We start from the raw sequence: 71860 nt of genomic DNA, 5'->3' as shown, positions 1-71860 counted from the left end.
CATGTTTTGTTCACTTCATCGTTCACTTCATTATTTATTTCAATAAATGTTATCTGAAGTTCAGAATGTACTGAATCAGAATGTAGGAATCCTAAAGCAATGGCAGCTGTAAGGAGCTGATGTCTTAGAGAATAAACCATATTGGACATCCATGTTTGAGTGTTCTCTGCCTCAGTTTACCTACGTAAAAAGAGGAAACCTGTTATCTGCCAGCTGACTTGGCTGGTGCATTGTGGGATTAAACTGGTGACTGGAAAAATGTTTTGATGTTTCTGTCTAAAAGACAGTGTGCATTTGTGAGGTGTTATAGTGTTTAAGCAATGAGTGATAACATACAAATTCAACTTATTCACTGTACTATGTAAAAGCAATGCATTAGCCTTTTGGACTGCATCAGAGTTTCAGCCTGTGATAGATTAGAGATCTCTCTAAATGCATTAATACATGCAAGCATAGCCAGACTGATGAGTCTATTTACTCAAGAGACAAGCAGCTGTGGTATCATTGTTAGCAGGAGCCAGGAAGTGAGGAGACTGCATCAGAGCATGGGTCAAGACAGTGGTTACAGCTACTGTTATACAGTTCAACAGCACAGCAGTTCTTCTTCGTCCTCCTCTGCTGTCTGAAGGCAAATGATTACCTGAGACATGAACTGGAACATTCAGGTAATGTCACTTTTCATGATATTTTATGTTTGCCTTACTGCCAAAAGCTCCAAAGGGTATGCACTTTTCTTCCATCCTTGAGTTTGGAAGTTTCACTCATTTAATTACTGGACTTGAATCCAGGGGTCTCCACTGGATTGACAAGAGGGTGGTTAATAAACTGGCCAAGATTCAGCCATGAACATTTTGAACAATAATTGTGAGTTATTTGAAAACAAGACAATTCCTGTGAATTCATATGTTGAAAATCTGGACTTTATTTGAGATCTGTGCTTCTGGACTCACTAAGAAGTAATTCACCATCAGTGAAGAAGCTTCAGAGGAGCCCAGCAGCATGCAGTTATGTGGCTACTGAGTGTTCAGGAGAAACAACAGTTCTGAGGTCTGTGGGTTGCAGAAACAGTGCAATATATTGATATAAGCAGTCACTAACTAATGCTGAATCCAATCCATTTCCTGCACTGGACCTCATCTCAATCACACCATGTTACTGAGGTTGGATAGAGATGTCAATGTTCAGGAAATTTTGTTCAAATAAAAGGTTAGCATGGAGGCTGGCATGAGGCCTCAAGGTCCTGAGGATTAGTCTGAGTTTTGGTGAGATTTCAGATGTAACTCTGTCACTGCCTAAGCTCAGTGTTCATTACTGCACCTCCTTGAGGCAACATCCTTGATGTCACATTGTTGAGGTGGAAGGAGACACAAGGACCATAAAGCAAAATATAAAATTTGGGATTATGAAGTAAGGTTGTTAAATCACATTTGGGAACTGATGTTAAGTTCTCTGATAAGGCAAGAGATTAAAAGAAATCCTAATGAGAGTCTGAAATGTATATTCTTTCATGTTTTAATTTGCTTGTCAGTGTTGGGGACTGGGGAGTGATTTTGAGGCTTGACACAGCACTAGCACCGAAGTGTGTTGCCCAGGGCCATTTAGGGAGCCAAAAGATAGACTGTAGATAGAAACCATCAGTCCTAGTTTAGTCACCAGAACCACCACTTTTGCTCACAACAGCTGTCACCAATTCCTCCTTCAATACTACCTACATGGTATTTAAAATATATTTAAATATCCTTTCACAGAGTTTTTGTGCTGGTTTAAAAGTAAAGCAGTGGGAGAAATGAACCTAACTCAAGAGAGATTACAGGTCAGAGTTACCATTTACTAAAAAGATTACAATAGATACAATGATACAGAGAAAAACTGGTTTTAACCCACAAAAACAGATGTATAACCCAACACTCTGGGACAAGAACAGAATGGTATTTGTTAGCCCCTGTGCTGAGCACCATGTGGCCCCCCTGGGGGCAAAGTAAAAGGAAAAAAAACCTGTTGGTCCAGATGATGGTCGCAGTTCTGTTGAAGTTCTGGTCCTCCTCTTGATCCAATGAGTGGTCCCCAAACCCAAAGTTTATATATGCTCAAGTTCAGGTGGGAATGTCCAGTACCTCCCTTTGGATGAGGAGTTTCACAATGGGTGATTTAAAACTGTGAGTCATGGGATATTTTTGGGATCTTTGATGGTCTAGGTGTTGCAGCTGTTTATGTCCATGGGCCACCAGTCCAAGGTTTACTACCTTTGTTCCTAGATGTTGAGAAACTACATTTCAGTTGCCATTTCTTCCATTCTTTCAGCTCATTTGCTGTCATTCTTCCTTATAGCAAAAATGTTCTTTAAAGCACTTTCTAGAACAGCTTTCTACATAAAAGAATATTTTGCTCCTTCCTCCAGAATGCTCTCTTGTTGGCTTATATTCTTAATTTCCTGCTCCATGTGCTGCTCTACTCTTAGACTGTCCTGGTGGCTGTGTTACTTGACACTTCTAAACTCAGGTGTAACTGCTTTCTGATAAATCAAGTTCCAAGCACATTAATAAACATGTCCTAACTGTACATCTGAACTGTGTGATTATTTTCCCTATTGACCAGCAATCCATATTTTAAGTACCTTGCTGAAGACTATAGTCTTCACTTTACTTTTTGGCACAAACGTTGCACGTGAGTGGCTGTGGGGTGAAATCTACACCGATAACGAGGGTATCCTCTGAGCTTTCACAGGAACACAATTTAATGAAGGTGAGTTAAAGGTCCTAGTGCAATGAGGCTCTCAACCCTGTCATGAAATTTATCCATGGTGATTAGGGAAACCCTATCGTTTGGACTATTTTGGCGCATTAGGCACTTTCTAAAGCTAAATGAATCCCTTATCCCCATACAGCTCCTCTCCGTCTGTGAATCTGTTCTGGCCAGCTGCTTGTACTTACTGTCATGCAGTCTGTCCTATTTATGCTTCAGTGTGCTCTGTTCTGCATAGGAAATTATTTCTCTTCTATATTAAAGAGTTTTTTTGCTCTTGAGTTTCCTGTAATGTATTGGTTCCTGACATAAACACACACAATATCCCTACAAAAATGCAAACCCAATTCCTGCTATGACAAAGACCAAAATTAACATGAAAGCAGCTTAATGTTTGTTGAAAATTTAGAGGGATGTAGTATAACAGATTAGGTGGTGACATGTGAGACAAATGCCCTAATTAATGGCTCACCATTCCAGGGATTTTTTCAGTAGACATAATTATTTTCTGTGGTATTTATTAAGGAATTGCTGGTATCATCCACAGAAACATCTTGAACGATGAACATTCTACTTCTTAACTGAGTTCTTACACAGATATCAATGGGATATACTTAGGGGAAATGACTTTCAGAGGAGTGTAAATGCAACCCTGAAAATCAGGACATTTCCTTATGAACCATATGATGAAGTATGGTCCTTAAGGTGCATGTATTCTGCAGGAGACAGTTGCCCACTCTACCTTTCTCCCCCAGATGAACTATGATCATGCCCAAGTGCTCTTCAGCATGTGAAGATTTTAGGGCATATTGTATCTATTCTTGTTCTGTTAACAAGAACCTCTTGCCTCTGAGCACTGTCCAGCCTCGGTGAAAGAATAGGCATTTGGGATTGTACAGGGTTCTTAATAAAGAGTAGCTTAATACAGTTTTGACAGGCTATTTCTGGGATATCCAGTACAGGTCATACCCAGCTCCCACTATATTTTAAAGATAAATGTTACTGAATCCTTTTAGCTTCCTTTAATAACCCAGCCAAAACCCAAGAGGTCTGAGTATATCCCACCACAAATAATTCCTGTTCCTACTCCTTATAAGGACAGAGGATACAAAGGAATGAGGAGGGATAGAGTTTCTTCAGTTTGCTGGGGCTTAAAGATGCAGATTCCATTTGTCATGTGAAATTAAAGCCAACTAGGTGCATCAGCACTTTTAAAAATCTTTCTGGGGCCTTGAATCTTAAGACCACACAGGTATCTAATTTCATCTGAAGTCAATGGGAGTTGAGCATCAGTCTGCAGACATAAACATTAGGGGGAATTTTCAAAGATTCCCAAGGTACCAATTTCCTGTTAATACTGCATATAACCTGGCTGATTTCCACAGAAGAGGACATAGGGTTTGCCATCTACTGCTGTGAAACACAGGGGTCAATTAAATTGTTACAGACTGAAGACATCTATTAAATCCCCATTCTCAGTCTGTTTCTCCACCTGGTTGTCAATGTGCCTAATTCAGTGCTCACAAGCTCTTCTCCTGCAGTTACCAAATGTGCTTGTATCTGTGTGTGAAAGTACTCATGGAAGTAGGAGGGAGCTACCACAAGTTTTTCCAGGCATTACTATTTCAACTGCAAAAAGCTGGTAGCAATGTCAGTTATGAATCATAGAATCATAGAATCAGCTGGGTTGGAAAGGACCTCTGAGATCATCAAGTCCAACCCCTGATCCACTACCGCTGTGGTTATAGACCATGGCACTAAGTGCCACATCAGTCTCATCTTAAAAACCTCCAGGGACGGAGAATCCACCACTTCCCTGGGCAACCCATTCCAGTGCCTGATTACCCTCTCTGCAAAGAATTTCTTCCTAATATCCAACCTAAACCCTCCTTGGCAGAGCTGAAGACCATGCCCTCTTGTCTTACTGACAGTTGCCTGGGAGAAGAGACCAACTCCCACCTGGCTACAACCTCCTTTCAGGTAGTTGCAGAGAGTTATTCAGCATCTTAATTTTTTTTTAAATCACTGGGATCCTAAAAGTCTTTAATCAACAGTGAACTCAGAAAACCTATTTCTGACATGAAATCTAGCTCAGAGAGATGAAAACTGGTTCAACAGCACCCTTAAATAAAGAAACATGACTAAACAGGAGTACATTCTTATTAGCAACTAGTTGTCTGTCCTACAGAAAGCAGAACGTGCTAATATATGTAACCATAAAGACAGACTCCAAAATATTTAAGTTCATGAGTAGAGGTGTTGACAGTTAAATTGAACTTCTGGCAGGCATTTGCAGCTTGTGAGGGAGCAAACAGCAACTCTTCGGCTTTCAAAACATTTACCAAAGATAATAATTACAAAGCCACATAGTTTCAGAATGACTTTCATTTGTCAGGACAGTTAACAGCAGTGAGAAGCAAAGCCAAGAGAAAAGCCAAATGTTAGCAGGAAAATACTGACAAATCACTCGATGTAAAGTTGAGCCTTGCAGTATGACAGGAGTGCACAGGACCTGCCATCTAGTCCCAGCAGGCCCACACTGAACCCGGAGCAGGAACCAGACTGCACTGGGATTGTACTCAAGAGTATGGTGCAGCCCTGGGGCAGGACATTCAGTCTGACAGTGTCTCTTTCTCTCTTCACCGCTTTCCTAGTCTGAGTGGCTATGGGTGGGACTGCATCGTGTCCCAGCCAACAAACTGAGAACTTGTGCTTCATGATGACAGGGAAAAGGGGAGATAGGAAGGAGGTTTCTAGAAGTAGACAATAGGGATAACCACCCCTGTGGGAAGGGAAGCATCTGGGATATTATCCCCTTCTGCTCGACAGGAGCAGGAAGTGTATCACTCCGTGGATTTGTTCCACCTCATGCCTTGGCACCCATCTCCAACTTCCTTCTCCTTCTGCCTTCCCTCTGCCCTCTCGAGCCATCCCTCTAGCCTTATTTCTTCTGTTCTGTGGCAAAAGTGGCTGTTGGCAGACAGCAAGCCAGAGCAAGTGCAACTCTTAACTGGTCTTTTATCTGGTTCTTGTTGTAGTCACTGCAGCCTGATGAATTTAACACAGGCTCAACAAGCCATCCCACTCTGCAGGCATGTTTGCAAAAGCTGAACTTTTAATACCAGCTCTGGGTGATGCAAATTTGAGATGTTCTTTCATTTGCAAATGTTTTGCAAGGAGCAATCACTAAAGGGGTGAGGAGGCGGATGAAACAATTAGGTTAAATAACCTCTAGCAACCTAAACTGGTTTCAAATACAATTTAGGTTGCCTAAGTTTTGTTTTTCAGGTTTTTGCTTTTAAACTCAGCTAACGCTGACCAGTGTTGGTGCTCTTCTGCTTTCTGTCTTGGAACTGATCCAGAAATAGCAAAATACATTGCAGAAGACACTGTTCAGAGAGGAGGTCTGGGAGTACAGAAACAGGAGAAAGAGAAATTTTATTAGTGAATATGTTCATATTCATTTTCTGTCCTGATAATGCAGATTATTTGTAGTGCAGACAAAAGTCAGCCAGAATGCAGACACTTGAGCTCTGTCTATCCACATATAAACAACACAGGCTACTCCTGGGAACAACTCACAGCCATAGCAGCTGCCACCAACTACAGTAGCTGCTCAGCTGGGGAGACTATGATATCACTCTAATCGCAAATGGTATCATGCATTTGTGGCCTAATACACAGCTCAGAAAAGAGAATGTAAAAATCTTCTAGTCTTGCAGTGAAGCCACTAGCTGTCTTCATTGTATTTCAGCAGACACAGAGTGAGGACAAAACTCCTACCAGGTACTCTAGCCCAGTGCTTCCCAAACAGATTTCTGAGCATTGACAAACTATAGGGGCTTGCATAACATCACAGACTTGCTGTGATTTGGCAATATCAGCAGAAAGATGTTGAGGTGTTACCATAGCACTTCCCTTTTCGCACTTTAGTAAGTAGTTAAAAGGAATATTTAAGCATCCAATCTCCACACTGTTGTTCCTTTTTGACACTTTTGGAAGTGATTCTGTAGATAGATGATACCAGTATGGTGCTGGAGTGAAGTAGAAACTCCTCTGGACTGAGTAGAAACTCAGTTTGCAGAGAATACCTGGCTTCTGAGAAAGCATAAACAAAGTTGGAAGCTTGGTTCATTGAACAGATGTTAAGAAACATAAGGCAATTACAACTCTTTTAACTCAGCCTTTTTGTGTTGAAAGCACTGTGGCATCTACAGAATTATTTATTGTGGACTTCTGTGGGTGCAATGTGTTTCTTCTGCTGTGTCTCCTGTGAAATGCCATGCTAAGTACCTGTAGGCACATGGGTATGATCAGATAACTCTGCCAGGGTAGTTCCTAAACATGAGATGTTTTCTCAGATAAGACTTAAGAGTCTTGTAGATCTCATTTTATCCACAGAAGGCCACAGTCAGTCATATCTGTCTTTAGGAAAGAAGAAAAAGAGGAACTTTCATTTCTTCCCCAATCATGGATTTCTGAATGTGTACCGAGGCCCTTGATGGTTCTGGGACTGGTCAAAGTGATGGTGACAATGATGACAATTTTCTGGAAAAGCAATCATTCATTCATAATTGGGGCTGTCATTTCAGACTCATATTTTTTGTGGCAGAAGTGTGGGTAAAAGTCATCAACATCCTTGGCCATATCAGCAAAATGAGTATTTTTTTTGCAGCCTATCATTGACCAGATGAGTTTAGACCAAAGTCCAAAAATCTTGACTGAAAATCTGGATCATTTTTTTAGAGTTTACTAAATTTAACAATTACTTTAGTTTTACTTTGTGTAGACCTTTTGTAAATGGAGGGGAGCATATTTGCACAAAAATATGGGGATGTAAGCACTACACACCAAAAAATCTGTGCTTGGCACAGCATGGAAAGATGCATTTTGGATGCTGTACTCAGTCACATCTTCCACATATTCATATCATTTTCTGTATCATTCTATCTATTCCTACAATAACTGCTCCCGTTCCGTAACCAGCCTCACCAAACTCTTGTCTTTGGGGTTAATCCTGCTGCCTTCACTCTCCCAGATAGTAATAACCGAGTACTGCATGATCAGCCATCTCCAGCCTCACTCACGGAGATCCCATGGCTTACTCTCCTGCACTTGGAAACTACAGGGTTTAGGACAGTCCATCCAGGCAACTTCCATACCGGCAGAGTCCAGGGAGTCAAGCCCCCCTCTGATCATGTGCTGGGAGGACCAATGTCATATGAGCTCCACTGGGCACATTTGAGCTACATCTGAGCTTCCTTTCATGGGTTTGTTTTCTGCATGACTGATGCACCTGGTATCAAAACAGCTTTGGAGCTGCCTCCAGCACACAGTGGGGATCCACCCTTGGGCCTTCTCTTCTAATTATTTCTAGAGAATTACATGAATGAAGTGTACAGGTGTGATAAGACTTACCATGGTTTTAAGGAGGACTTACATGTGTCATGGGGAAGCTGTGGGAAGCTACATTCTTCTCAAAATATGTACAGCAGGAATGGATGCTTTCCTTGAAGGGATCTAAAAATACTCCCTGTCACTACAATCTAGTTGTGTAAACCCTCTGCTTATGGGATTAGAGGACTGTATATATGGAAGGCTCAGGACTAGGGTTGCCAAGGTTTTACTGCGACATAATATATGAACTATGAATTCTATTTTTGTCCCACATCACTGTAACAATGCATTAAGAGCATTTTACCCCTTTATCTCTTTCCTTCTTTCCCTTAATTCTCATATCAACCTAGTGTCTTCATACATGAAGGCTGGAATAGTTTTTCTTTTCAACTTCTTGTCATGATGACATCAAGATTGGGACCCCACAGGCTCACACTGAAATAATCGATGCTATTTGCATTTCACATTCTAACAGCTTCATAACAAGATCTCCGTAGACTTGCACTGAAATTGTTTTCCCACTGAAGTCTTACAACACAACAGCAATATAATGACATTTTAATGGGGTCCCTATAGACTTGCTATGAAATTGTCAAGAGAAAATAGTGGTGATATTAATTGAATTGGGAACTAACATTGTCAAAATCAAATAGGAAAAGTAATTGCTTTGTTAGAAGCATAGCACAAATTTAGGTGTTGATCCTGTGAAGACATATGCATGTGAGGAATTTTGCTGATTGAACCAATCCCCTTGAAATCTGCTACTCCAGGGAATAAAGTTAGGACCTAGAAGAAACCAATTCATTATATATTCTGTCTTTGTAAACAAAATGATTAACCCAAAGGCAACAATCAAAGTGCCTTAACTGTGACATTTCCTATGCATGTCTGTGCAGATGCTAAGCAGCAGTTACCTGAAAAGCTTGGCACTTGACATCATGCATCCTCTAAGTGTACATAAATAGAGTAACAGTTGCTTAGCTGGTAAAGCCCTTGGGTAAAACCATATTTATAATGAAGCAACTACTGACTGTAGCAGAACTAGCTTGCCATTCCCAATCTCACCTTCCTGCAGATCCCAAAAGCTCAAATACACACCTGCTTTGGAGGCTAAACCTACAGAGAGAAAGGCTGTTCTTTTTAAATCCTTGTGGTTTTTTGAGATATGATAATGTGTTTGAGAGAAGATTTTCTTTTATATCTGATGTGATGAGAAAAAGAAAATTGCTTTAAAAATTGACCTTGCAATTCTCATGTCATCATCTGAGTGTCAGGCTTTGGAGTTCAGTTATTTGAAATTTCAAGAGGTTGCTGGAGTGGGCAATGCCACCTGACTGTGGAAGACAAGGCGAACCTTCTGAGCTTACTTCCTTGCCCGTATTGTGTGTAAGAATTACACTAACACCTACCGACAATTCTTTAGTTGGTCGTAAAATAGTCAGGGCATAGCCAAAAATAAACCTGATCAGAAGGACCTAAAACTGTTATGTCAAACATAACAGTTCTATCCAGAGTCTATCTGAGTTCCATCCAGAAATAAAGTGGTTTTTATGGAGGATATTTCTGAGAGCAGTTCCTTGTAAGCAGAGTCACATGTCAGGAGGAGGTAAGAAGATCGATACACAAAACAAACCATTAGCCATGATGAATTATTCCCTTTCTCTCAAGAGAAGCCTAGAATCATTGATCTGTCGTGGAATCCATGCAGACCTACTCCTCAGATGAACAAAAGACTGAACAATAGAGTCCAGATAGGCGGCCTGATAACTCTGGAAATTAGTGCAGGGTTGCTGGGTGAGCTCTGGGCTATGGGTTCAACCTGTCTTCATGGAAATCAAATCAGAACTTTCATTATCAACTTCAGCAGAAGCGAGAGACATTCCTGTGTTTGGTAAAACCAAAACTAGGGACTGAGTTGTTAGGGAAGGAATATAGAGATGACAATACAGAAAATATTATTATGTCTTTGTTTGAATTCACCTCAAATATTGCACACATTTCTTGCATTTCATACCAAAAAAGGATATAGTTTATTAAAAAAAAAAAAAGATAGAAAGAGGGTAAAAAGTTTGATGAGAAGTATGACATGGTTTCTGTTTAAGGAGAAATTGAAAAGACCCTTACTTTGTATTGAAGACTGTAAAAGGATAGAGGGCATAAAGAAGGTGAAAAGTGTAGAAAAGTGTAGCCATTATTTCTAACATCACAGGGACATGGAGACACTCAAGGAAAATAATTGCCAAGTAAAGGACCAAGTGAAGGAAGCCCTTTATTTTTCACAAAACACAAAACTAAACTGAGGAACTCATTGATGTAGGATATGGTAGATGACAAAACTCTAAAAAAAGTCTGAAAAGGATTATATGGCCTCATGGAAATAGGTCCACTGGTATGTTTTAAAAACTATGATTTGGATGCAACACTGAGCTCACAAATTTCCTCATCCAGAGCTAGGTAGATAAGCAAGGGAGAATGTCGCTGATAATGTCGGAACGGCCAAAGCGACACGAAAAAAGATTCCAGCCAAGTTTATTCCAAGGAAAAAGCAGGGACAGCCACCCGGGGCTGCTGCGCAGCCCCTTAAGTACAGTTTTCGAACACACATAATGCACACAGATAGGACAGTTCAAACTTTCACACCAGAATTCTTACAGCTAATAGGTGCATTTTCTAAACTCTACTTTCTCACAACAAGTTTGCTCTTTCTCAAAACAACCCAGTTCTTTCCCACAACAGTCCCGAGCACCTGCTCTTATTTTTCTCTCATGTTGATGCTCTTCCCAACCACTCTCGTTCAAAACAGGTGCTTGTTCTCATGAGACAGTGTTCTCTGTTCCCACAGGACAGCTTCTTCAGGATGCATCAGTATGTTGTCAGGATCAGGGCCTCCATTTTCAGTCCTCTCTTTCAGTCCATCTCAGGGGTATACTTTGATCTGGTCAACATCTATTGCTTCGTCAGTATGTGCCAAGGTGCTGACAGACCTGTTGTCACCCATGACAGGAGAAGGGCAATATGTACCTGCTGTAATTCCTACCCTCTAAAGTATTCATTGGAGTTCCTGTCATGGGACTTAACTAGATGCAGTTGGCTGTGGTGGGACTGAGTGCAGCTGAAGTACTGCAGTGTTGTGTCATATGTCAGCAGTCTCTCAGCACTGGACAAGTGTCTCCTTATCAAACTGCTGCTCCATCCAGCACCTCTGTTTCTGTCAATTCTACATGAATAATGAGGACTTCAGAAAGCAGAAAGCATGACTGACATCAGGCTTGCATCTATGTACTCTTCCAATGGTCTGGGAGCACTCTGATGTGGCAGAGAGATGCTCCCTATGATGTTTGCTCTGTGTCCAAAAAGAGAGTTTCAAGCAGCAAGTTTACCAGTCCATTACTTCTTTCCAGTCACTATGTTCCTTGCAGACTAGATGTTCAAGTGCACAGTGCCAGCACTTACCTAATGGATTCTGAATTGTCATTTTAGTTTTCAGAAATCATATAATATTATAAGAACTATTTGCCTTTTGGTTTTGTTTTACCTGTAGGAACAAAACCAGACAGTAAAGCCAGCCATGGCTCCCCTCAGATCACTCCTGAAATGCCTAAAGATGAGCACATCTGACTGGCTCAGCTGTGCTGGAACTCCTGGCCAAAGAAATCTATTTATTATAGCATGTGATTGTTGAGTTACTTGTTCCAGTGGCTCCACTGCTGCAGTGCAGAAAAACTGGGTGGTCCTTGAGGCCATCACGAGTGCTCTGCACCTGGGGCTGCAGAAAGTATTAAGAAGTAAAGCATACACAGGGCTGGCTTGATGGACTGCGACCAGTTGGTCCAAAGTTGTGGGAACCACTGAATGAGCTGTAATCCTTAAGGGGCCAGAGTCCATTCTCATGTATTCAGAAAGAGACCCATAATTATAACAGCTGAAACCAGATCAGGCACCAGAGCTGGACAAGGGACAAAACATTAAGTTGTTTTATTTCATTCTGACCTCTTTTTATGGCAATAACTGCTAAAAGGAAAACAAATGTTCGTAGGGATCTGCTTTGTTCTGCCTTTACATGTGGAGCACACAAGGGGCCTTTTCATGCAGAAAACTGCATAAATCACTCCCCTAGTTTTACTTATGGGAATGCAGCATTTTCATATTAGAGAATACAGCCAGTAATGAGATGCACAGACATCCGACAAAGAAGAGTAAGGATTTCAGAAAAAATAAAGGAGATATGATTTAGATATTAGCCAAAATGAAGCAAGAAGCTCATGAGGAAATGTGATTACAGGAATTATGCGGAGAAAGCATTTCATGCATGTATACAGGGCCAGATTCTCAGCAGCTCTAAGTAGATATAGCCTATTCACTTTCAGAGAAAAAAACTACAAGAAGTCAGTTCTGTGATTGTCTTGGCACCATTCAATTCCTCCTTTTTTTGTGTGCAGCTTTATTCATCATAAAAATTTTTTATTGTTTTTTTACAGGGTCAGTTTCAGTTGGATTAGTGAACCATCAGGCACCCTGGGTGATGCAAAAACACTAATGCTGATGCAGAAAGGTAGGTGGAGCACCTGGAAACAGTGAGAGAGAAGGTGGAAGCAGACCACTGCTAAGTCAATAATATAAGGGCCTTCCAATATTCAGCAGCTGGATATATAGTGCTTTGAATATAGCAGTTCAAGCAAGAAAACAACCACAGGAAAGGATCAAAACAAATGATCTTAAGGTACAATCAAAGTAGTATGACAATGTCACATCATATCTGTATCATTCCAATTAAGAGAACTAGATGTTTGCTTCCAATCAGACATTGTAGGACGTTGTAGCAAATGACAGCAGAGCAAATCTTCATGTGTATGATTTTTATTCCAAATACTTTAAAAGCAGTTTTGTTATAACTGGTCAAAACATAAAACTTACATTAATAGAGTAAGCTGTGCTTGTTTCAAAGGGGGATTAGAGTTTTTTCAGAATCAGTAAAAAATCAGTATGTTAGAAAGAACAGTATTTGTAATAAGCTTTCAGTTTGTTAGAACAAATACTCTAAAATGTGATTATATAGTAAGAAAGTATATATAATGTGATGTTGTGGAAAAAATGGCTTTAAAACCAGATCATGTTTCACTAAACAATTACTGGAAATGCTAGTCTTGCTGGAAATTGTTCCAGCTTCACTAATCAATGAGGAAACTAAAAAATGCTAATTTCTGGTAGACTGCACCCACTATGACTCTTTCTGAACACTCTCTTGTCCATAGCCTATAACCTTTAGGTACTTCTTGTAAATCTTTTAGGAAGGAATTAGAGTTTTATTTAGTATTTATAGCTGACCTGAATGCTTCAGTCTAGATCCACGATAAAGTTGCTTAAAAACTACTGTGCAACAAAACTGACATCATGACATCTTAGTAGAGGATTTGTAAATAAGCATGTTACAAAATAATCTTGCATCTTTTGTTAACAGGATGTTGTTTTCCCTCACTAAGGCTCGTGCAGCACATAGAATATAGAAATAAAAGAGAAGCATTCCCAGAAAAGGATGGCAGATTCATCATACAGTGAACTGCTTATGAGTGTCAAATTTTCTCATGGACATTTTCATCACAGAAGCAGTTTGGGAAAACTCATCAGGAGCATTTTTGTGTGCCCTTTCTCCAAAGGGCTAAGCCTCTATGTCCTGCCTGTTCCACATCTTTTTACCAGTTGATAGCATGTCTGAGTTGCAATATGTTACGTGCTCATATCTACATAGTTAAGACTCATGAAATAACTACATCAGACAGTTTATGGTATGCCTCTGCCAAAGACCTGAAGTGGTACATTGATGATTTCCTTTAGGCAGGCTGTAACCCTCGTTTCCTCAAGTAGAACAATCTACTCACTGTGTCTACCCTGTAAACATTTTGACTCGTCCTTCAGTGCTCTAGCTCTCCCATATGCAGTAAAACCTCCCAGATGAAAAAGTCTGTGTAAATAGTGTGCGCAGATATCATTTGAGGAAGACTACAAAGGGAGCTATCCAGATTTCTTTGGAAGGCTGTGATACTAACATGGCAAGGGAGCAGAGCAGAGTACACACCTCCTGGTAGTTCATTTTGTTGTTCTGCGAAAGAGGCCAGAGTATGAAAACATAGATGACATCATTGCCCATGCCACTGTACCTCTAAGTGAGCTGCATAGCTACAGGGGCTACGTGTGTGCTTTATGTGTCAGCTGCGCAGCCCCGCAAATATCTTGAAGATCATATTGCTCCCAAGACATAAATTCCTATCTGTATAGTTGCTCTATGGACAGAGGTGCTTTTAAATTCTTTCTGCCCCCTAGATAGGTACCAGAGGGGTCTCTTTGGGGAATGCTAACTATCTTTGTCTGTCTAGTGTCTACCACTTAACATTTTCCAAAGGCCTTGGAGGTGACCAGACCAATCTCCCTTGAGTCTGCAGGATAAACCATGCTGCAAACTGGGTCATGTTTAACTATTCCTTAGGGAAGAACAGGCTGTTACTTTCAAGGGAAAGGACTCAAGTTTTACACGAGTTACTCATCAACCTTACCTGCTCCTGAGAATAAACTGTGTAAATGGGATACTTATCTAATTGAAAGTCCCATCTGGACACCACTCAGAAGGCTGTGTAAAGACACTCAGGATGGCTGTTGTGTTAAACAAGGAAAGCGAGGAAGAAACTCATGGTCTGGCCTTAATATTTCTGGAAGAGGGCCATATCTGACTGCAAAGAGTTGAATAGAAAATCTTGTGGCCTGAGTGAGCCCTAAAATAAAACAATTCCACATGCACAGAGGAGAAAAGCCTTGCTATATAAAGGATGATTTGCATTCAGATTCAATTACTACTCCAACCAGTATGTGGCATCCCACCTCATAATGGCAGTCCTGAAGATTTAAAATAAGTTTACCATCAAATAATACACCAAAGCTTTCAAGCAAACCTGTATTTGATTCAAATTACTCATGCTGTGGTAGTTTGAACATGTATCCTTCTGTATATGGGCTTGATCAAAACTGGCAGGCAAAACACAAAGAGCAGTGTCAATTAAACTCTATGGGTGAAGAGGAATGTATGAAACAAACTAGAAGTAGCAGTATTCAGGGATTCTTGCCATCTATTGTTTGATGTGGTGGTTGATGTGTAGTTCAGATGGATGCTTCATTCGTGAAGTGATCCTGTAATCAGATTTGCACAGGAAATGCATCATTTTCAGTCCTCATGTGTCTGCTCTCCCTCAGGATAAAGCACTCTGGGAAAGCAAGGTTTAAATAATGATGGGTGTCACTTGCTGAAGCCAAACCTTGCTATTTGTAGCCTTCTCCATCCCTAGGAAAGGAAAATCACTGCATGTGCCACAGGCAGATACCTCAGTGAGGCAAACACTGTGATTTTAATGCAATCTACAGGAATGTTTACTCACCATACCCATAGCTCGGTTTGGCTAAAAGCTGTAACTCAGTTTTTTTCTTACAGTTACCCGGTGGGATGGAAGAAAGTTGACATCTGGACACTTTCATATGTGTTTTCAAATCATCTTTGAGCATGTAAGTAGGGAGCTTCTGATATGTTGGGTTTGGAACCAAGTGTGTAGTACTACACTTGTAATAGAGGTAAATCACTGTTCTCCAGCAGATATCGTGGGGCTGTGACTCCCTAGGGACACACTCATGCAATAAAAAATAACAGTCATGTGTTTTTCTGAATAACAGAGTAAGCGCAGCAGACTTTTAAACATGGAAAATGTCTGTGCACAAATACACATATATATAAACATTTGTATGTTTATATATATATGTATGCATACACGTGTCTTCCTACTATGAAAACAACTGACTGCTCTAATAAACTGCTTTCATTCTGAGATCATAATCACTCTTGCATGCATATGTGCACACACACAAAGGGATAGAGACAACTGGATTTCTAAATAGAAACGTACACATTCTGGCTGGTTTTGGCTTTGCTTTTCTCTCCAAGCCTTCAAGGCAAATGGCAGCAAGGTTCTGACTGTTTCCAAACAATCCTCCTGAGGCTTGTTTGCCTGAGTTCAGGGTTCTCACAGGGAGCATACTGAGCTGAGCTACCTAAAAATCTACCCTGCATCCTTTCTGGCATCCATGCTGGGTATGTGAACAAGATGATGTTACCTTCTTGAGGTAGACTTAAGAGTTATGTCCTGTATTTAAGGCATATCAATAGTGCATGTGAGTTGTGCACACTCCTGCAAGCAAAAGGATTGCATTGTGACATGAAAAGTGATAGGAAGCACCAGCCTCAGGTTTCCTCAGCCCCAGTGAGCAGTTTAACAAGGCTTCATGATGCATGTCTCCTCTGCTGCCATGCCCGTAGGACATGCTGTGTGTCTTTATTCCTTGTGCATATTATATCACCTCATCTGTAATTATAAATATATGTTTAGTGTCACTTCAAAGCCTCCCCTTGACAGGTATGTTCCCTTTTCAGGGATTTTGAATCTCTGACATTCTTTCTTCAGAAACTCTGGAGCAGGGTGTGATAGCCTCCTGCTGACCTGTGTTCAAAGGGACTGTCAGAGAAAGCCCACTGCAATGCAGAGAGAAAATTGACTTTTTTGTCACCCATTGAACATGCATTGGCTTCTAAAACAAGAGGTCGTTTTCTATGCTTGGCTGTTTTCAACCTGGAAGGTATGTAATGACGGGTATGGAGAGTGGATTTGTAAGACATAAAAAGATTAGCAGTAGTTTAGACTTTCCATCAGGTATGTTTGATGAACAAAAAAACCTTTCTCCTGGCTACACTTGCTCGTTGCATATATTTTATACAGTCCAGCCATGGAAGCTGGAACTTGGCTAACCCATTTATTCCTTTTGTGGCATTTTCCTGCAAACTGGCCACTTTTTTTTAGAAGTATCCATCTGTCAGTTTATTATACTATTATATTACAGTACCATCTAGAGGTCCCAAATGGGATCGGGGCTTTGCGTGGTATGTGTAGCATGCAGTTGTCATCTGGGAGAAAAAGCATAAAACCTGATTAGATAAGAGAAAAAAAATAATTACTATCCCTATCTCACAAATTACATAACTGACCCTATTGTATAAATTTTGCATACAGTAAGATGCATGCAGTCAGTCAAGGAATACAGACCTGTCAGGTCTGTCATTTGAATAGAACTGTATTTTTAAAGACAACACACTACCCTACATAGATTCCACCAGGAATCTACTGGATTTCTGGTTGTCTGGCAGCCATCAAGAACTGCCAGACAAAAAGACTGTTGTGCAGATCATCACCTCTCAGACACATCCAGTTACTTCCTTTGGACTGTCCAAGAGGTATAGAAATAAGAGACAGAGCTGGGAGGTGAACAAGGTCTGCTGAGTGTTAATCACAAGGTTCTCCTGCTGCCTTACTGTTCATTGGTCATAGTCACCTGAAAATGAGAAAAACATTGACAGGCAAACTTTCATCTTCTTTTTAAGGGGTTCATATTTCTGAAGGACTTTTCATCACATAGGATTTATGAAGATATTTCTGAGAGGGTGAGTTTTCAGACCTTTAGCCTCTGACCTAAGGAAAGTCTTTTTATAGACTTCCTATGAAAATCCCACAGTGTAATGCCACTGATGATGGCAGTATTACAAACCCGAATTCATGGCAAATTTGGTCCATGAGTTAGAATTATTATATGGAGCTGGAATCCATAAGCAATTTGAAATATCTTTACTCAGGCAAGCTAAGCATTATTCTCCCAGAAGGCAGCAAGGCAGTAGTTTATCCCAATGAATGTAAATAAATACAATAAATTTGTACAAATTTACCAAATCACCTAATTTAGGTACAGCAACACTTAACTACAAGCCCCTTTAGCTCCAGGAAGAAGACCAGGTGCATCTAAATGAGTCAGATAGGCCAAATGTACAGTTATTAAATAGAGGTAGGAGTCTCTCAATGGCAATCCAGAAAGCTGGTGTGTTGTGTGGGAACTGTGAAAAGTCAAATTACAAAACATGCTAGATGTGTGGCAGCAGAATATCTGAAAATTCTTCCGGCTTCAGATGCTTTCATTCACCTGGGAATTAGAATGCTTTGCTAAGATTGTCGGTGAAGAGGGATGTCATCACCAAAAAAAAAAAAAAGAAATGGCTAAATCCTTACACTAGGGCATGTGCATAGAAAGCAAAACACCCCTAGGATATTACCAAATTGAAGAGTCGTGACTCTACATCCCAGAATGTACCTCTATCAGGCATTCATACCAATGCCACATTCCTCCCTCTGGTTTCTGAGAAGTTAGCTTGCTGCATGGCTGGGAATGCAAAGTCACAAGGCCAGGAAGGATGGCAAAAGCAAGGACAGTCCCGCACTAAGGGCAGAATGCTCAGTTGAGAGGGCTGAACCCCAACCTGCCCTTCAATCCTGCCCATCTCTTTCTTTCTTGCCCTTTTTTCTGCTCCGTTAGCATATACAGAGCCCAACAGGGTGCTTTGATGTACAGCATGCAGGTGCCTTGAGGGTCTGGTGGTGCTTAAAACCAGGCAACCTGGATCTTCTGGGACTTAAGTGCATCCCTGAGCTAGATAGTCAAGGTCAAGTACAAAGAATCTATATTTACATTTTTTTAAGTAGTCAGAGTGACAGAAGTATTTATACTGCAGTAGGATTTATCTGTCCTGCCTTGGTTTTCCTGAATCTCCTTTCAGCACCATGTGACTTCCCATAGTGGCGTCATCTGGTTCCTTCTTTTTGGATTTAGGCTGCCATTGAGTTAAAAAGCTCTACCTATTTCCTAGTTCAAACACTTCACTAATGCATGATGCAATACAGGGATCAGCTCTAAAGAGACATCCTCCCACCTATAATGAAGACACAAAACTGTTGGCCACATGGTTGAGTACTGAAAGGGACATAACAAATATTTACTTCAGTCTGTATCTCTGTTCAAGCTTTGACAGTATGGAGGACAAAACATGTCTTGGAGACATTAATTATATGTAAAAATATGGTCTGTATTTTGCCTTTGTGGCAAGAGAAGTCCAAGACTTTGCAGTCTACCATCCTGACTCTGCATCAGCTGCAACTGCAACAGTTTTTAATTTTCACGTTGTGACATTTTGTCTTACCTGGTCTTATCTGAATCTAGCAAGAGCTGTGAATGTTCAGCTTTTCTGCTAACAGATGCTTGCATACTCAAATTTCCTGAACAATGTCTTGACCAAGGGAAAGTATTTTCTGGAGTTATTTTTGTAAATGAGGGTGTTTGGTAACCTGGAGTCTACTAAATTGTTTACGTTTAATCTCATTTCTATGTATCTACCAATAAGGTGTACAAGACTTCTTACGTATTTTTGATCAGCTGTCATTCATCTGTTAAGCATGCTAAGACAAACTTTGAGCACGAAAAGGAAATCTGTTTCTTCTGCTCTTGCACATCAGGGTATTTGGGACCATCTGCTAAGAGCGACTGTATTGGTATATATTTAAGGAATCTTGTGTGGCTACATGACCACTCTTTCCTCTGGACTGGAGTAAGCTCAGAGTGCACAGGGTGAGGAAGGCAGGGAATATCAGCTCGAGACATGAGAAAGGACAACAAATCCTCCATGCTGGACCCAACTCTGATCTCATAAGATCTGTGCAAAACTTGTGTGAGTTTTGTTGTTAAAAGGTTGTTTTTCTAAAGAGGGCTGGGGAGAAAGACCGCTGAGGTGAAATCTCATAGGACTCTGACAATTTGAGCTTTAGAAAAGAAACTATGAAACAAAAAAATTAGATGCTATGATTAAACATTTATAGGAAATGAGACTGATCTTGAGGAAAGTAATCCCTTACAGTTACTATGGCTCAGCACCACAGATATTGTATTTTGATGTATCTATTTTTAATGAATGAAGGGTGGTGCTAGACACTCATGACCTTTGTGACTCTGGTCCTAAAGACCTCTGGATAGCTGGGCTACAGGGCAGTCGGCTCTATTCAAATTGCCTGTAAGAACAAATCACGTTAGCTGGCTTTGTGCCATTGTACCTGTCCCAGAGGAGGCTAAATACTGTGTTGTATGACTGACCTACATATCATTATAGAAGAGAAATGTTCCCTGCTGCAGTTTCTGCCAAGTGCTATAGAGCTCTGATTGGACAGATGAATGATGGCAAATGCACTCCTAATAAAGCCAATGCCATTAAGTTAGAAAATGAGGCTGCTGTCATGTATGAGTGGTGGCAGAAGCATTTCTAGCTTAACAAGGTCTGACAAGACCTCCTCAACATGCTCAAATGAAATCAATGTCAACACCTAATCAGTTAAGCAGGTAATGGATTATTTAAAAAAATTTAAACTGTAGCTGCATTAGCTCATTTAGAAAGAAGGAACACATGACTCCTACAGATAATGTAACATATTTTAACAGTTGTCACATTTACCAGGTTCAAGGAGAAGCTGCTTTATCCTGAAGAGCTGTGTACGGCAGTATGGCGGCAAAATGTAGGGCATGTCATGAATCTATGGACAAAGGAATTTGCAGGCTTTATCAGTCACTGCCTGGGTTTGCATGACAGGTCGGCTTCATGAAATATACATGAACAGCATCTGTTTCTGCTTTTAAGATCACAGCATGCAATGTGAACCACCACCCACTGGATAGAAACTGTGTGATAGGAAGAGAATCCAGCACTTTAATGAGCAACAGATAAAGTATTTGTTGTCATTGCCAGGAAGCTAGGGAAAGAGGCTGAAAGAAGTGTGGACAAATGGTCTGAACTTGAGTGTCCTTAAACTCTCATGAGTTAACTAGAGGAGTTAGAATCATAGCTAACAATCTCAGGGACTGGAGAGCACTCCTATATTTGCATACTTACTACAATGGTTTAGAATAAATCCTCTGCCTTGGGGTCTAGTCATTGCTCAGCCCACAGAAATGAGGCAGGTATTTGCAAGGCACTGACACACAAGGGTTCTTACATCTCTCTCTGCAGCACCTGCAATATGTCAGTGTCCAGGACAGGCCAATGGACTGGGTGCCTATTCCTGTGTTCCTAAGAAAAAAGTGGTTTAGAAAACAGCGCTGAAAATCACTACCTGAAGCTTCTGATGCATCTCACCTGAGAAAATTGGCAGCGTTCTGCACTGAAGTGCATTTGATTCCTGATCCCTACTTCACTCCCTGTCCCAAGGCTGCCTGTCTTTCCAGTCCCCATTGCTCCAGTGCCGGCAACAGGTCTTTTTCCCCAGTACTCCCCACTGTCTCTATTACAACCATCTCATGTCTCATCTCTGGACCAGAAAACCCACAGCTTTGCTCTCACTCTGGTTTAAATGAGGAGCAACTCCAAGCTGATTCAGTAGACAACCACAGAACTGGAGGAGGTGAAATGAGAAGAACTGAGGTAGTTTCATCTTTATTTATTTATTTATTTATTTTTAGCTTCTTGCTGCTGCTACTGGAGACCCACTGGAGGCATGTTGTGCGTGTGCAGTGTGCAAGCCTGAGGCTGTCACAGGAGAGCTCCACTGCAGGTATTAATCTGATATGTCTAAGTCGTACAGAGATGAAGTGTTTGGAACATTAGACCTTCACTACGTTTTAATGGATCTTCAGGTGTCATAAAGTATCACTATATCATAAAACTCGGGGGTTCGTTAATAGACCGGGAGAATGGGAATCGCGAAGCTTTTCTTCTCTAAAACTCCACTAATAACCAGTTCCCAGCCGCCTGCCTCTAAAAGCGAGAAACTCTCATTTGGCTTACTAGTGCCTGTAACAGCGCCTTGTAAATCAGCCCGAAACACCTCTCCTCCTCCCGCGGTGCCCGCGGCAGCGCCGATGTCCCGGGGCCGGGATGTGCCCGCCGTGCCCGGCGGGAGCGCGTGGCTGCTGCCCCGCCGCCGGCCGGCAGGTGGCGCCGCGGGCTCAGCCTGGGCCGCGGCCGCGCCCCCGCCCGCCGGCACCGCCCGGGGCGGGGCGGCCTGAGGGGAGCGGCGGGAGCGGCCGCCGGGGTGGCGTGGGCGGAGCGGGCCGGGACGCCTCGGGTGTCGCCGTGACGACAGCAGGCTGGGGGAGAGGGGCGAAATCTAGCGTTAGGTGGCACAGGCGCCCCTGACAGCGTGGTGTGGAAGTCAGACCGGACGCACAAGAGGCAATCAGAAGAGGCACGTAAGAGGAGATATTGACCGGTCTGACCCGGAACCGCGGCAAGTGGACTGCTCTATTTTATGGAAGCTGAAGAAATTAAATGTTTTTTGGGCAGATGATAGAAAGTGAAGGAAGTGCCACCAATTAGGTGCTAGAGGAGAAGAGATTAATTCTCGGCACAAGTGAAGACCATTTTGTTGTAATATGAAGTTCAGAATTGGTGTCTCGACTGTGACATGCAGGTTGAACCAAAATAAAGATTTGGTTTACTTTGCTTTTGATGCCTAGATTTCATAGCCCTAGAGGTCCATCCAAATCCTCTGCTTGTACCCTGTTTATCATCAATACTTCTCCCTTCTTTCTAACCTGAGATTCCCTGTTACCTCCAATGGAGTGGGTCTTCAAAGTGAGGTATTCAGAGCTTACCCATTATTTTGTCAGCTGTCCAAACTACCATGCTGACCACCTAGATGGTGCTGCCTGTATTTTTGAAGCTAGTGATTGCAGGTAGAAGAGGTGAGCCCCGCTCTGTCTAGTGTCTTTGCCTACTTTATGTCATGTGGCTAAATGGGGAACACTCCACTCATTACCAATCCAGATGCTGTCCTGTTCCAGAAATTTTTGAGCTCTCCTTCTTTTTGAGGAGGTTGTCTCCTCTTTTGTGGGATGGGGACTGGGCGCTTCTTGCAGCCTACTCTAAATGGCATGTTAAGAGCCACTTCATTTTGAAATCAGTACATTAAGAGACAAACCACCAATGTTGGCAGGAGCAGGGTGAGATACTCACAAAACAAAATAAAAATATTTCATACAGATCTCATCAAGACTTAGCTTCCCTTCTTTCACCAGGAAGTTGGCCTTTTTTAATTAGATAATTCTGAATTTTCAGATGCAAAAGTATTTTTATTGTGAATTTCTCTTAGTTTTGGCCAGAACAGGAGTTTTCCACTTCTAGGTTGCCTTTCTGATTGTATACAACCTGCCATAGATGTGTATCCAAACCAAACCTTGTCTTAGAAGCTCCAAAAGTCCCTAGTATGACGTTAGTCTCATGAGTGGAAAATGCTGAAATTCTCTAAGAAGAACAATGACCAGGAATGGACCAATGTCTATGGCAAGACAATTGATCCAGCAGCCAAGGCTGCTCCTTGCTTGAGTTCAACTTGTTCCAGTAAAAAAAAAAAAAGAGAGAGAGAGAGAGAAAACAATTGGCTGGAGTGCACCATATGAATTATCCCACATGACAGAATGTTCCCCCAGTGCCTTCCAGCCTGGACATTCCTCATACCCAGGGCTAAAAATTAGTCTTTATTTTATACCGTATGTGCAATAAACTCATCACTTCAGGGAAGCATTGGACTTATTTTACATGTGCAAACTGATCAGGACTGTCAAGAAAGAATCCTGATGAGGTAAATTAATCATTCATTTTCCTATGTTATCACAAAACTGGATGTTGAAAGAAGTACATTAACTATATATGCATTTTATTAGATTGTTTCATAATGAAATCTTACCTGGAAATTAATTTTAGGTTCCTAAGAATATGCATGAAGTTGGAAAGGTGCCTGAATAGCTCTGAAAAAAAGCATCAAGGTTAATGGTAGTATATCAAATCAAGAAAGAAATATTTAGTGAGAGCAGTATTTGACACCATCTTTGACATCTTCATTAACAGTCAGAGGAAATACAATACATATCAGTGACACTTTCAAGTCACACTGGGTTAAGAAATGTTGCTGAATTGAGAATGAAGCAAAGAAATCCTGAGACATTAAAATATGGGTAGAAAATATGTTTGAGAATATGAGTATTTGTTCAAATATGATTTTTTGAGAAACAAATAGAACATAAAGGTGTCTATGAAAAGTAATTAATGGATAGTAAAAATCAGGCAAGTCAGTGAATGTCAGGGTGGATATGCCCCTTCACCACAATGCTGTGTCAGTTCAAGGTAGGGTAACTGATCAACATGTTTGTTTATGTCATAGAGTTGCAACAGCTCTCATGGGATCCCACTCCATTGCTATGTTGTGTTAAACTCAGGACAATACTGTTTGAACAGTAGGGACAAACTGGTGAAACTTTGGGAAGGATCAAGAGAAGCAATCTGATATTTAACAGAAAAGAGATAAGTGTGCATATATAAAACACTGCATAAAATGTAGGATATATTTAAGGGGATTTATCCCTAGGCCATGACAAATCAGGATGTGTGTCTTTTCCCTAGTAAAGGCAGAGAACTGTAAATATCATCCTGTATGCATAGGACAGACACCTAGACAGTTCTCTAGAGGTGCCAACAAGACTCACAATCCGTGCACTGGACACTATTTGTTCTAAGGCTCATTATGGATGCCTCCTGTCTAATTTTGGAGGTGGATTGTTCTGTCACCGATGACACTGAAAGGTAAAGTATAAGCTTACAACTTTAATCCATGAATTCCATGCAATAAAATGAGAGTGGAAAAAGAGTATTTCCTCTAAAGCCCATATTTATATCTAGGAAGAAGAAGTCTTATGAGTAGATAAAAGGAAATTAGTACCTTTTAGAGACCATGTACATTACCTGGAAGATTTTGTCAGCACAGAACCAGTAATTGACTTACTGACAATATTTTGCCAGTGAAACTCTGCCACAATCACCATTTCCTCCATGATGTGATTGGGAATTCTGGGAGAACAGCCACTTCCTGTCCCAGATTGCTCACTGGTAAGATGCTCATGCTGCTTTTGCTTACAGGTGCTTGTAGATGTATCAGTATCCTGAAGCCCACGGGTCACACTGGATGTTTCTCATGCTGATGTTCACTCTGTAATGGACAGTCAAATTAGCCCACTCATCTGTTTTGAGGAGTTTGGTGTGTATTCCAAGTAACACATTGTCCCCTTTTTTTTTAAGCATTGTCATCTAGATCCCTGGATCTGATTAAAAAAAAACCCAAATGGCAAGTCCAACAGTTCAGCACAACCATAGATGAAAAGCAGCATTGCCTTCCACCTCCTATTTAAATTGGATAGATCTTATTTTTTTTTGTAAATTACAGAAGAAAATCAGTGAAATATCAATGTCACTGATCTGTTTGTATGCAAAGCAGTGATTTTATTTCTGGTTTCATGTGACCAGGGACTAGATACAGTTGCCACAAAGTTAAAAGGCAAGATTAACTGCTATTATGCCATAAATAAATGCCAGGTTTTATCAGCTCTCTCTGCTTTCTGTCCTCACCGCGTCCCCTCCAGCTTTCCCCAGCCAGTGCTGCTGCACCAGCTGGACATGGCAATGCTGGTGATTTACACCTGAGTGGTAAACACTGGGACCAGCAACCACAGGTTTCCAAATCTGTGTTTGGGAAATACACACAAATGTTGTACTAACTCTTCTGACCTACCCAGCTTTATTCACTCCTTGGACAGTAGGGATTTCCAAGAAATGAGAAAACATTAATTGTACCAATATGTCCTCTTAACACACATGACACAAGCAGATTTTGCAGATGAAATGTCAATGAGTGCTGGTGGCAGTGGGTCCATAGGCTGGCTCTGGGTGGATAAAACCTAGCCACCCATTTTTACCTCCATGTTGCCTCACCTCAGCTCCTCACTGGGCTCTGCCTGCACATTCAGTCTGCTCTGCTGATTGCTGGGTCACTAACTGCTGCAGCGCTGACTCACTGACACCATTTCATTTCTGCATGACATAACAGAGCAGGCCTTGGAGATCCCTTTATAATGCCACAGATAGACATAAACAGATGCTCCAAACAGATGTAATCAAACACAGATGTGACCTGAAGATTCCCAGGAAGGCTCTGGGGTCCAGCCAAACTACACGTAGCGCAGACTGACAGCAAACTGGAAATGCAGCAAGGGGCTCACCTTTCCCTCACGCTGATGCTGGCTGAGAAGGGAGAGATAGGTGTGGCAGATACAAACATGCACCAGCTGCTGGGGGGCACCCAGGGGTGGCCAAGGTGCAGGATAGGCCTCGTCATTCTCCATGCCCCTGCCTGGTGCTAGGTGCAAGGCTGCAGGCATTGTTGTCCTTGGACGATCTTGTAGTAGATGATTCAGTCAGTCAGCTGTTTTTGTTACCAGAATCTACCCAAACAGCCTGCTATTCCAAAGAGACCATGTTCAAAGAGACCCTGGCCCTTTCATTTTAGTGGGTGGTGAGCAGCAAGGAGTGAGTGAGTTTTCTGTAGCTAGTGGAGGGCATTAAACCCATTCCTACTCATATAAAAATATTTATCTTGAAGCACATTCATTGAACGGAGGTCAAGGAGATTGCAGAATGAGGAAAGGGGAGTTAGTGCCGGAAATGAAGAATGGGGAGAGTGGGTCTTTCTTTTCATGTCATACCTGTGTCTGGTGCTGCTGTTTGGGTTCTATTGATTCCCTGCATTTCCGTCTCCAGAATGGCCTGGTCCTCTTCTCACAAAAAAAGATACATTTTCTGGAGAATTATAGAGGAGACTGGTCAGAAGGTGAACAGTGACAAAAATAATGGTTTTGTGTAAGATGGTGCCACCTGGAGCAAGTCCCAAACTGGAGGTGAGTACTTGGTAGGGGCAGGGAACAGTTGGACCCATTTCAAGGAAATTTTTACGAAAGAATTTCTTCATTTAGGATCCTAGAATATAGGGGTGGAAAAAATCCTTGAGACCCAGTTATCTAAGCAAATGCAATGTGTGTTTCTTTGAGAGAGAATTAATCTTAAATTCTTAAATTGACTCATGCAATGGGCTTGATCCAAAGTCCATGGAAAAACTCTGACTGACTTCACAGCTCCTTGGGGTGTAGGTGGGAACTCTGCCACTGTCTTCAAAAAGAACAGAGCCAGGTTTTAGCTCTTGGCTGAAAAACAAATCAAGGAAAAGACAGAAATCCTTTTCAAAAGCTTTAGAAAGAATTTATTATTTGAATTTCTGTAGCCATATTGTTATTAATAACATTAAACACCCATGAATTTGTGTTTTAAAGTGTATTGTACCTAAATAAAAATTGTATATGTATCTACTTACATGTTGGAAATGTAATCATAAAGATTGTATAGATTGAAAGTAACATATTAAACAGCATCTTCAAGTCTTTCAGAATTAAGATCAATTGTTTTCTGGTTAGTGCAGATGACCACTTTTCAGAATAGCTCTTTTATTTTGCTTTTCTCTACAGAAATGAGCTGGGTGTCAGTAACTATGATTTCAACAAACTAGGCAGGTGGAGATTTTTTCAGAAGCTTATACCAATAAATTTGAAGACAATATGAAAAGTATTAATAGAAAACAGAAAATATCCATTTGTCAAAGTCCATATTGCCCACAGAAAAAAAAATTAGAGTTTTAACAACATTTCTGTGTAAAAACCTCTTAAGACATTGAATTGGTTGAAAAGTTTTGGAGGGGTCTTTTGAAATGGAGTAGTTGATTAAATTTAGATTTAGATTAATATACACTGTATACATACAGTAGTATTTTTAGAAAGAGGCTGAGATTGTGTCCACAACTGTGTGAACAAAGAAAAAAATAGATTGAGATTCGCAACACTTTCTGACACTCTTTTTATATCCTGTTTCTTTAACTTCTTTTAGATTTTCCATCTCTATAAATAGGTGACACCAAACTAAACTGTTTTTGACCTGAGCTGCCCTTGCCACCAAAACTGTCCTCGGGAAGTACTGACTCTCACCGGCTCCACATTCATTTAGGGTTGATTTGAACATGTGTTTTGCGTTCAAGAATGCCCTGTAAATATAAACAACTATTACGACTCGAGTACATTTAATGACAAAAATGTGCTAATGCCGTGCTGACGATATTCGCCCTTGAATTACATTCCTTATAAGGGCGATGCTGCTCGACCCGGCCGGGTGGGCTGCGGGGCGGCCCAGCCGAGAGGCGTCCTCTCTCACACTATCCCAGCCACCCTCTCATCCTTGTCCCGAGTAAAATAACCTAAAGCAAAGGTGTGTACCCCCACCCCACGAGATGTACCTGTCACAGCCTGCTGCAGGGAAGCTCACCTACCGACTTCACGGTCGGTAACACGAAACACCGGGAAATGTGAAAGCAAACCGACATCTCCCTCTAAAACTCTTGCTCCTCCGAGCTACGAAAGGATGGGTTTTTTTAAACAATAATTAAATAAATAAATAAATAAATAAAAAGACACGTCCAGTCCCACGCCGCCGCGGGACCAACAAGGACAGCTCCGCCGGGACCCCAGCACTCGCCAGGCAGCGATGGGAGAAGGGAACACGCGGGAGTAGCTCCCACGGGTGTGCGAGGAGCGCACACGCGTGTGCTGAAGACTCGTCCCTTTCTTCCCCTCGTCGAGGTGCGAGGTTGTGCTCCTTGGAGGTTTTTTGTGTCAGCGGCCCTGGCCCCTCTTGGCCGCTCGCCCCCGCCCCGAGGCCCCAGTGGGGGCTCTGAAGGGCTGGTGGGGGGCCTCCCACCCAGCTCCCGGGGCCGCTGTAAGGGAGGCACCTGCCCCTCCGAGGAACTGCTTTTAATTAGGCGCGGTAATGACCTTCTTCTTGGCCGAGGGAGGCGAGTCAAGTGCTTTTGCACTCCCGGCCGTGATCCTGCCTTCGTTGGTGGCTTTGCCGGAGATGCTGGACCCATGTTAAAGCTGCGGTAACAGGAGGGTTAAAAAAGCCCCAGCAGCCCTGGCCGCCGGAGGGGCCTCCGCCGCGTCAGCGGTCCCCGAGGGTCCCATCGGCAGCGGGCTGCGGCAGCGTGGGGTGAAGGGCGGCCCCAGCGCCCCACGACTTCCCCCATCACCCCGGCTTCTGTCTCTCACACGTTCCAAAATCACAGAGAGAGGCAACGGTTTTGTTCTCCTGTTTTCACATTTCGAGGGAAAATGCCAGCTTCCCCGGCGTTAACAGTTCCTTCCCCCGCCTCTGCGCCTTCCCTGCTGGAAAAAGAAAAATCCCAGAGAGGCCCCTGGCAGATGGATGGGTTACGACACGGCCGTCACCGTGGCTCTGGGCTGACGATGTCCCCGCGGGTGGAGCCCCCCGGTGCCTCCGCCGATGCCCCCCGCCCTCAGACCCGCCTCTGGCCCAGGCACGTCGGCGTTCGCCCGGCCACAGAGCGCGGAGATAGAGCTTGTCTCTGCTGCTTGCATAGCAGACAAGCCGTTTCAGAAGGTGCCCAGGGCTTCAGGAGTGAGGGAGGAACCTGCACTTAGGCGGGTTAATCGGGGGCACAGCAGCTGCCGGGACCTGCTCCCGTCAACATCAAAATGGTACGAGGGGCTTTGGTGGCTCGATTGGCCCCTCTGAGCCGGCATCTTTCGAGAACTGCAAAGAAAATACTGTCTTGCAGTCACTGTAATCCACGGTTTTCATTTACTATTATTCAATCAGGATTTATCTCTGTTTTTTTAGGAGGCTACTTTTCCAGGACTGTTACTCGATACTGATCCATTAAATCATTCCAGCTGAGAGATTAAATGTATGATTTGCAACCAGCTGGATTTCTTAAATGGTGTCTTCGCCTCCCTTCAGAATACGAGCAGACCCGACGAGGAAACACTTTGCTTTGGCATGGAAACTCGCACATTTGCCCGAAAATTACCGCACGGAGTACATTCAATGCCAACAGTATTCTCTTCCTTTCTCTTCACCGGATTAGATTTCCCTCAGCCATAAAATGCCTCCAAAAGGGAGATGCCATCGAAATGGCAACGCATGCCAAGCGAGAGGGTAGGCAGCAGGCTTAAGCCTTCCCTCGTACTAACACCGCAGCCGCTCTCTGCGTCTCTCAGGGCTGCCCCGGCTCCAGTGAGCCCATACAAGCAGTCCCGACCCCGGGGAGGGGGAGCCGGGGCGCTCCTGGGCACTTACCGGGGGCTGGAATACCCCCGGAACACAACCCTCGGGGCCGATCGCGGGGGTATTCCGTGACCTCGAAGTGTGACAGAGGTGAAAGGCAGGCTGGGGAGCTTGCGGCCCCGGACACAGCTCCCCGTTGTACCCCAGCGGGGCAATGCAGAGGAGGGGACTGGTCTCCGCGACCCCTTCACAACCGACACTGTTCGAGGTAATAAACACATCCGATTTGGAGTAATTATGGGAGAGCGACTGGCCGCCCTCTATCTCCGGAGATCCCTGGCGGGTACGGTATCTCGGGGAGCGGCAGTAATAACCATCAGATCTAAATGTAATACCGTATAGGTGGGAAGCACCGTCGCTTTGGCTGTGCCGGCCTCGCCAAAAAAAAAAAAAAAAAAAAAAAAAAAAAAAAAAAAAAAGACAAAAGGACCTCGTTAAACTAAAAGGCATCTGAGACTTTTCTCCGACCGAAACCTCCGAAAAACCACCGCACGGAGGGGATTTGCCGCACCTATGAGACAGAAAGCCTGTTCTGGGCACACTCGGGGAGATAGAGCCCAGATCCGCACACACCCGCAGCAGCAGAGCCTGGTGTCAGTCAGCGTCGCCTCTTCCCTCTGTCCGCCTTGGTTTCTGCTAAAAGCGCCAGAGAGGTGGGATAGTACACCTCCGGCCCTCCTAATTCGGGAAAGCAGCGAGGTGAGCTGCTCAAAGACGAAGCCCAATCCTACACAAAGCCTGGTTTCGTTTGGCTCCGGGAGGTTTCCAAACCATCCTGATTTACCAGTTGTTGATGTTTTTGTTGGGTATGCGGCATTCTCTTAAAGAACGATTCCTAAGCTGTCTCCTGATTTTTCAATATCCATTCCCTCTCCCATCTCCAGCCGTGGCCTCTCTCGCTGCGCGATGCATTGAGCTGCGGATCCTCGCCCCGAACAGCTCCCGAGCTCATGGGTAACCGAATATCTCAGGGTACAGAAAGAAACCCACCCGTCCCTGGCCCCACAGCAGCCTGGGAACCGCGACCCCCGGCTCCAGCACTCCCTGTGCCCAGGGGAGGCCGTGTGCTTGCTCCACTCCCCTGGCTTTGGTGGTGGGCTGCGGATCGGAGCGGGCAGGTCACAAATCCCCCACCTGCCGTGAGTGCTCCGACGGTGGGAAACAGCCGATTCCCTGCGATGGGGCGGTTCTGTTTGCTGCGGCACAGACAGTCCCCGACGGCCGCTCGGTTCTACGGCGCCGCGGTAAATGGACGAGGGGTACCGGATCGGCCCTGCTCGGGACGGGCCTTCCCCGGGGATGTCACTGGCTCAGTCTTTGGTAATGCTTTCCCCCATCACGCAACTCTCCGGTGACAACCGGGGGACAACACTTTCTTCCAGTTAAGCGCATCCCACCGAACCAGCGGTGTTCAGTCTCCTGCCACCCTCGCGGCAGCACCGCCGGGTGTGCCGGGAGAGACGTCTCACCGGCGGGTGACGGACTGGTCGTCCACCCTCGCCGCCTCCTTGCGAAGGACTGCGTGTCCCCGCACGGCGTGGATCTGCCCGCTGCCGAGATGGCCGCTTCGCCTCGGGCACCTGCCGCAGGGGTTTCCGAAGCACTGGGCAAAAACCGGCCCCGCAGTGGGGACAGCAGAAGCCCACCTTTCGGAGGAGGTGGAAGGAAAGGGAAAGAAAACGGGGAACGGGACCAGATGTCCCCTCGAAGCCTGCCCGTGCTGTGTTTGGCTCCGTGGACGGGGCGATCGGGGTGTGTGTGGGACTAACGATGAAACCTTTGCTTCTAGGTGCTGTCTAATCAAGTTCTCTGCTCTTTCCCCAGACCTCCAGTACAAGTGCATCTAAACCTGTGCTTTGGAATGGTGCGGTTGGAAGTACCTCTGCCCAGACCCAAACTCCGGCACGTCTAGAAATCACTCTTCCAATACGATTCACTGGACTTTGTCCAACATTTTTTAGCAAACTGTAGGCTTTATAAAGTCCCGCTTTCTAACTCTTCACACACACCGGGTTTTTTTTCCTTCCTGTTGCCAGCCAGTCTTGCCTGGGTTGACATCCAGACGAGCTCCTGGCAGTCAGTTTTCAGACTCAGAAGTCCGTCTCTTAACTAACACGCGTTAGTTCTAACTGCTGCCTTGGTTTTCACGCTGCAGCTTATTTTTGGAGAGCAGGGTAGCGCAAATGAATATTCCTGATGAAGGTAGCTTTCATCGGATTCTTTACAAAATCTATTCCCCCTTCCTCCCTCTCACCCCCTGGGTACACAGGCACCATACTGAGGTTTGCATTTTTCATGGCGGGACAGACAAGTCTGTAAAAGGCATGTTTGTTTTTCCTGGCTGTTTCAAATATGTATTTCCTGGAGGACTTCGCATCTGATGGGGTCATCAGAAGCACATGTGCGATTTTCATCTTTCCAAGTGATTTCTCCTCTTCTACCCTCCTTTCCTTACCAGCAGTGTTTGCTGATATAACTTTTTATCTGTTCGTCCACCTTAGCTCCCACTAAAAAAACCCTGTCCGTCCCAAACTCTCGGTGAAGTCCCAGTTTGTTTCTGTGTGTCTGACTGGGATTTTTGGTTTTGTTTGGGGCTGGGGGGGGCTATTTTTATAAGAAGTAATTTTTTTCTTTTTCTTCCTCTTCTTGTCGTTGTTGTTGTTTGGGTTTTTTTGTTTTATTTGTTTCCTACAGTACGCAGCTTGGGCTGGAGGTGCTCTGCCCGCCAGCAAGCCCGACCGCCCACTCGGCAGCCGCTGCTTTTTGGTACCCCGGGGTGCGAAGCTGGACGGGCTCTGCAGCGCACCGGGACTCCGGATAAAGATGGATTTGATATTTAAAGCTGGGGATTGAGCGTTTTGCTCAAACCCAGCAAAAACTCCCCAGTCGCTAATAAACAACCCCCGCCTCCCGTTTATTTTAATGGTAAGGAGATGAACCTTCTTCCCAAGAAAGAAGCCACCTCCCCGATACATAGAGCGGAAGCTTTGAGCACTGCTACTCGCAGCAAAATGGTAAGAAGCTGATCCCGCATCCCAGCTCCGAGGTTTATGTATTTTTTCCAAATCCCAGAGCTACTCTCCTTCAGACAAAACCCTCACCTTTTCCTTGTGTACTGAAGCACTGAAAGTTCCCTTCAGTATATTTTCCTTGGCTGCCTGAGCCGCAGCATTTTGATTCACTAAGCAGAGGAAGTTAAAGAACTCTGCAGTAAGGGCCAGTGCCCAGTGTTTTCATCACCACTCCCCTACATTATTTGTCATGCTCAAGTGAGGGTTTGTTCAAGCCAAAAGCCTGCGCATACCGGGCTGCATTTGTTTCTTCTAAAGAAGGCAAGAGATTTTGTTTCCGGGTCTGGTAACAGGAGCCCCTGTGCCTTACACAAACATAGCTGGGCAGGCAGGGGCACTCCCAAGGCTTTTTGTTCCGGGGCTGCAGCAGCCCCCCTCAAACACACATTGAGGCTTTGGTTAGGCCTAAATGGCTGCACTAGGTCCCAGGAGAAGAGGCAAAGTAGCTTTGTCCGGAGTAGCCCACAAAAAATATACCAAGCGGGTGACTTCTCTCATGTCGAGTGTTTGCAAAATGGCTTATACTATCCAAAGGAAAAAGCAGCCACACAGCCTTGTAAATGAGATGCGACTGTGTTTCTCAGAGGAAGTCCTGTTTACCCCCCCCCCCCCCCCCTCCCCCCGAGAGCTTGCAAGGGCTAGTGGATGTAAGGCGTTTAACCAGCAAGCTCTGGCATACACTCCCCTACTCATAGGAAAGGCTCTTACTTCAACAGAAGTTCTTCCTGACCCCAGATGCTCTACCATCGTGTCCATCAGTATTTCCCTGCCAGGGTGATGAGTTGAGCCTTGTTAGGACAGACAGAAATGTTTTCTGTCTCAAGCGAGCTATTTCTCTTATGACTCTCTTCAGCGAAGCACCAGGTCTGTGAACACTCATATAGTAAAATACAGCAGAAAAAAAAATTTGCCCTAGTACGTGAATGTTCAGTTCTCTGCTACCTAAAGGAATTACTCCAGTTGCAGGTCTGCGGGCCGTAAATGCTGAATACATTACGTAATTTGGTAAGATTTTAGTTTGAGGTCAAATACTGCTTATATATATACACACGCACATATGTGCGTGTGTATGTATATACAGGGTGCGTGTGCGTACACGAGAGAGTACGGTTCTTCCCCGGTTAGTCCTGCCGTGCGGTTTGCCCGCTGCATCCTGACCTCAGTCCGAGAATAGTCAAGGGGGTTTTCATGGATAAAGCCTGCCAGGATCGAACCACCTTTTTATTCATGCCCCAAAAACCTTGCGACTACTCCAGAAACAACCAACCCTGAGACGAGATATGCCCCATGTAACCTAATGCTAGCGAATCATAACTAATCTGTTTAAAACCAAGGATTAGTCACGTCGGTTTCGGCGTATTCCTCTATCGGGAACTTTTTTTGTGCGTGGAAAATCGGAGGGATTTGGGGTAATTTACCAAACATCAGTACTAAGGCAAGTACGGTCCGATACAATGAGTTTGAACATGTACGGGTTTTCAGGTTGCATTACATACGCCCCATCATTGAGGCCTTGAGCTGTATGCGCCCTTTATGCCAGATTGTCCTGCAGACTTTTTTCTTACTGTATGATTCCTGTTTCTAGCCGTCTTTAGTTGGCTTCAGCTACTTGCCCTCTCCTGATTTCTCCATATATAACAGATCCGCACTGAAATTTACATGAGTTTTCACAGATCCTACTCTTTCCAAGGGTCTTTCTCACCATGTCAGCCCTTCATTTACGTTCCCCGATCGAATTATGCCTCCTCTGTGCAATATGACCGTTTATTAATCACGTAAACCCCATCCTGTTTTCATACTGCCTCTTTAAATATTCCCCATCTTGGCTTTACTCTTTCTCATTTTTTCTTTCTCCAGAGGGCAAAACCTTAAGGCTTTATTTAGGTTTTGGGGTCATGTTTTATTAACCTAGACGTTCTGTTACCCTTCCGAAACTCATTTCTACCTATAAAAATACAGATTAATTAATTCATTCTTTGCAATATTGCACATCTGCATGTGTTATTTTACAGGGAGCAGGAATCTTCTGTAGCTCTAGGAAGCAGTGGTTCCTCTATTTGCAAAATGTTTATTTTCAAAGAATTAAAATTCATAGCTAAAATTATTAGATGCTTCTCAACGGAAATAACAGGATCTGCTATTTAGACCCTAATGCACGCAGGGCCCCAATGGTACGCTCCTACAGCACAGACAACAGCCACATCATCTTCGCCGCTGAAAAAATGACCCCAAAGAGCAGAAACAGAGGACACATAAACCTGAATATACCACATTGCCTCTGAGGTAAGACTGTACCCCGCCGCACCCCAGCATAACGAGAACACTGGATTTATAGCCACGAGTGAGGGCAAACTTTTTTCCGGAGGCCGAACCTCCCCCTTACTGGCATCCATACATTCCCTTCTACAGACTTTTAACGGGACCTCAGAGAAACGTACTTTTAGCGGACACCCACAAACGCACAGAGGCGCTAATCCAGCCTCAGATTATATCAAATTAGGACATTGCCCGCACAGTACTCCCACTGACTGAAATTTCAGCCAGCGTCTGAAACCTGGACACAATCTTTGCTGAACTACACATATTTCTATCCAGCTTGAAAACATATCGTTTTCTCGGTTTATTTTTTACAGGAAAATAATTTTAAAGAAGAAAAAAAAAAAGGAAAGTATAAAACTCTTTGCAAGCTCTGAGGAACGTTTTAAGCAGATGACATACGACATTCGGCTTCTAGAAAAGAGGTGGCAGAGAGGGTGCAAGATGTATTGAAATCACTCTGAATTATCTTTTAATGGGGCAAACTGGCAAGCAACTTGCCTGTCTCTTTTGCCAGCCGGTGCTTACAGAAAAGGAAATTAAAAATAAAGAAAGGAAAAGGAGAGGAATAGAGCAATCCCTTTCCCAGCATCACTCCCGCAGACGCTGGAAAGGCGTTTGCAGCCCAGCCGTGCTGAACTGCGGAGCAGGGTCTGGCCACACATGGTTTGCCCACCTGCCCCTGAAGCGAGGTGGGGAGAGGGTGGCGGGGTGGTCGGCTTTCTGCCAGAGCCAGAGGACACCGAACGGAAAAGCCCGCAGCCTGCACGGCCGTGCCCTCGGTGGAGCAGGTGGCTGACCTCTACTTTTCCCTCAGGGCCCGCACCGCCCGTCCTTCTCCGACTCCTCAGCTCCCCGCCCCCGCAGGGCGACTTCAACTCCCCCCGGCGCACGCCGCTTCCCCGGAGCAACGCGCCCGGGCGTTGTTCCGCGGGTCACCCCAAACGGGGCACGTTGCAGGGTCTGAACACCCGACACCGCCTTCCCCGGCGTCCCCCAGCAGAACGCCCGCTCTGTTCCGCTCAGAACTGAGCCCGAAAACACCCCGCGGGCGAGTGAAGCAACTGTACGCTGAGTTAGATTTCTAATTTTTATTATAAAATAAAAGCAGAAATATTTTCCAAAGAATGTATTCACATAATATAAACAAGAAACAAAACTAAGGTGAGTGACTTGTGGTTGATACTGTCTTTTAGGTCTAAACTTGAGCAGCAATTCCTCTTTTCTTTTTAAAGCCAGCTCCTGCCCACGTTGCACACAGAGGGGGGAATTCTGTCTCTGCCTTCCTCCGGGCCAGAGCCGGGCCACCACTTCCTTTTCCACACAGCAAATGGCTAAAGCACCACATGGACAAGGCCAAAGAAGCTGTCTCTCTGCATAGCATCAGCTACAAGAAGGTTACAGAGTCTGCCTAGAGCGCGTGTTGCTGCTATAACTTGTCTACAACTTTTGTATTCTTAGTTGAAATTGTACATCATACACCTGCCACGGATACATAGCTACAATAGAATAACGGGAGAGATGTGTAACTTCCAAACAGGCATGGCAACAGCAGCCTTGCGTTCCACTTTCCTCCCCACATCCCGAAAAAAAATATTACAATGTGCCTCTTCCCACACAGACCGGCCCGATCGAGTGACACCACTGAGAGATTCGTGAAATTAAGGCTGGAAAGAGCTGCTAAACCGATCCCCCTTACAGCCTGCCGTGAAAATCACAGCTTCTGTCCAATAGTCATTACACGCCTGAGCCCCCCTGTAAACAACTCTTAAGGCTTTTCACAACATCACTGCCCACAGTTGAGTCTGCTACCTTGCAAACCTGCAGCCAGCCTTCTGCCAAAGGACACAACACATCCACTAAGGTGTTTGTCATCTCTTTCAAAGTCTCTGGTAAGATTAAGGGGGGAGGAAAAAAAAGGAAAGAAAAAAAGGAAAAAAAATAGAGTAAAGGAGGGCTGGTGCCAAGGAGGGAGCGTGTACACTGTTTTAAGAGCCCAGATCTACCAGGTTAGATGACATGGGGTTGAGGATGGAGTCCTGCAAGCCGTGGTGGTGCATGGGGTCGGCACTGGGCACGGGGATGGCGCTGGGGCCCTGGGGGTGGCCCAGGCCGTGCAGGGGCTGCAGCCCGGGATTGGAGCTAAGCAGCAACGCGGGGCTGGAGGAGGTGTGATCCGGGGTCCCTGACGGCGTCTTCTCGTCCTCTGAGCTCCCCAAAACTGTCTTATTCCCGTTCATTGACGCCGAAAGCGGGTTGTGGCTGTTGGAGTTGGAATTCTCGTTGTTTTCCCTATAGGAAACACAAAAGAGGGAGGGAAATCACCGTGTGGCCGTCGCTCCGGGGCGCACACCGCTGGAGCGGGGGCGGCGGGGAGCTGGCTTCAGGGAGCAGCGAGCGGAGGGGAGTGCAAAAACAGTAGGTTTGAAAACTGCAAACCTCCAAGGTCTCTTCATCTGGCACTAAGGTCTAAGGTCCGCTGAGCTTGTAAACACTGTCTCCTACTAGCCCAGCGGAAAGTGTCACTTTGCCAAAACGTAATTTTCTGCGTCCAAAGGGTTTGCACAGCATGAAGAGGGAGGCGGAAGGGAGGAAGACATTAAAAAAAAAAAAAAAAAAAAAAAAAGTACTTTTAAACTTTAAAACGGCTCTAGGACCTGAAGAGAAATTTGGCCATGATTTCTCCTGGGAAGGCCAAAGTCCGGCGAACTCCAGGCAGAATGGCTCCGTGCAGCAGAACAGCCTCCCGGGCTCACATCAGGAGGAAAAGTCTTGTGCTTAAGACGTGTTTTTTTCCCGACTCGCCCTGAGCCTTAAGCTCAAAATATAGCCCAATATGGAAGATAAGGCAAGTGAACAGAGTTAACTCGGCCCTCTTGGGAAATGCTCCGCACGGCCTCCGCTACCCCTCCATCCCCACTTGGAAGGCGGTGGGCGCAGCCGGGGTGGCCCCTCGCACGGCTCCGCGGCGGGGATAATCAGCACCGCCGGTGTGCCTACCGACAAAGACTCGGAAAGGCAGTACGTAGTTTCGAAATTCATCACCGGGTAAATACCGAGAAATCGCTGGAGGCTGGCCAACCCCTTGCAGATACATCTATATACTTATATATCTATATTTTTTTCCGAAATGAGAGCAGCAAGTTGGGGTCCCTTCAAGGTTTACGTGGCCTTTACACATAGCCCTCGTAGAAATACTTTAGTCACAGTCCTGTCTGAAATACTGAAGGCAATGCAAGTCTATTTAAAAGCTTCTGAGGAAGTTTTGAAACACACTATCTGGCAGAGGGACCCTATCCTGAAGGATTTGGAGAAGTTAAGACATTGCACTGACGGTTTTTCCTCACTAAGAGCTGCAGGATGTGGCTGGAGACACTTAGTGCCAAAAAAATAAAAATAGACAAGAAAGCTCTGTTTGAACAAGTTTCCTTGAGTGAATGGCAATCCCATGAACGGTCTGTTTTCCAACGCCTGGAGTGTAATATTAGGTTGAGTGTATTTTTCAATGTCAAAAATCTTATTTGTCTCTGGAGACCTTTAAAATTTGATTCCGCGGGAAGAAAAAAAAAAGGAATGGAATAAGTGTAACCTTCATTTCCTTTGGATATTTGAAGGTGAGTCCCTGCTATCAGCAATAAAAAGGATCTCTAACATCTCGTAAAACCAACACTTGTGAGGATCTGAAGTAAAATTAAAGCTCTAGCACCGTTTCGTGAAATGAACAGAGCAAATCTGTGCCCGAACCTGCCGGGTTGCACAGCTGCGCGGCCGCAGTGCTGCCCGTTTCCAAAATACGATAGGCAGAGAGTCTCGAAAGATAGAAGTTACCTCAGAGGCAAGGATCTACAGGAGATTTCTGATATATCAATTGACCGCGTTGGTCATACGATCAGGTCCGTACGGACTGGGCAATTCAGCGAACTAGTGAATGCAGTTGAAGGACCCTTTTTGCTTCTTCGAACCTTTGCGTCTTCCTAAGGCACAGGGACTGCTGATGACTTTTCAGTCATCCCGAATACTCAAGGATGTAGGCATTAACCTCTACCCGGCAATTAATAGTCCTTTCACTCCATTTAACGTGAAAAGCACAATCGCAGAACCATGTTTGTCCTAAGAACATACACCTATTGACATGAGTTCATGAACACCTTACTGAGTAGGGAATAAGAACTGCAATGTCATGAGCGAGGTAAGAAGTTGCTCTGCTCAGTCCTTGTCCAGGTCTCCCGCCGCACGCCAGGAGCCGACAACACTGGACATATTTGCTAAACGCGTTCAGACCTACATGTTTCCCTCTGCCCCTCGGCTTTCTCTTTCTGCACCGGAGTAACCCTCCAGGACACGCTCTGAGCTGTACGGGGCGCGGAGCCCTTGCCCTTGGGCCCCGCCGCCGCCCGCCTGTCCCGACGGGCCGCAGACTCCCACACGCACCTCCGGCCACGGCGCCCGGCTGGGCTTCACTCCGGGTTGCCCCGGAGAGGCGGTGGCCGCGTTGCTTTACTGGGAGTCGCCGCTGGCCGTGGGGAGCGACCCCAGGAACAGAGGCTGCCCTAGGGCCGCCGCGTCGGCTGTGCGGGGAATGGGGTGTCGGCGGGAAGGGGTCTCGGCTACCTCTCCCGAGGCTTCTTTCGGCGGACAGAAGCCCTCGCCGAGAGCCCAGCTCGTTCGCCGCTGGCTCTTTGGGTGCCCCCGCGGCGGACAGCCCATCCCCTCCCGGCGGGCCTCCCGCAGCCGGGGCCGGGGCAGAGAGGGAGGCCCGGGGCGAGCGGCGGGGTCGGGCAGCCGCGAGAGCAGGGGAAGCCGTGGGGAGCCGTACCTTTCCTTGGCCTCGGCGGCGCGGTCCCGCTGCCGGCGGTTCTTGAACCAGTTGCTGACCTGGGTGGTGGTGAGGCCGGTGGCCTCGGCCAGCTCCCGCTTCTCGCGGGGGGACGGGTAGGGGTTGTGGGCGTACCACTCGCGGAGGACGCTGCGGCTCTTCTCCTTGAAGCAGTAGCTTGTCTCCTCGCCGTCCCAGATGGAGCGGGGCAGCGGGAACTTGCGGCGCACCCGGTACTTGCCCACCGCCCCTAGGGGTCGCCCCCGGAGCTTCTCCGCCTCGATGTAGTGCGCCTTCAGCCAGAGCTGCTGCAGCTTGGGGTGGTTGTGCGCCGAGAACTGGTGGCTCTCCAGGATCTTGTAGAGCTCGCGGAAGTTGCCCCGGTGGAAAGCCACCACCGCCTTGGCCTTCAGGACGCTCTCGTTCTTGTGGAGGTGCTCGCAGGCAGGGAGGGACCAGAGGAACCGCCCCAGCCGCTCGATGTTGCCGCCTTGCTGGAGCACCTCGCAGACGCAGGCCACTTGCTCTTGGGTGAAGCCAAAAGTCGGGAGCATCGACATGGTGAGCCCTGCCCCGCCGCGCACCCTATGGCCTCATAGAGGGAGCGGCGCGGGGCAGCGGGCAGCGCCCGGCATGCGGGGCCGGCCCCGGGGCGGCGGCGCCCGGCGGGGCCCGCTCGGGCGTCACGGCCGGGCACGGGGGGCCGCGGCCATCGGCGGCGCCCGGCCCCGGGGCGGTCGCGAGAGCCGGGGAAAAAAGGCGCAGAGCGACGAAAAAAAGTCTCGAGAGCCCGAGCGCGGGCGGCTTTTCCCCCGGCCGCCGCCTCCTTTTTGTAAGTCCAAGTTGCGAGAGTAACTTCGTGCCTCTTTTGTCTCCTATCTGCAGCGCTCGCAGCGGCCGCGGCTCTCACACCCCCACCCCCCTCGGCCGACGGTTTGGGATCTCCCTGTTTCCCCCCCAACCCCCACCGCCAGATCCCACATAATATAGTGGTAAAGCCCTGCTCCCTCACTCTTCTCCCTCTCGGAGTTTTCCCCCCTTTCTTTCTCTCTCTCTCTCTCTCTCTCTCTTTTTTTTTTTTTTTAATAATATTATTCTAAGCTGGCATGAAAAGTGATTATCCGCGCTGTGATTGGTCCGGTTATCTGACCCGGGGACTGCCAGCAGAAGACAATAGTTTTAGTCAAATTATTTGCCATGGTGACGCTGTCAATCAGGGGTAACCCGATCTGTTTTGAGGTGGCTCCCTGGCTGGGTTGACAGATTGCTCAGATCCACTCAGAGGCGGCCCTGCGAGCTGAGATATTAGCTAGCGAGAGAGAAATTTCCGCCGTGATTGACGCTGCAGGCGCCCGTCGGGGGAGAGGGGGAGCGCCGGAGAGCGGAGCCCGAGCCCCTGCTTCTCGCCGCAGGGCGCTGCGGCGCGGCGGGACGGAGCCACCTCCCCGGCCGGGCCCCGCCGCCCCGTCTGGATCCCGCAGTCCCGTCCCGACCCCGCCGCTCAGGACCTCGGGCTCTGCCGTCCTCGGCACCCGCGGCTGCGGTGGGGAGAAAAGCCCGTCTCAAGCCCTTGCAGAAAAATTTCTTCCTAAATGCTTTCGCTTAGCCCCCCTCCCCAGAGCCCAGTAACCGCTGTCGGAGAGTTTTATATGGAAGGGGCCTCTCATGTACAATGGAGACCCTGTTCGTGACCTGGGATCCCATTACACGCTGGTCGTACCTGCCCGGGAGCGAGGAGAAGGCATGATGATATGGGATTGCCTCTCCATGAATCGCCGACCGTGCCCCACCACGCTCTGGCGTGCAGGGCGCTGGCATTTGTGATCACTGGACGCCGGACATTTATTTATACTCGATTTCCAGGAGTCTGTCGGGATGTTTCATCCAGGAGAGGAACACGTGTAAAAGTGTAAAAGTCAGAGGCACTTCGCTTGATTAGACGGACACTTTATCACCCACGCGTGCCCATTACACACCGAGTTTTAAGTTTACTGACTCTGTGGGGTAGGGATCCTTATTCTTTCACATCCCTTTCGGTCTACACAAAGTGAAAGGCGAGGGAGAAAGTTGTGCAAGCTGGAAGGACGAGGGAGCGGGTGCGATGAGCGGGTGAAGGGAGCCGCGGTGCTTCCTCGGGAGCGGCACTCGAGCTGCGCGGCCGGACGGGGCCGCCGGGGCAGAGGCTGGCGTCGGGGCTCGCCCAGGTGAGGGCACTCGGGAAGAGCCTCCCGACCACAAACTCAGGGCAGTTTCCACGGCCTGTAATGTACCCCTTTTGTGGAGAAATAATAATTAATCCCACAAGCTCTTTCTACGCTATTTGCAGCCCTGACAGGAGAGGTCTCTGCAATTGTGGGTTCCTGCCACGGTACCTTTTTAGCCGCCCCGGCGCGTCAGGGATTTAGCGAAGTCACAAGAGACCGGGCTGCGGCTTCCCACCTCGCAGCCTGAGCCTCCGCGGCTGATGGACGGAGCCTCCGTGCCGGCCCGGGCGGGCGCAGCGGCCGTCCCGTGGGAAGGCGAGGCTGGGGTGGCCGGCGCGCAGCCCAGCGGCTCCCGGCGGCGGCGACTCCCGGCGAGAAGCCACGCCAGGGCTGCGGCCAGGGGAAATGCGGCGGGGGAGGGAGGCAGGAGGAGGAGGAGGAAGAGGGCGGGGTAGGGGGGCAACGGATCAGCCCGCGTCCAGCTCTCACCATGTCCGGACGCCTGTGCGTATCAGCGGCGTATGTCTGTACTTTCTCGAGTGCATTCCACTGTGGAAGCTACGTGTCCTCCTACCTGTCCGTCCGGGCTTTTCCAGAGTGCTGCTATAACGAAACAGTGTCAAGCGGGCGGTTCCCGCCCTGGATCTCCCAGGGGCGCAAAATAGAGGCTTCTTTTTCAGGGTGAGAAAGAAACAAGCCAAATTCGTTTCAAACAAAATCGGGGATGTTGGTGAAGGCCCGGTAAAGCCCCCTTGCATGATTTTCCCTTCGTCCCTTTATAAAATGAGCTCTCGACTGCTTAGTGCCTCTATTCCGGCCGATCTCTGCAGGATTCAAGCTGTGCTTGTTTGTAAACGAAAGCATCCCGATCTCAGTGCTTCCTAGACAACCTAAGCGGCTGGATAGTTCGCAGTCGTAACGCACAGCGACGGGACGGGCAACCGATCCTCTTCAAATGTTATTCTGAGCAGAAACGGGAGAGAAACACAAATCCCTTCTCTCATCCCCGACCTTTGCGCACACACACCGTGTGCCTTCTGCTCCCTCCCGTAATGGGGACCGTGGAAATACAAAAAAGTGCTAGAGAGGTCTGATTTGCGTCTCCCGCCTCCCCGTTACCATGCTCGGTCACCCCACGCTTATTAGGGATATACCTGCCTGCTCTTCCTCTCTTTCCATCTCACAACCACAGTGGTTGAATCTGAACGGGAGCAGCTGTTCGCCCTAGCCGGAAAGGAGATGTCAAAACCTGTTGCGTGGATTTAGATCTGAGAGTCTTCTTAGCACCCTAAAATGTGAGTACAGAATCTACATGCCAGCTTCTCCGTAGGCGCTTTCACTTTACGCTGCAGTTTGCTTGTAGCGTAAGTTCACTTCCCAGAGAGCTGGGCAGAGGCAGGGCTACCCCCTTGCCGGGCACCCTGTATCAGTTTGCGTCCTAGAGCAATTGCAAATTAGTGACATCTGGATCCAAATTCTATATAACTGCTTTTAACCTTCTGAGACAAAAAAAAATTTCCCGTATATGCAAGTAGACAGAGTAGATACTGGCAGCAAAGCCGCGGCACGGGCGAACAACGTTGTAGTGCCTGGCGAGGGAAACAGGCGATCGGGCGAGGAGCTTTTTTTTTTTTTTTTTTGCTAAGGAGCTCGTTCGCTGCCATTATATTTCAGAGCAGGAGGCGCGAATCGCCTGTTCACGTTTGCTCCCGGTCCGACGGGATCTTTTCACTTGGCTGCTGCCGGCTGTCTCCAGTTTAGCTGATGCGGAAGGTTTTATTTGAGGCGACCCAAAAGGCGAGTTTCATCCCGGCCCCGACTGCCACTTTGCCCAGGGCCCACTGGATAAGCGCCTCACCCCTCCGAGCAGTCATTGCCGCACACGCAGCAGCGTGTGAAACATCATTGTGAAATACGAGTGAAATAAAAAGGCCGTTTTTATCTCAATGCTCCTTTCATTAACTGGGATACAGACTGTCTGAGGAACAGGGTGAAGGCGGCCGTGTCTCTTCAGAAGAGCCTTTCCTGGCACTGCTTAGTGTCCACGACTGAGTGCAAAGGTAGCGCTGCAGTTATCTGAAAATCGCCTTCTCGGCTATGCCTTCACCGTTTCCTCGTAGACAGCAGCCTGTACGGAAGGCTGCAGGCCCGCATGGTTCCCGTTAAAGACATCGCTAAAGACAGGAGCTGATTCACCTCAAACTCCTGCCTTGCACCTTTCCACCAGCCCCCATGACCACTGCCTTTGAGGAGCCCCTTACCCTTTTTACCGAGCCGCTCAGCCCCTCGCGGGGCTCGGGACAAGCCTGTCACCCACTCTCCCAGGGCTGTGGACACGCGCGCTCCTGCTGGCCGGCCTCGGCTCCCTGCGTGGGGCAGGGCAGGGACACGGGGCTCCTCCGAGGGGGCTTGTATCGGCAGGGGTAGGTAACAAACGATAAACCCCGCAACCTTCACATGCCGGAAAGAATCACATCTTCCTCGCAGATGGTGAGGACTGTAGCGAGAGCTACAAAATGACAGACAACAACTCCAAGTTTTCGTTTCTTTCTTTCTTTCTTTCTTCTTCTTCTTTTTTTTTTTTTTTTAATGTTTTTTTTTTTTTTTTCCTTTTGGCGGGGCTGCAATATGCTTTCCCCTTAAAACCGGTGGGGTTTACCGAGACCGAAGGCCTACCGCAATTAAATTGCTACTCCAGCTAGGTTGCTTTTTTTTTTTTTTTTCCATGAATCATAGCGACCTTTGTCAGGATATCAGACCTACCTGCCCCACACCCCCCAACCCGGGGGCTCAGCGAGTTTCACCGGGACCACACATTTCTCCGCGGTGAGACTAGGGATTCTTCAGGCAGCCAAAGCTCGCCCAGGATTCTCGGAGGCAGTTTTGCAACCCGGATCCGAGGGTTGTTCCCCCCACCCTCCCGTTATTTATTCACACTTTTATTTATTTTTGCTTTTTGTTTAAAACCCGAGTCTATCCCATCAGAGATGGCACTAAGATCCTGTTCCGAATGAAAAAAAGAAAGCACGGCGGAGGATCACTGCACATAACTAAATTAAGACAAACAACAATTGCTTGTTGTTCCTTGATTTAGGGCGAAAGGAATAATTCAAAGCTTTTGCTGTGCGCAATACCCCGTTCCTCAAGGGGACCGGTCAAGGATTTCAGATATGTAGCGGGTAACTCGATTATGCTAACAAAATTCGCTTGAAAGAGAACGTTGTTGGGCTGCTGGGCGGGGAGCGGGGTGCTGTGGACAGGGGAGACCGGGCTGGGCGCCGGCGGGAGCGGAGCCTCTGCCCCAGAGAGCGTCCCCGCTTCCCGAGCCCTCGGGTCTGCCGCTCCTCTATATCGCGAAGAGGTTTCCCCGCCGGCTGGACCTGAGATGCTCGAATAACATCTTCGAAAGAAATGTATTAATTAGGAGATAGGGGACTGATGCAACGTGACTGAGTTGGCCTCGGTGGACCTTCCCTCCCCCGCCTCCCTGCCGCCCCTCGGTGAAATGGGACTCCGGGGGCGGCACTGTCCCCAGCTCAAGGCGCTGTAACCTCCCGCGCTCCCCAGGAAACACGATAGCCCCCCAACCGACTAATGCGGCCGGTCCTGATTACTTTTATATTACCTCTTCTCAATCTCGGGCTAGGGGCTTAGAGTTTTCACTCACTGCTGCTATCAGCACTTTCTCGGCCGTTACTCTCAACACTGGTATTTATTTGGGTATCCCCCCTCCATGGCCCACAGCCAAACTCAGATCCTGCAGAGGGCACAGTCCGCTGGGGGTCTGACTGGGGAGAGTGAAGAGGGGGGCCCGGGCTGGTGCCCACCCAACCCCCGCCCCGCTCCCGGCTGCGGGATCGCCTCAGATGCTCTGCGGCAGAAGGGGACTCTCTCAGCAGACAGTATACAGCTTACAGACAAGACAACAACAACAACAAAAGGCACATATGGTTAAAATAAGAAGAGAGAGAGAGCTTTCTGCCTTAGGGGATTTGCAATAACTAGCCAGAAATGCAGGGTATTGAATCTAAACTTCTGGTGGGCTTCTGCGGGGTTGACAACTTAAATCACACTACAAGCATCAATTTGACAACATTTGTAAACTTCTTTTTTCCAGGGATCTTCTTGATCAGAGATAGACCAGGTTGGTATGAGCTTCAGCCATGAAGGTCTTTTTTTTTTCCCTCCTCCTTTCCCCTCTTCCGAGTTGATGAATAGCGATCAGGTTTCTTTTAATGGCTGCCCCCTATTCTCACAACCTCCCACAACTAACCCAAGAGCCTGTTTCCTCGACCTCAGTTAATTCCGCTGATTATTCCAAGATGATGAGGAAAGCAAGAAGATTGTTCACTGTTCCTACCAATTCAGGGAGGGCATTTCTGTTACCATCTCCATCCCTGGCTCACGGGGATTTGACCGAGGAGTATTTTTAGGAACAGGCTGCCCTCCCTTCCCTCCTGCCTTCCCTCTCCAGGCAGCTGACAGCTTCGGGGGCTCGGCCATAGAGCTGCCGCTCCGTGGGTGCGGGATGCTCGCCGGGGGCTGGGCGCCGAGCGCAGATCCCCTTCACTCAGCGGCAGCGGCAGCTGCTGGGGGGTCTCGGAGCAGGGACATCGCTCAGGAGGCGGCGGCGCAGGTGAGCCCGCGCTCCTGCCGGGCGCTTTTCCTAAAGGGGAGCAAACCGCCGGCCACCCCCTGCAGCCCGAGAGGGAATTTCGGTTCCCCCCTAGGAAGGAAAGCCACTCCTTCGGCCCCACGGGCTGCAGGCGGGGATCCACTCCGAGAAACCTCACTAGAGGGCTCTAATACTCAGCTCCCATCGTTGCTGAGAGAAAACAAGGCTCGTCCTTAACGTCCTTTAGTCTTCCGGATAGATCTAGCCTGATTAGGTCTCTCCCAGTCTGTCGAAGGTGATTCACATAGGTTATTACCATGTCTTAGTAACAGCCACCAACTAGTCTGCCTACCTGCAAGTGAGCGGAACTGATGTCCCCTTCCTGGTGCATAATGGTACACGAGGACTTTGGGGCTCCCTTCCTCTTCTGTATACATGGCAAGAGAAGAAAGTGCAGTCCCTAAAACAACCAAGGGCCCCAGGCACAGGTATCCTTGTCAACGTTTAGAGAGCAAGCACTATATATGGATATGTAGATTTTTTTTCCACCCCTTTACTACAGAAAGAGTTTGTGTCAGTTCTTCCATGGTGTACGCAAGTGTAGTATGCCCATAAACACATCAATTGTTTAAATTCTGCAAGACAGAGGCAAGCTGAAATGTAGTGTAGTATTAGCAAGTAACACTGTTAATATCAAACAGTAATGAACTTAACTGGAATTTGTTCTGGTTTGGGGACTTTTTTTCCCTTTTAAATATTTGCTATAATTTGCCATTGGAAATAAATAAAAGCAAACAAGACAGTATCAACTAAAATTAAAGCAATTATTTGTTGAAAGGGAAACTTCATAACATTTCTGAATGCATTCAGTTTAACTCCCAATAGTTTTAGTAAAATAAGTAAATTGCCTTATTTGCAAAAACTAGGAAGTGCAATTTAGTTGCTTGTCATGTCTTACAATTCTCTGGGAAGCTTTGTGTACAGATCAAAACTACAGGAAAAGCTTTGTGGAAAGCTAGATAGTTTAGATAATTTAACATCAGTTCAAAGCTGATCAACTTTCCTGTGGAAAATTTGCTACTTCTGAACTTGTGACAACATTCTGTACTTTCCACTGTGGATTGTTTCAACCTCCTTTTTCCTGGCTTAATTCTGTCTCTGTCCTTTGATGTCCTCTTTATTTCACAGGTTCTTGAATCAACTCAAATATGCTGGGGGCCATTTACTTGCCAGAGAAAAACCTGGGATCCCTTTGCATTACTTTTTTTTCCTTCCTCACCAGTTTTATTCTCCTTATAAACAAGAACTTTATTACTAGACTAAAGTTGACCTCATTACTTATTTAAAATATAGAAAAGGCCAATCCAGCAAACATTGAATTGGTTTCAGTCAGTTAAGTCACTTCAGCAGGCAAGACTATGTATTGTACTGGTTACGAAACAATCTGCTGCTGGGGTACCATACCCACGTCTCATTTCCTCCAACAGCCCAGTCATGTGTGCGTGGTAAGGTGCATAAGGGAACATCATCTATGCTGGAAGTAGATGCTAATGATAGCAAAAACTGCTACTGCGTAGTGCAAGGAAGTGGCATGAGCTCAAGCACCCCATTTGGCTACTATAATACACCCAGGCACAATTTTGGCTGTACTAGATAACACCTGGTTTGACTCCCTTTGTCCTGCACTGTTCTTGTCCTCCAACACTCTTCCAAAAGTTTTTGCAGTCCCAGGAACCCTTCCATACTCTCAGTCCGCTCCCTCCTTCGGCTTCATGTTATGAAAATATCCCGTGAACAATTTATGATGCATTCCTTATATTATCTCTGATACTCAGAACAAGAAATTGTTATTTTTTGAACTAGAGAGACACCAAAAGACCCAAGGATCTAGTGAAAAATGCCACTTAACCCCAGGAGCAGAGGAGGGTTCCCAGCTGTCATTTATTTAGCAACAGGTTCATAGTTCAAACATCTTTGCAAGATGGGACTTAGCATCCCACCTTCTTGAGATTCAGTAGTTCTTCCTTCTTCTAACAGAGTTTGATCAGTGCTGAAGTAATTTTTAGTTGTTTCATTCTCACCATGAGTTGCAGAGGAAGTCAATACTAGGCATAGGGCTGAAGATTTCACTGAATGACAGGGAGCTGCAAAATGGGATTCTACCTCTCAGTTTTTCTATGTGTGCTACTTGATAGAGTTAGAAAACACTCAGGTTATTAATCGTTAAAGAGTGTGAATACACACACAGATGCACGAATTTATGTGTATTTATATATGTCTAGCTGGTTTAATTAACATATGTTTAATTTTAATTAATGGAAAAACAGATTGCAATTTCTTTAAATACAAACCTTTTCTTAAACAGTAAGACAACCACATCAAAGTGATATAACCTGGTAAACACTACCTTAATTTTGAGGTCTTTTTCACTTTAATTACATAAGAGGGTTGGTGGAAGAAAGGAACAGAACATGAGGTAAGATGAACAAAGTCCTGGAAGAATTTTACAGAACAAAAGGAATTTTTTTCTCTCTCTTTTTTTTTCCTTTTTTTTTTTTTTTTTCTGATCAACATTCTGAAACAAATCCAGTTGTGTGTGAGGGTGCTCATGTTTTTTTTTTAAGTGAAAAGATGTTAGCAGCAGTATTTGGCATGTGCTGAAGAAGTCTGAGAACTGGCCTTATAGTCATCATAAAGTGAACTTCAGCTTCCAAGAAGAGAAGAAAGTAAAGAAGTATAATTGGGTGAGTAATGTGAGTTATGATGTGGAAGCTGCAAAGTAATGAGCATGTTTAGTGCACATAAGGGAAGGAAATGTATTCAGTGCCAAACTAGATGCCAGATCTGAGGCTGACAGTGGTGAATGAGTGGTATGAGTACATCAAGGAGAAGGATGTGCCTGAAGATGGTTCTCTTAATCAATCAAACTGTTGAGACATTTGAATACAGAGGACAGAGCTGGGGCCATTGGTTTAAAGAATGAGGGCAAAAAGAATGAAGACTGCAAAACAAAAGGACCAAGAATTGTCCCAGCAACATCCCAGAGGAGGCTGTAGATATAACAAATGATCCAGGGATTGCTGGAGGCTAGCTCAGAGTGATTGCAAGGATACCTGGTCTTAAAAAAGATGAAGCCTTCAACTATGTGAGAGACTACTGGAGAGCTGGGACAGCATGAATTTTGCTGACAAGACATCTCTCTTCCCCACAGCTGCAGAATGAACGAGGATGCTATGACACGGGGGAAGGTTTCAGCTAGGAAGAGTTCAAGGAGACAGCATGCTTGTGGACACCGCAAAATCCTCCGTGGCCTAGGGCCACAGACAGTGGAGTAAGGAGGTTGGAGCTCTTTTTTTTTTAACAGGCTCCTTTTCAAAGGCAATAACTGTATTCTTTTTCTCCAGCTTTAGAAGGTTCTGAAAATCCCTATTGGACGAATAAGCTGTGGCCAACTCCAACGTAGAAGGGTGCAATATAAATCTAAAGCACATTGACTATGTTCAGTAATTAGATGACTTATAGTTTGCCTGACATTGATGACTGATTTGGTTTAGTTTTTCAAATTAACATGACAAAAATTTTTATGTAGATGAGCGATGCACCTCTGAAAGAGTTTTGAGAACACCTGTGGACCTTGTTCCCATTCTGTTCAAGATACTTTGTATTTACCATCATTAATTGTGCAACATATTTAACCTTGTAACATGTCCAGAGACTAGGAAAGACTTTTTCTAGTCTCCTACCTTATCTGTGTAGTGGGGGAAATACCCTGAACACGCAGACGTTAATGGAGTGAATCCCAATAGGTCTGTGAGCACTGGATCAGGGTTCTGAAAGAGTAATGGGGAAAGAGGATTTGCCATGAAATAAGAAGTAGAAGGAGGTTTATGAAAGTAAAAGTTTGAAATGGCCTTGATGAACTTTCCTCAGGCCTCTTCCAATTAGGCTTCTGGCACACGGAGTGGCAGACCATCTAGGATGGCACAGATCTTGGCAGTATTATGGAACTAGTATTTTCACAAGGAGGAACTGTTCCTGAGCAACGCATAAACCTTTTTTCTTCAGTGTCAGGTAGGCATTTAAAGAAGCCAATTCACATTATTATTAATTATGACTCACTTAAATTGATTCTATTCCTTGGGGACAATAAGATGAACATTTATATCTCTGGTTACATCTATTAAAGTACAGTAAAAACAGCAAAGAGGTGCAAGATATTGTTCCTGGTGTATATTTCCTTTGGGATAGTCTTTCAAGACTCCAAAGGTGTTGAGATATTGTTGATATTATGTAACCTTCAACACTTAAGCATATGCACATCTTCTGAGAAGTCTTATTCGATCTCTGGAGACCCATAATGTGATCCTCACTCAATCACAGAGGGAACTTTTCTAGGTACTACAGAAGCAGCAAAGTTTAAATGATCATTATTTGTAGAATTTGATGAAGCAGATGTTTCCTGCCATATGTAAAATAAACAGCTACTTACTGTGTACTATGTGGTGATGCAGGTTGATAATCTGCTGCTGAATAATATGATGTTGTGTGAAGACTTGAACTGTTTCCTTATATAGTCCTCAAGAAATAATATTTTCTTTGCCCACATCTGAAAATAAATTCACAGGCAAATATGAAACCAATCAAATCTTGCACAAATGTTAACACCCAGATGTATGTGTTTCTGCATGGAATGATGTAGCTAGCAGAACTCTTGGATAGAGATAAAAATACAGATTAGGCACATATAAGTTAAATATGTCTAGTTTGCCAAGAATGTATAGATTTATGAAATCTGTATTAGGTACAAAACTCTCAGTATTTTCTTCTGAAAACTTTTCATTAGTATACAAAGGGAGAATGTAGATTTCTGTAAAAATCAGCAGAACTTTCCTATTTCATGTACAATGAACCGGAAGAAGCACATGACCTTACTTCCAAGGCTCAACTGTTGCCCTCCAAACTCCCACTAGAAGCTAGAACTTGAATAATCCTATCTTTTAATAATAAATTCTACAATAAACCCACGGGATTTAGCAATAATAATTAATAGTAAGTTTGCATGTTGGATAGAACTTTTTCAGTTAGACTGTCCATTATTTGCTATGCTAAATTCCAGCATGACTTGATTTGGCTATTTAGATTGTCAACTTATATTCATAACAGAGACGGGAAAGAGAACAAATAGAGAGAAAATACCTATATCTGAGGAGACCTGCATCTTGTTCAGCTTCCTACATCGTATATCCTCAGTAAATTAGGAGGGCCTATTTTAAATTTAGGGAGCCAAAGGAGGTCAAAATCAGACAAACATCTGAACAGAAACCCAGGGTATGATTACCTGAACTGATGTCTTCTTTGAGAAAGGCTGATCAACCTTGCCCATGGAATCCCCTTTCCTGGCCTCACTCCAACACTGTGTACTTTTCATGGGCAGATGGTTATTGACCTATCACAGTACTTTCTGGGTATCTTCTGATGGCTGTTCAACCCCAGAAACAAAAAGGGGAAGTTGCCAAGGCCGTTTGCTATATGTGACTCCTCACTTCAGTCACATAAGAAAAGGCCTTCCCTCTTTAACCTGGGCAGTTGACGTCTGGGTTTTCTCTTCCTATATATCCTCTAAAACTGAACTGTGGACTTGAGAGGAAACAAGCTTAATATGCCATGTGCTTCCTATTTGTTGAAGGTATCAGTGCTGAAGTTCTGTTGGCATACTAAAATGTGAACATTTTTACAGTATAGCAGGTTATGGAAGCTGCTCTTGATAAATTCTAGTAACAGCATTTTACACTCCATGTGCTCATTTCTGTGAATGACAGATTACACTGCTACATCTCTAAAGAAGCTCCTGACAAGGGTGATTCAGCACACAGAGAAAGTGGAACATGTGTTTAATTCTGTTTCTATATTCCCTCGCACATTTACACAGGACTGTGATCTTGTTCTGTCTGATACACCAGAACAAGAAAAAGAAATGTATGGACATATTTACCTCTCCTTCACTCTTGACTGATTTTAAAGGTACATGAAGAAGTTCACCGGAAGTTTTTCCTCTTAGCTGGACAGTAGGAAAAGCGACTGTGGCAGACAGACTAGAGGCGGATGATGGGGCTCGTTGGATAGTAGGAATTAGAAATGAACCAGCCTGCCTCAGTAACTATCAGATGTCCTTGTGTTGAAAATAGTTACCAGGTAATAACAATTGACACACACACATTGTATTCTGAAAGTACTTCTTGCAAGAAGATAGTTTGAAACCTTTCCTGGTAGTACTCTTCCAGGCACAGAAATTACTACTGGTTTTATTCATTTGATGGAACTAATGGAAACCAATTTCAAAGATATGTAATTTTTAATGATTGACCAAATACCTAAAACATGTATCATTAACCACTAAGTGCTCTCTAAAAACAGCACATAGATCCAGTTATAAATACTAGAAACACTGTGCCTGATTTAGAAACCTTCAGAATAATCCAAACATTTCTCAAATGCACAGTTCTAACTTTGCTCTGGTCTGTTTTGTGGTTTGTTCTTCAACCTTCAAGGTATCCACGATGCATGAGTTTCCATTTCAAGTTTTAGTTTAATGACTTCACTTAAGAAGCAGAAGAAAAAGAAAGCTATATGAATTAAATATTACATAGCATTTGGCAAAGAACTTTCAGGAATTCCATAAGGAAGAGTGAAGAAACCCCAAACCCTACACAGTTGCACAGAGTTACTAGCAGCAACAATGAATAGTGCTGTTACCATCTAAAAGTACACACTTTTCAGTCAGTCTTGGCTGGTGAAATGCAGAAGCTTAATGTGAATTACACTTTTTAAAATCTTTCAACTTCAAAAAATAGAAGACCTGTAGTGTGTTTTTATTTCAGAGTACTTTGCATGCAATCTCAAGATAAATGGGAGATACTGATTGTGTTTGTACCTGTGCCAGCCGTTGTGGTTAGATATTGCTGTTTTGTTTCATCAACCAGATGAACTTACCCAGGGACATCAATCAAATACCTACATTTAAAAGAACACACTGTCAAATTAGTGGATAGAAAGAATACATTATGAGAAAGAAATTATGTGGTGAAAGATTTAAAGACTGACTTACTTGTGTTTTGTTTCATTAAAGGCGGAGTAGTCCCCTTTCATTTTCCATTTAGCATGAACATTCTTGTACTCCATTACAACACCAGTCTTATAAGAAACTAACTGGCTTAGGATACACATGAGCCTCCTTGGAAAAAATACAGCTTCCCATCTTAGAGATTCCAGATTACCTTAAAATGTGGGGCCTGGGATAGGTGACCCCACTGACCTTCCTGGAGATAGTCTCATGTGCTCCATTACGTCTCATGGCTGCAAGATTGCCTGGTGCACTGCAGGAGCCTCCCCAGGTGGCCAGGCTGCTGGCTGTTTCTCCAAAGGAAGGGCTTGGGTCAGTGAGATAGTGCATCCACCCCTCTAAAGGACATAGAATATAGTCTGAAGGAGAAAACACAAAAATCCCTAGGAAAGCATTGTCTTTGCTCTCCTCCCTTTTAGATACTCTTGGAAGATAATCTTGTTTTTTGCACTTGCGGTCAGGGGAGAAGCTCATGGTGGTAAGGGGTGAGGATGGGGCTCGAGAGTGAGCACACATGAGTTAGGATGATGAGCAGAAAAAAAAAGAAGAAAACGGATTATAAAAAGCTTCAGAAGTCGCAACTGAGAGTATTTTATCTTTGTTTTAGTAACATTGAGTAATGTTATCCAGGTTGGCTAAAAGATCTTGCTCTTCAAAAGAGCTTGTCAAATATTTATTTTATAAAAATATAAACAAAGCACACTCTAAAGACCTTGTGTTTTGTGTCTTTTAGGTCTTTGTCTAAGTGGTAATTTCTTGCTGTCTTATTTATTATACACTAAGCATTTTTAGACAAGAAATACTTCTGTTTTGTGATTGATATAGATATGACACCTGTCTATTGCTGGCCCAGGCAAGAACTCAGACACCTCTACTCATTTTTATCTCTGTGGCAGAGGCTGAAAGGCACTCGCCTGATGTTGCAAGGAAGTCCCAAGGTGTGTTCCTTGGGAGATGCGTATGGCTGTAACTAAGGTCTTTGCCTGCATATGGGTGCCTGCTTGCTGCCCTCTAAATGACAAAACAGTACTACTTTGGCGAAATATCATGGTCATTAAGTGTTTCACTTGCATGTTGAGGCCGTTCTGACTTTCAAGTCCCACACCTTAGGTATCTCGGAGCTAAGCAAGCAGGCATGGAAAGGGTTCACAGCAGTCTTTCACACAGTAGAAACCCAGTGTTACTAGTCTTATACTTAGCTTTATTAGCCCTCATCATCATTTGTGTATAGGAGCACTAGTGTGTGGTCCTTGTTGCGAGGGATCCTGGCAAATGGGTCTCTCATTGTAGTGAGGAGGAGCATATCTTGGTAGAACCCAGACAGTTGCCATTCCAAAGCCAGACTTCATGGTTCAGACTCACACTTCATGGAGAAAGTTCCCTGTATAAATTGTCAGCTTTGAAACCAAACACTTCCACACCTAGTCTGCACTGTAAATCAAGCTTTGATGCTACTTTCCATCCAGCTCCATTACACAAGTAGTCTGATTTAGTTTTATGGCAGAGATGTATTTTGGCTAAAATGGTATTTTTTACAGACTGGGGGGTAAACATGACTATTCTATTTGTAAAGCAAAAGGTGATAAGATGGTAACAGACAGGCATAGGGAGTGCAGTTCCAAATCCCTGCCTGGCTGTCTCAGTACCTGGGCTTGGTACCTGAATTCTCCCATGCTCAGATCTACAGCAGCACCACAACATATTGGAACCTCAAATGAAAGTACTTACATCTCATATTCAAAAATTCATTTCCATAATTGCACGTGAAATTTTGCCTTTCTTTTGGAAGTGAAAAGAGACAACCCACAAAACTACTGTACCATCATTGTTCCCCAGAAATATTAATTCATCATTAAAGTTATTAAACAGTAAATGGCTGAGATGTGTTATTAGAAGCCTAAAGTATTTCCTTTGATTGTTTAAAAATCTCTGTTTTAATTCAAGTCATCTATTTTCTTGCCTTTTACAGTTTTGAGTGCTCTGTCTTACCACATGGGAAACATTTCTCAAAGGTGTCAAAGTGACTTGTCATGGGTTTGGAATGAGAACTAAATTAAATGTCCATACTGTAACATACTTATATAAATAATGAGATATTCCAGTATAAACCATTCATTTGGCAGTCATTTTGACATCAGCAAGTACTAAGTGTTATAGAATTCCTGCCTAACTTTGACACATGCAGAGAAAATCAGGAAGGAAAATGCGTGTGTGTGTGTTTAGAGTTCTATAGAAAAAGACAGCCCCTTGTAGTCTGTTGCCATAAAGGTATTTCTAACTTTTTTGGAAATACTGCAAGATGTTTAAAAAAATACTCTGGATTCACAGCAGAATGCTGCAACATTCATCTGTCTCCCATTGAATTCCAAAACTTGTTCCCATAATTTAGAAACAGAAATGGATAAAAAAGACATTAGTGAGAATCAAGAATGATTTATTATGGATGATATAGTGTCACTACTTCTAAGAAAACATTAAATAAAAATTCTTCATAATAAAAAAATTGTTACCTGTTGAATGTTGCTCAGAATTTGCTTATTAGTGTATTATACCACTATGTTGCCAGGTCTGGCATTTCTCATCCAAATAATGTTTTAAAGTACTGGCAAGGCTTGTGGGCTGCAGTGCAAACCGTGTTAGGAATAATGCATGTACAGAAACCCAACAGTAGCAAAGCCTCTTTTGCTGGGATTCTAGAAATAGTTGGCACTGGAGGGTCCTTTTATCTTGCATCAACTTCACAAGCTTGCATGGAACCAGGCTAACAATAATCAAAAATTGATAAGAGATACTTAGTTCCAAACTGTCTTTCCAACTGCTTAGCTACTTAAAGCCAGTTTTTAGGGAAGAAATCTTTCTCACTCAAAGATCCATGCACCCACTCTTTGACAGCATGAGTGGCAAACAAACCTTGTACTCTAGGTGGATTTTATCTTCAGACAAAAGGCATCCATTGTCTGCTGAAACGGCATCCTGGTTTGTTGGCAGCAGATCCTGCACCTACTGGAGAGAATGCCCCAAACCCCCAGGCTGACAGAGACAGGCAGTCTGGCCCAAAGCATGTCTTTACTTTCTCATCAGTAAAAGACACTCTTCAGGTTAAAGTCTCGGACTTGCTGGTTGGGTCATAGAAGGATTTTTTTCTGGCACCAGGTGTGGCATAGCTGTCTATCTGTCTTTATGTTTTTGTGTGATTCATCTCCAAAAATTGTAACTAATACCTCAAATGATCTCTGAAATCTCTGTATTAAGAAATAAAAAAAGCACCCATTCCTCTATTTGTCTGTACCTCAGTGACTTAAAAGATTGACATAATTTTTCACTTGGAATCAAAGGTCATAAATATTGCTATTAACTTGTAGATTTTCAGAGATTGCTTCATGTAAATGTAGAAGTGTTTCTAAGTAGTTTACAAGTGCATTGCATCTTACTTCAAAGCCATGGTTAGTTACGTGAAATCACAAGCTTCCAGTAAATAATTTGATCTATAGTCAATCTTCTTTTAATGATGTAAAAAAAGATAATTTTAGGTCTTTATTGCAACTGATAGCTGGCCAGGAAGCACAAGCCTTCTACTGCACTCTTCACAACTGTGTCCTCAGCCTGTCATGAAGAGAAAAAAATCTTTCTGTGATGGAATTTGGGGAGCAGCAGGCTCCTAGAAAGGGCAGTAGTGTGTCTAAGCCACTCACCCATGGTCTTAGTTGCACCTATAGCATATAGTGCATGATGGCACCAGGCATCCCAGGTGACTCAAGAGCAAACGAAAAAGAATTTCACTAGTTGTTAGGTTGTACTCATGAGGTGTATTGGGATAGAAAATATTAGCTTCTTTAATTCCCCTCAACATCCTTAACACACCCTTGCAACAACATATCAGGACTTATTTTTCCAACCGTCTGCTAGGAGTAATTTACTGACAGTTCATTGCTCACTTGGCCATGGGTTTTCTAGATTTCATTAATTAAATACCTAATTTTTTGAAGATTATAGACCTATATAAAACAACAAAGTTGCTGTGAGCTTTCTGCTTAAAATCCTCTCTGAAAGGCAATCTAAGTATTTGCTGATCTCAACTCCATTTCTGCGGCTTAAGAATATGTACCAATAACTCAAGGGTACAAATGTGTCAAGGGCTTGCAATTATCCTCAAAACAAACATTTGAAAAAAAAAGAAAGCACAAGCTAAGTGCTAGAAAAACACAGGTAAGGCACTCCAATTTATTTTGTCCAGTAGTGACTCCACTGCATAATGATGTCTTTATGATGAGTGCATAGTAGACTGAGTTTCTTTCTTTCTTTCTTTGTTTTTCTTTCTTTCTTTGTTTTTCTTTGTTTTTCTTTCTTTCTTTCTTTTTCTTTGTTTCTTTCTTTCTTTCTTTCTTTCTTTCTTCCTTCCTTCCTTCCTTCCTTCCTTTCTTTCTTTCTTTCTTTCCTTCTTTCTTTCTTTCTTTCTTTCCTTCTTTCCTTCTTTCCTTCTTTCTTTCCTTCCTTCCTTCCTTCCTTCTTTCCTTCTTTTCTTCTTTCTTTCCAGCACTGCAGAGAGGTAAAAGTCAAATAAAATTCATTATTTCATTACACTGTCGTAGTCTTTTTAATATATTACACTCTGGAGATTTTGAAAGTCCCAGAGCAATATTTTTATATGTTAATTTAAACAAAAAAAAGTATTGTAAGAGAGTTCATGTAGAGCTAATATTTTCTTGTGTTAATGTTTCTATTTTTACACTGCCTTGCTTTCCCCCAACATTTTATTTCTCCATTAATTTGATTAGGTTCTCAATGGATTTCAAATACAGTAAAAGTACAGAAATGGGAAAAGTTTCTTGCCAAGACTGACCAAGATGTCATAGAGATACATAGTCCCAGTTCCTCCCACTCTTCGTGTGTAAGGGTTTATATTTTCAGTCTAACACACATCCCTCCCCCACCCCCACCAGATTCGAATACTGATGGAATCTGTAGTATGTTGAGAAGTTCTTGTATTAATAAGATAGCTATTTATCAAACAGCAAAATAGAGACCCAAATTTCCCCTTGTCTCTTAATATATTGCACCATACCATTTAAGAAATATTGGTGGTGTCAAATTCTCAGCACCAGGAGAACAACAGAAAGGAGCACTAATTCAGCATCATCAGAACCTGGAAAAGGGCTGGTGGAGGGAACAGTGCCCCAGTAAGTACAGCCTTGTAAGCCAAAGTGGCTTCCTGGGACCATGGGCAAACCTGTCAGTCAGGGAAGCTCTGAGGTGGCTCGTCTAGCATTGTGTCAGATTGGTTTCCATCTGGTCACAGCATTTGGGAAGAGTAAAGGTGGTATCCTATTACCTGTGCTCCAAGAACTCGGCTTTGAACTAAGCAGGGTCATGCTGATCAATGTGCCTGAGCCGTTTGTGCATTTGGTGTTCTCATCATAGCTAGGAGAAACTATTGGCCATGTCCAAATGGAAAACGCATGAGATATTTGTAAGACAGATACAGTTTCTATCAGAGATGTGGGATAAGAGTGGATCCTTAACATTATATATTTGTTCTTATTAGTAACAATGCCTTCTTCTGCATGGAGTGTTGTAAGGAGATATTGTTTGCTGCAGCTCAAATAAAGGCCACATTTGATGGTCATTTTAAAGGGTCAAGACATGAAGCTGATTGAAGCTATGGGGAACTGGAGCAATGGCACTTTCACAGGGCTGAACAGAACAGTCTTTGGGCTGTTCAGGGTGGCACTTTAAATGGCTTTTCAGTGCAACCATGAAGGGTATGTGTACGGAGAGGGTTTCAGGGCGGGGACTCTTCCTGGCTATGTACCTGACCCTTACCTGCCTCTTGTGGGATAGGTGCCTTCCCATCCCCTCAGATATTCAACAACATACCTTCTGCAATGGAAATCCCACCACCTGGATGAGAAGAAGGGAAAGCAGTTGCAACTTGGCTCCTTGACGACATCCCTTCCCAGTCAAGTCTAGAGCAAAAACTTGGAGGAACTCAAACTGTGGTTGGGGCTGCAGAGCTGACATGGGCAGTGGGACAAAACTTCTTGTGGGTACAGATTGCTATATGCAAATGACACCCCCTTTGGGTGAAGTTGTTTTGGTTTTAATGCTATATAAGTACTGTAGGGCCTTGCCTTGGGTACTGAGAAATTTCCAAATTCTCTCAGGAATTCTCTCACCCCCTAATTCTTAGGCAGACCTTAGAGAGGAAGTTTACCATACAGGAATACAAACTCACAAAATTTCCCACTATTCAGAAGTCCTTGAACAGGATCCAGATGATGTGGGCTCATGAGAAAGAGAGACCGAGCCATGGTTACAGTCAGGGTGTACTCCAAGATCACTTTTACTCACACAAATATTTACTTCCAAGAGACACAGAGATATACATACTGTAAGACATTGCATTACCTTCCAGTATTTGTAATCACCTGATCAGTGTTTGGTTGATCTGATAGCTACCTGAAGTATAGATCACAATGAGTTATCACACTTTTCTGACAGCACAGAGTGGAACGAAAAAGCTGCAAGAGAAATGATCTATAGTCTTCAGTTTCATGAACTTGGAATGGTAGATAAGAAAGAGATCCATTATTTCCATCTGCAGAAGGCAGCCATCTTATATCTCTATGATCTATAGTGTAGATAAAGATGAAGTAAACCTCTTGCCTTACAGAAAGCCTTCTGTCCCTAGTTCTGAGCATAAGTTCTCCTGGCAGTGTAACAGGCATAACAGTAAAAAAGTAGACTTTTATTACTGCCTCACAAAGAGAATATGCATTTAATCATATACTTTCAGCTTGTGCTTGAGCTTCTATCACTTTTTAATTTTGAATGTTAATAAAAATGCTTTGTGAGATCAAGCCAGTAATTCATAACCACATTTATAGCTATTATTTCCCAATTCACTCAATTTCTAACCAATTCTTGTTGGCAAAGAGAGGCACAGAGTTTTCTGTCATGGCTAGGTTTCCACAACAATGAAAGTCTCCTTTCAGTCTCTTTCCAACAAGATTGGCTTGATTAACTACGCTACTGTTTATTTTGCTGTACCTGCCAAGTATATGGCAATGCAGATATAGGAAAATTTAGTGTAGTGTGAATATGTGGACAACAAAGAATGCCAGAACAAATATCATCCCTGAACATGAAACAATTTCCATTTAATTTCATTTTAGGACACCAGTGTTTAAGATGTACCTCTCAGACGAAGGAAACGTCAGTTTCTAGTTCAACTTGGTAATTTTGTAACAAAATAAGTTGAAAATGTTTATGAGAAAATAGTTTTATTGAAAAGTAAATTACACTCTTTTTTTTCCTTTTCATTTTTTCCCCCCATTCCCCCAGCAGGGCCAGATTTACCCAACAAGAACCCTGATGGGAAATGGAAAAGTGTAGATTCAGAAAGGTAAGTAAGAAAAGCTGGAGACACAGTATACTTTTGGAACCTTAGGATCTTGATTTAGGATTAGGATCCCAAAATAATGTTTAACTCATGCTCACTCATGGCTAGGCTTCACGAACGAAGATTTGGGAAGGACTCTACCCACATTTGCTACAAGCGCACTGGTGGCTAAAGAGGCCAATGCAAGATAGACAAATGTGATTGCAAAGGGCACAGCAGAAGGACTCCTTGGATGGTATCGGCAAGACACGGTTCTTTCTGCATTGTCTTTTCTCCTCGAGAGTGATCCTGCGTGTGTTCTCAAAAGAAGCAGCAGTGTTATGGATAGTGTGTCTCCAGACCTCCTGATTGGAGACCAGAGTAGACCAGTGATGATGATCAATATGGCCGAGGCTGAGATGTTGTTTCAGGGAGTCCTTATATCTCCTCTATGGGGCTCCTCTCTTGCGGCAGCCAGTGGTAAGTTCACCATAGAGCACCCTTCATCCTTGAGACATGCCCTGTCCAATGCAGCTGTGTTGTCAGCAACACGGGCCTCAATACTTGAAACTGGTGCTTGTTCTAGAACAGATGTATTGGTCACAAAATCTGACCAGTGGATGTTTAGGATTGCACAGAGGCAGTGTTGATGGAAGCGTTCTAGGAGACGCAGGTGGTGGCGGTAAATGACCCATGATTCGGACCCATATAAAAGAATAGACAGCACAATGGCTCTGTAAACACTGATCTTTGTGCTTTTCTTCAGGTATTTATTTCACCAAACTCAGGTAACTGCAAGACAAGACAAAGAAATGTTTCTTTCTGCTCCTTCTTTTCAGATTGACGTTGCATATGGAGAAACACTGAAAAGTGCCAGTGACAGGGGGGAAGAAGGTGATCTTCCAAGCTGGGAAGCCAACCCTCTTCTCACTTTTCCCTTTCTCCCTTCCCTCACTGTAATAACCCATCAGCAGTGCTCTAGATATTTGTCTGGACACTTTGGCTGTGAGCCTCTCTGTCATCATATATGGATGCCCTTCGATTTCAATGAAACTTTCTTATGGATGCACACAAGGAATTGAGGCAAGAGGTAGCAGGAAACAGAAATTTCTTCAGCCATTTCCTTTCAGATGGGACAGTGATCATTTAGATAACAATTAAATCTGGTTTTCTGCTGATTGTATCAGTAGCATCCCCAGAAAGTGGGACTGAGATCAGAGCTGAGATAGGGAATATGATTACCTCTTTGCTATATATCCCAACCTCACGCACATAAAAAAATCTGAACACAGTTATTACTGACAAAATCGTAGTAAGAGTTCAAATCAAATTCTAAGAGCAACCCCTAGACTTTGAATGGTTTGGAGCAGAGCTGAGAGCAGTATTTCATACTTAGTTCTTATAGCCACAGTGGGTCAAATCAAAAGCCTGTTTCACATTTTCTTTGAATTATGAGTTCAAATTCCAGATCTTAGCTTTGCTGTTCACTGGATATATATTCATGGGCATTAGTATTTCTGAATGGACTAACTCAGCCACTGTGGAATACAGATCCTGTAGTTTACTTCAAGATAAGCATGAGCAGCATTAGAACAAACATTTTGGATATTTTCCAAGAGAAAAGGCTTGCTCATGGAAACTAAGTGTTCTGTAGAGAAGTTGTGAATTTGATGACTCTGTTGAAACTAGTCCAGCAGGCATCTGACCAAAACCTGACTATTTTTTGGTCAGTTCATCTACCTTCTTTTTCCCGTCCAGGCTCTACCAACCACTCTGGGCTCACACAGCCACACAGAAGGACTGGGAAAAAGCAAAGGCAGCTTTGTGTTTCTGGGAAGCATATTTTGGGCTATAGCTCCAGAAACCTTTACACTGACAATACTTGACTGTCCCTAACGTGAAATACTGTAGGATTTTTGGAGATACTTTCAAAAAGAAATGTAAAAATTTCCTCTCAAAATATCTCAGTTCTCCCACGAGAGGAAAATAATTCTTAACATGTAATTTTGTGTCATCATGCCAATCCATCACAGGTCTGCCTCAGAAATCACTCAGGGATGTAGAAGCTGTTTCCAGGTCACTGATGTCTGTGACTGTGCCACGAGGATCAAACTCACTGGAGAAAGTGAGCTCAGCTTGTGCTGAAGCTTCCCACAATACACTGGTGGGAACGGAGCTGTTCAGGTGCTTGGGCTGGGACCAACTCCTCTTCTGATTTATCCTAGAACCAAAGAGGCTTCAAATGCAGTGTCGTGGGGTGTTTTGTGTACCAGAGAGAACTGCTCAGCAGAGGCTACTGACTGTCACAGACCTCCAAACAGCCAGTAAATGGAAATAAACACTGGTAGTTACTGAGACATACTATATATGACCTCATTACCTAGAAATGGAAGGCTTTCTATATAAACCATTTACTCAAGTAAAATTATGCCACAAGAAGTAATACGCTTACTTTTCACCATCTCTATTTATTAAAAATATTGCTAACGTGTTCCTTGATAACTTGATTTATGAAGTTTGTGACAAATTGCTTGCCTAATTGAAATATGTCAGGTTTCTAAACAGTGAAGTTAATTATCCCTCCTTTTCTAGTGGAAGGCTGACCTTTAATTGTACAATATTAATCCACATATTGTATGAATTATGTGAAATATCCATTTTGTATGTAGAGGGAGACATGCATGTGTTATTGTAGTGGAGTACAGTTACATAATTATTTTTAATTTAGGATATCAGTTTAATTAAATACTTGCAGAAAGCAAGCTTTTTCAGGAAATTTGCAATTACAATCAATTTGAATGTACAGCTACATTAATATGGTGACAAGCCCAATAATAAAAATGAACTAAGTAATTATGAGCAGGTGCTGAACAGATGTGTAAATAGAAGGTCTCTGCATGGAACATTGTTATATATCATTTTGAAAAGGGAAAGAAACCTGTTATCCATAGCCATTCATATATGCAGTTATAATCAGTCACAAAAAAGTTAGTTCTTTCAATTTGGATAAATCATTTAAAAATGTGTATGGCACTTAGGCTTTCATTTTCTGTTTCTGGAAAGAAAGTCTGGTTGATTGAAGACTGCTGCTCTACGGTACTCAAAGAGTCTGTCGCACTATTGAAATATATTCTTCTTTCAACACATTTATGATGAGTGGGTTTTGAGTTTGGAATGGTTTAACAGTCAAAACAATTCACATTCCATATTACAAGTTGAGCTTTATTTAAAGAAGGGGGGAGGCTAAAACTAGTTTAAAGTTGTTTGCTCAAGTTATCAGATTGCCAAAAGCCCAATTTAACCTCCAAATAGTTGGAAAACAATGACATTGCATTACTACTGTGAATTGGTTTTAGATAGATTTACAGTGGGTTTTTTCTTGTGTGTGGTTTTTTTTGCTGTTGCTTTGTGTGTGTGTTGTTTTCTTTTTTTCCAAACCAATATATTAAAATATACTTTTTCAAGTCTTCTATTTTTGTGTGATGTGTTAGAAACAATCATATCTGTGATGTAAGCAATTAAGCTAAACTGGAATAGTTTATATAGCAATCATAGAAAACCTGAGGAAAAACTGGCATCTAAGGAATGATGAATGTGAGTCATCCCCTTGTATGGAATGGGATCTCCTAAGCTGTCTATGAAAGAACACAATATCTAAAGTAGCCATGTCTAAACAAGGGACATGTCTAAACTAGACTTTCAGAAACTTAGATGCTTTATTCTAGAGTGCAGAGATCTGCCTTCCTCTCCCCAAAGTTTGCAGCTCTGAAATGGATCCCAGTGGCTAAGAAGACACTTCTCAAGCAATACTGGAAGGGCAGTAAAGTACTTTTTCTCGTTCTCAGAAACAGTCACTCCAGGTGTTGTTGGCACTATGGAAAGCTGTGAGAGGCAGCTGGAGCTGTGCACCATTCTCTTCCTTATCCCATCATGTGCAGGACCATCATCTTATCTGGAAAGAGAACAACAATTGTCATGTCTGGAGAGATAATTATGAAGCAGTACTAGTGCTATTGCAATAAAAACTGTCTGGACAGATTTCACTCATCTATTTCATTTGTAAAAGATCAAACTTCAAAAGCACAAACTCATATTCCAAATGTGCTGTGAAATATTTCAGGTGGGGATGGTGAAGTGGGCACTGTATGCAGTCCTGCATCCTGCAGGTCTCTGCAGCTCAACAGCCCCCATGGATCACATAAATGGCAGTGACTTCTATACTGTGTACTGATATAGAACTCTTCCATACTATCACAAGGCAATACTAAGCCTGTAAACAGTATTAGAGCACCAAGATGACGCCATCATGTATAACAACCTTTCCCTCAACTCCAAACTCAAAGACATGTCAAGTACTTTCTGTAGAGAGATAAAAATGAAGCAGTAATTATTACCTAGGAAGAATGAACAAATTCAAAGCAGTGTAGAGGACAAAAGAGTCTCAGTTTTATCTGAGTAGAAATCTCAGTTTTATCTCAGTAGAAATCCTCAGGATGCTTACAGACACCATACTACAGGAGCATGACTGAAATGATGGACAGGCTCTTTATACTCATCATGCCTCAGCTACTGGAAAGGGGAGGTTGATTTTAATGAAAGACTTTGTGTTTCCAATCAGAAAGTTTGGAATAGAGATTTTGTCTTGGTCGGGGAGCATCTAATAGTTAGTCAGACTTTGAACAGGAGTTACGAGAAAGTGATAGATGCAGTATTCGGCCCAGTATGATGTCTGGGTTTTCTTCCTTTATTCATGGAACCTAGTAAGGCAGGATATAAAACAAACCTCATACATTTTGATATGGAAAGATTTTTCTTGCTATTTCAAACCCAAGATGGATTGGATTCCCTGCATTGCCACACTTAACCATGCCTCCTCCTAACTCTCCTTGCATTCCCTTTCCAATTGCTCCTATAATCTTTCAGTTCATCCATGTTTGGTGTCTGAAGAGGCAAAGAGGGAGATTTCAGAAGAATTTAGTGAAGATCCACGCCACAGGTGTCACACAAGGCAGTCACACCCAAGGGCAGTTCTTATGACCCACATGAGTTAGCACCAGCACAAGAAGCAAGATTCCTGGTTCAGTGCCATGCTGAGCCTACCTGGCGATATTCCTCTCCAACTGCACCAGCAACTGTGTATGACTCCACAGCATACTCCATTAGTGTTATGGCAGGAATCTTCGCAACACAGCTCTTACCACAGAGAGAGGCATACCTGTGTCAGTAGGTGTTTAGGTTGCTTTTGTTCCTCTGAGAATCTTCAAGTGATCAGGGTACTTGTGGCCTCAGTCCCCTCCTCAGAGAATCTAGTGCCTTCAGCTGTGTTTTAGTCATGTGGGAACTGCTTCAAGCTCACTATTGTTGCCGCAGCTGCTAAAGGAAAACATTTAGTTAAAGGTGAGGGCAAGCACACATTATAGATGTAAGCATATGGCTGCCAAGCTGCTGCCCAACAGCTTCCATAGATATGTGGCACCTTATGTTATCCAAAGCACTTGGAATTTTTCAGATAACAAAAGCTAACGAAGGCGGCTATTACAGCTTTATGCTGCACTTGCTTCCTGATAGAGTTGCCAATCCAGTGCTTTGAATTCTGTGCCAACAGCTTTGACAGAAGTGAAAGAGCAAGCTGTGCTTTTAACAGATGCGAATGCTTTGGTTGCAGTGATGGCTGCTTTTTCAAAATCATTATCACATACAGAGGATTGCAGATACATACTTTTTCGGATGTGACAACTCTCAGACAGTTGGAATAGCTTTTCATAACTCTGGCAAGATTTTAAGGGGCAAAATCAACTGGCATTATCTAGCAACTATTTTACTGTATTGCAAGTGTTTGTATTGAACAGACGCACAACATGTGGTTGGCACTGTTGAAAATGTCCTGCATTGCAGCCAAAGTATTATACCAGCAACAAACCATGACGCTGAATTTCAGAGAATTTGCAGTCCTTTCACTGATGACTGCAGAATGAAGACAAACACAACAGCATCATACATTAAATTACTGATTAAATATTCTCAATTTGAGAACAGTTCATCATCTAGTTTTAGCTTTTCTCACTCTATTTTTCCATGTCTTAGCCAAGGGTACAGCTACTGAAATAATGTGAAATTCCTTGCTTCACTTGAGCAAGGTTGTCACAATATCCTAAGAACTGGATACCATCTATTTGCTTCTTTTAATTGTAATTTTACCATGGAAAATTCCTTATGTCTGTGATGAATATAACCTATAGATACTGAAATACATAAGACTATCTTCCACCAGAAGACCTCATCGGGTTTTTTTTCTTGTCATTAAATAAGTACATTGTGAATTCTAAAGCTTTGCTTCACGTGGACAAGATCTGGCAAATCTTGGCACTATATGCTATTTGCCAAAGAAAGAAATAGTCCAGAGTTTATAAAGCCTTGACCCTACAAGTGTGTCCATTGGGCTTTAAATGGCACATTGTGTGTGGTCCAGTGCAAGTGAAGGTTGATCCGAGGAACCAGTGAGGTTCTGCTCTGAGTCATCTGCTGAACAGAAGCATAATTCCTTGCTTAAACAAATTCATCATTAAAGAAAAGCATGATCTGATTTAAAAAATCTAAGCTGAAAATTCTAATTTTTGGTTGGATGGGAAAAATAATTTTTCGTCACCTTTTGAAAGTTTCTTACAAATGAAAAAAACCCCATATTTTGCAAAATGAAACCTTATTTTAAGGTAAAACACTCCAAGTTGTTATTTTTTCAATTTCTTTGTTTTCCTTTTTCCCATGAGCTTTTCCATCTTTTGTGCAGTAAAAACAATGTAATGAAGTTAGCACAGATTCTCCAGAACATACTTTTTAGTAGGAAAAGAAAAACAGGATCAAGAAAATTTTACTCTACGGACACGAAAAGCCACATCATAGAGTGAAAAGACTGAATCTTCAGGTAGAGACATTCAGTCTGTTTGCCCTTTGCAGAGTAACTAACTAAGGAACTGTGCTCTCATCAGCTCCTGCTCCCCTAATCTTTCTCTCTCTCTCTCTCTTGTTTCCTTCTTCTTTTCCTCTTTCCATTAATGGATTTCTTCACATTTGAACTGTCATTTCTGAATGTGTGACTGGCAGATTAATGCATAAATAAATAAAATGTTCCCCATGATCAAATTTCCTGTGATCAGGACACTACCAGTTTCTTAGTGGCTGTTTTGGTGCAAGTCACAAGCAAAGTGCAGAAAGAGTTCCCTCTCCTTTTTTGCTAAAACAAATTTACAACAGTTGGTGTGCACATACAAAGTGCAAAGTAACTCTGACAGAGATGGAGGGTTTGTCCCAAGAAAAAAAGACTTCCTTTCTGGGCACAGGTTCTCTTTGAACCTTGTGCTTTTATGCTGTCCATTTAATAGAAGCAGAACCTTTACAAGGTTCTCCTATTCAATCAAATCTCCAGATAATTTAATGAATTTATTCGAAGTAATAAAGTGATTTTCTTACTTCTGTCATTTTTCTTACTGAGAAGACCAGTGACTAATCTGCTATCGTAATCTAAAGCAGTATCATATGGGCAGCTGCTATAATGCACTCCGTCACTGTGAACCAGAGCATCATTCCTCCCTAGCTGTACCTTTTGTCACTTCCGTGTCAGGCAGGACATCTCTGAAGAGGTGACAGCATGTTGAATGAAGGTGGCAGGCAGGAGCTTGGCTCAGGAGCCACCATGCTCATCTTCTGTCGGCAGAGATTACCTGTAAATTCACACTAACCAGGACAGCCTCACATTTTAAGCCATGCAGAACCTAAGGTGAGCTCGTAATCAGGGAATTCGCGTTTAACTTAAAAGTGTCCTATTGTATCTCAGTTGATGAAAAAGAAAAAGACTTTATCTTACAGTTCTATTTTCAGTGGATATGATGTCTTTTCTCTGACAAATGTGAGGATATGTAGGAAATTCTGATTATAGAATTACTTTCTCTAGGTTTCTGCATATACATCCATCTGTCCTGATTGCAGAGATACTTCTCACTTTTTGTGTCCATAAATGACATCACCTACTCAAATAGGTTGCTTTAGACTTTAATATAAGGTAAGATTCAGAGTGTTTAAGACATGGGTAAAATATTCAGAATATCCCTCCTAAGATATCCCATATTGAGTCTCTCACTGCCAGGGCTCCAGAAGATCTTGCTGCCTAACTTTCTCCTAGGGCATTTAGCTATAAGCCAAGACAAACCACTAAACCAATGTGTGAACCTCTAAAATGTTCAATATGCATCATAACACAGAAATATCTGGCTGACAAAAGACATTAGACAAGGCTTTCAAGCTCTAGAGGATACACAAAGTCCATTATTAGGTTGGTTCCATCATTAGCCCAACATCTGGCTCTCAGCTTCTTTCATGATGGTGCTGTGGTTGAGATGCTACCTCAGCTTGCATTTTCATTAGCTACACTCTTCAGTGATTTATACCAGTCTGCTTTTAATCACACTGTGCCAAAATTAACCAACTGTGATTGCCACCCAGGGCAGGCCGTCTTATGGAAAGGCCATAAATGAAATTAGCTATGAGGGCAGGATGCAGCTGCATGGTTATGAAGTGGAAAAGAGATCTATGTGCTAGTTTGGCCTCTTCCCTATTATGTAAGTGAAAGAGCATGGCACTAATGGGGAGAAAGGCAGACTGCAGTATCTGTGACGTCATCCTTTCCCCTCCTTCTCCCCTCAGTTTTAATTGTGTATATTTTTCAGCTGCAGAGAAATGAAAACATCTTTATTTTTGTTTAATTTCTCAAGCACTTTATTTACAAGATCAATTAAAAATTGTCACTTCAAATTGCAAAGTACTTCTCCTCTCTTCCTCCCATAATTTCAGTTTGTCAGCAAAAATGCACCCATAAACCCATCATGTTCACATATGTGCATACAGCATCCAAACCACACTGCACTCTGGAACGTGCTGAGAGCTTTCGCATAGCTGGAGGGAGCAGAGGAATGGGATCTGAAAGGTGGGAAACCTCCAGAGCATACCATTTCCCTTTTTGTGCTTAAGATACAGCACTGACTGAAGTCAGAAAGTGATTTCCTAGCAGCTTCAGTAGGCTTTGGAACAGGCTGTAACAATGGAGCTAGCAGAAGATACTTGGTTATGATGTCAGCTTCATAGTAGTTGCCAATATTTTTTAAACTAGGAAATATTAGCAAATGTGATAACACAGTGAAATGTGGTGACAATAGGAATACTGTTCATATCTTGTTCATTCAAGTTATTACACAAAGCAGAAAACACAATTAAAACCATGTGGTGATTTTCAAAGTGTCTGGTTTTGTTTAAAACTACCCTTTTTTGCAAGATCAAATGTAAAACAAAGTCTTTACAAATAACTTTGTTTATCAGACAATGGTGGTACAAAGACCGCTGTAAGCACAGAGGGGAGAGGGAGCCTGGCTTTCATTCTGCTCCTGCAGAGGTGGAAGACAAAGGGTTTGGAATGGGCAAAAGGACAGAAGGAGAACCTTCTTCCCCCTCTTCATCACTCTCTCTGCATAAACCACTCATAGGAGTGGACTCTTGGAGGTCTTCCCTGGAGGGAAAGAAAAGCGTTATCACACAGTTAGTTGACTTCAGAGCTAAAAAGAAAACGGCCACATGAGCCCAGCCTTGAAATACAACCAACGTAGCCAGTAATCAGTAACAGCTTTTCCCTTCAGTGGAAGATGCAAGAAACTCACAGCACGTTCTCAGTAAGAGTTTTGATGCATGCCTTCCTATAAAGCTGTTCAAAGAGAAACTTAGGGCCCAAAACTGTTATAGCTATACTCTATACCCTACAGAGTAACATCCTATAATCCTATTGATGTATCTTCTTTTTTTTTCTTATGGTCAAAGGTTTGCCAGATAAAGACTGATTTATTGTTTATACTTCTATAATTACCTCATGGAATATAAGCCCTTAGATCTAGCAAACACCTCCTCTTGTAACATCACACCTATTCTTTCCTCTTTCTCTTTTCCTGTCTGCTCACATCTTTGCTTCTAGTATCTCCACCCTTTGATGTTCAAGCCACTGTCATAATTAACATGTGCCAACTGGTCCCCATCCCCATCTTGCTCCCCCATGAGCAGGAAGGCAAGAAAGCATCGCCCACTCACTGTGCTTACCCTTTTGAGCTTGTTTTCCTTGATGTGCAAAGAGGAGTGAGTGGAAACCAGCTGGAGGTTCTGCTTGTACATGTTGATAGATGAATGAGAGTAATCAGTAAAGGTCAGATGGATT

At 43.9% G+C, this 71860-nt stretch overlaps 1 protein-coding gene and 3 long non-coding RNA genes across 4 annotated transcripts; 2 read left to right on the top strand and 2 right to left on the bottom strand.

Annotated features, from left to right (window-relative positions):
- Positions 1 to 23769: 23769 nt before the first annotated feature.
- LOC127469169 (uncharacterized) lies at positions 23770 to 26697 on the bottom strand. Its single transcript, XR_007903885.1, has 3 exons — positions 26617 to 26697; positions 24824 to 25067; positions 23770 to 23832 (listed from the first exon to the last, which is right to left on the bottom strand). It is a non-coding gene; the product is annotated as an uncharacterized LOC127469169 (long non-coding RNA).
- Positions 26698 to 36557: 9860 nt separating this feature from the next.
- SIX2 (SIX homeobox 2) lies at positions 36558 to 40958 on the bottom strand. The gene is made up of 2 exons (XM_051783091.1): positions 40298 to 40958; positions 36558 to 37773 (listed from the first exon to the last, which is right to left on the bottom strand). Exons 1-2 carry the CDS (start codon positions 40855 to 40857, stop codon positions 37470 to 37472), a joined length of 864 nt encoding a protein of 287 aa, XP_051639051.1. The 5' UTR covers positions 40858 to 40958; the 3' UTR covers positions 36558 to 37469.
- Positions 40959 to 42940: 1982 nt separating this feature from the next.
- Positions 42941 to 50447, top strand: LOC127469128 (uncharacterized). The gene is made up of 4 exons (XR_007903852.1): positions 42941 to 43796; positions 46619 to 46645; positions 49741 to 49860; positions 50328 to 50447. It is a non-coding gene; the product is annotated as an uncharacterized LOC127469128 (long non-coding RNA).
- Positions 50448 to 55080: 4633 nt separating this feature from the next.
- LOC127469031 (uncharacterized) lies at positions 55081 to 63693 on the top strand. The gene is made up of 4 exons (XR_007903785.1): positions 55081 to 55174; positions 61581 to 61638; positions 62454 to 62704; positions 63648 to 63693. It is a non-coding gene; the product is annotated as an uncharacterized LOC127469031 (long non-coding RNA).
- Positions 63694 to 71860: the final 8167 nt, after the last annotated feature.

The sequence above is a fragment of the Manacus candei genome, unplaced genomic scaffold (genome assembly GCF_025592945.1).
Source record: "Manacus candei isolate 608988 ecotype Guabito, Panama unplaced genomic scaffold, ASM2559294v1 h1tg000017l, whole genome shotgun sequence".
Lineage (NCBI taxonomy): Eukaryota > Metazoa > Chordata > Aves > Passeriformes > Pipridae > Manacus > Manacus candei.
This window is presented reverse-complemented; position numbering and strand designations above follow the sequence as displayed.

Bases quoted from the DNA above. Each gene is read 5' to 3' on its own strand.
- SIX2 (XM_051783091.1), bottom strand. From the start codon at position 40,857: ATGTCGATGCTCCCGACTTTTGGCTTCACCCAAGAGCAAGTGGCCTGC. The intron at 37,774-40,297 runs GTACGGCTCCCC...TGTTTCCTATAG, and splicing joins GCCGCCGAGGCCAAGGAAAG to GGAAAACAACGAGAATTCCA.